The 72,089-nt window shown below is 39.4% G+C and overlaps 2 protein-coding genes across 2 annotated transcripts in view; both read right to left on the bottom strand.

The window, feature by feature from the left end:
• Positions 1-19,303: 19,303 nt before the first annotated feature.
• Positions 19,304-41,178, bottom strand: psmg1 (proteasome (prosome, macropain) assembly chaperone 1). The gene is made up of 7 exons (XM_039744471.1): positions 40,876-41,178; positions 34,920-35,029; positions 29,669-29,823; positions 26,781-26,843; positions 26,503-26,701; positions 22,243-22,379; positions 19,304-19,748 (listed from the first exon to the last, which is right to left on the bottom strand). Exons 1-7 carry the CDS (start codon positions 40,998-41,000, stop codon positions 19,671-19,673), a joined length of 867 nt encoding a protein of 288 aa, XP_039600405.1. The 5' UTR covers positions 41,001-41,178; the 3' UTR covers positions 19,304-19,670.
• Positions 41,179-57,994: 16,816 nt separating this feature from the next.
• LOC120523286 (bromodomain and WD repeat-containing protein 3-like) overlaps positions 57,995-72,089 on the bottom strand; it is a 146,445-nt gene continuing 132,350 nt past the window's right edge. Inside the window, 2 exon segments of the mRNA XM_039744473.1 lie at positions 57,995-61,059; positions 71,623-71,778. Coding sequence (XP_039600407.1) covers positions 59,036-61,059; positions 71,623-71,778 — 2,180 coding nt within the window. The 3' untranslated portion in view covers positions 57,995-59,035.

Raw genomic sequence — 72,089 nt, forward strand, 5'->3', positions numbered from 1 at the left:
CTCATCACATTGAAAAGAAATTACTGCTCTGTCAGCATTTTGGTTCTGGAGTGGAAGGGTTTCAATATCTGAGACAGACGTTTCCACAAATAATGATGCCAAGGAACGACACTGTTGTTGGTCCGCAAATCAGAGACGTCACCAATGACAAGGGTTTGGAAGATCTGCAGTGGGGCCAGAAGGTAATCACATGGAAGTCATTCAAGGATGTTAGTGAGAATTGTCATAGCAACTACAGAGTACTAAATTAGGTCCAGCTGGTTAGCTGGTTGACCACATGCTTCAATCACACAAAGTCAGGAAGTGCATCATGTCCCTAAAGGTTTATTTTCTGTATTTACACTTGGACTTCTGACCTGCTAATCTTGATTCAGTCAGACAGTGCAATGATGGAAAAGTGGGATCAGGGCAAGTAGAATTTATCAATGCTGGCCGGCTAATGTTGGGCACTGAAATGAGAAGCATCAAAATGTGGAGTACAACCGAAAATCAGCAGCCAAACATTTTTAACTCAGTTGAACTAATTCAATATGTCAGCCTCAATAAGTGATTTAACCCACTACATTCAACAAAAAGTTCATTTTGTGTTTCTTATGTGATGCAATCAGTCTGAAAATATATGTATATATATTCTGTCTGAAGCTGCCGTCTATCATAAACACCAAAACATTTGAAAAACATTGTTGTCGAGCTTTATGAAACAAATGAAAGTCTGTGTCAGTATGCATAAGCAAAACAATTAAAAAAACAAAATACGTGGGTTAGAGAAGCAACATTTGGAGAGTGTAGTCTTCATCAGGTGATGCTGTAAAATTTAATATCTTTATCGGTAACAGTTAAAGAATCAAATTTTGCTTTCTCTTTGATATTATAATGGGAAAACTAATCTTCTATTTCAAGAAGATTCTAATTTATTAAATAGTAAAATGTGAAAATGAAAAAGTGGGGTGCTTTTTCCATGCACTGTTCTTTATTTGTACAGGAGGGAGGTTAAGAAACACAGTTACAAAAATGGCCTTTGCTGTTTTGTTTCCAGTAATTTTATTCTTCTCGCCAGTTTTTTCAGCAGGTTTTTTCTTGTGAAGAACAATTTTAACTGTCCCTGTGCTCTCATTAATTGCATTACCTCCATAGACATTTCCAAGAACTGGCATGTTTTCCATGACAGTATAAAACCAGCATATTTCCAGTTCTCATACTAAAGTCAAGAAATTTCTGGAAAACGTACAGGGACAAATCTCTCTCATCCTATTTCAATTCTGAACGCATTGACATGCATATGTGGATTTTTTTTTTGCCTGCAGTGAGCTGTGTCTGAAAACTGATTTGCTACCATTATCCTCAAAAAGAGACTGAATTCTGAAGACTCACAGGAAAGGTATAAGATCTTTGTGTGTCGACAAACTGTAAAGCTTAAGTACTTTAGTGACTAAAAATGAACATAAGCACCTTAACATGTGCGAAGCACATGGTGGCCATCATGATCAATTCGATCTTCCCATAAAAAAAGAACCAAAAAGGCTCAGATTTTACTGGAATGAGGGGGACATTTTACTGGGTAAATTTAGAGTAGCAGTCTGGACAATCATGGGATGGATACTCAAAAAGAAATTGTCAGCCAATACAAATGGATTAGACAAGCCTGAAGGAAATAAAATGTCCTAAACAAAAGTTATAAAAAGCATTTGAAAGAAACTATCGGAGTAATCTAGCTTTCTCAAGCTAAACAAAAGGTCTTTCCTGTGAAGAAACATGTGGACCACCAGTCCTCAAATAAAAGCGATCCGAAAAGTTCACCAATATAATGATCAACTTGAGTATGAATTCTGAACATTTAGACATCATATCTTGGGGGAGCAGCAATTGATGGCAAAAGTAAGGAACTGTTGATACGGTGCATGTGTTCCTCTGGTTTGCAAATAAAAGGGAACTGAAATTGTAGGCAGAGGTGGTGTAATGTGAAAGTCCAAAGCAAAAGGAAAGTTTTATTGTAAAAACAGAAAAGAGCACGGAAAACACAAAGATGATGTGTAGAAAAGTGCTGAAATTAGTGATGTACAACTCATGAACGATTCGTTCTAATTGAATGATGAATCGGTTCAGTGGAGCTCAACAGGACTAATGCTAAAGAGCACACATGTCTTGCATGACGTTCTTATTTTCAGTTTTGCTGCCATTGCTTGCTGGTGGAGATACAGTGGGTACGGAAAGTATTCAGACCCCCTTCAATTTTTCACTCTTTGGTTATATTGCAGCCATTTGCTAAAATCATTTAAATTAATTTTTTTCCTCATTAATGTACACACAGCACCCCATATTGACAGACAAAAAAAAGAATTTTTGAAATTGTTGCAGATTTATTAAAAAAGAAAAACTGAAATATCACATGGTCCTAAGTATTCAGACCCTTTGCTCAGTATTTAGTAGAAGCACCCTTTTGAGCTAATACAGCCATGAGTCGTCTTGGGAAAGATGCAACAAGTTTTTCACACCTAGATTTGGGGATCCTCTGCCATTCCTCCTTGCAGATCCTCTCCAGTTCTGTCAGGTTAGATGGTAAACGTTGGTGGACAGCCATTTTAGGTCTCTCCAGCGATGCTCAATTGGGTTTAAGTCAGGGCTCTGGCTGGGCCATTCAAGAACAGTCACAGAGTTGTTGTGAAGCCACTCCTTTGTTATTTTAGCTGTGTGCTTAGGGTCATTGTCTTGTTGGAAGGTAAACCTTCGGCCCAGTCTGAGGTCCTTAGCACTCTGGAGAAGGTTTTTGTCCAGGATATCCCTGTACTTGGCCACATTCATCTTTCCCTCGATTGCAACCAGTCGTCCTGTCCCTGCAGCTGTTAAACACCCCCACAGCATGATGCTGCCACCGCCATGCTTCACTGTGGGGACTGTAGTGGACAAGTGATGAGCAGTGCCTGGTTGTCTCCACACATACCGCTTAGAATTAAGGTCAAAAAGTTCTATCTTGGAGTTTGCTCAAAAGACACCTGAAGGACTCTGAGATGGTGAGAAATAAGATTCTCTGGTCTGATGAGACGGTGGTGCAGTGGTAGCGCTGCTGCCTCGCAGTTAGGAGACCCGGGTTCACTTCCCGGGTCCTCCCTGCGTGGAGTTTGCATGATCTCCCCGTGTCTGCATGGGTTTCCTCCGGGCGCTCCGATTTCCTCCCACAATCCAAAGACATACGGGTTAGGTGGATTGGCGATTCTAAATTGTCCCTAGTGTGTGCTTGGTGTTTGTGTATGTCCTCTGGTGGGTTGGCACCCTGCCCAGGATTGGTTCCTGCCTTGTGCCCTGGGATTGGCTCCAGCAGACCCCTGTGACCCTGCGTTCGGATTCAGCGGGTTGGAAAATGGATGGATGGATTAGTAGTAGTAGTAGTAGTAGTATACTGAAACCAAGATCAAGCTGGGTGCACAAGGTTTTGCATGACATGTATATAAACAGAAAGAGAGATGACTGACTCACTCCTAAGTAAAATGATTCTACCCATTTATCTATTTATTTATTTAAAGAGTGTCTGTAAAAATGCAAATTTCCCCTGTGGACAAATTAAGTTCTATCTATTGGAATTACAGAGATATAACAACTCGAAGGCACACAGATACAAAAACAAAAAGACAGTTATCCATTTATTAAGGTGGATAGTGGATCACTGTGGCGCTTTGCCAATAAATTACAGTATCGGGGAAATACTGAATCATTATGATATTTCCATAATGCAGCCATGAGTTTGCTTCTAATATAATAAATACTGAATACACACTAAGTTACTGTAGCGTAAAGTGTCACCAAGCCATCTTTCATACATTTCTATATAAGCTGCTTTTATTTTTTACTTTTACAGACACGAACATCACGTCATCTACTCACTTCCATTTCATGGAGCAGGAGAAGTGAGCTGCTGTGCCTGAAGTTTACACAAGAAACCACACAGCTGCAGAGATGAACGTGGGGTGGGCCAAAGCAAAGGTCAGACTGTTAGCGTATAACAAGACCTACACCTGCATTCAAAAAAATGGTACTTACCTTGGTTGGTGATGAATAAACAATATCACTGATACTGTATTGAATAAATATTTGAATTTCCCTTTGGGATTATTAAATTTATCTAATCTAATATAATCTAAATACAGCATATCCTATTAGTGAATTGAATAAATAAATATACCTCTAATCTCATACTTTTCTTATAAGGTTATGGTCAGTCATCCAACCTCACCTCATCCTGTGCCCTGCAGCAAGGTGTTGTTTTAGTACGCACGACTGCAGGTGTTGAACGAGTTAAAGAAAAAAAATTTATATAAATATATATATATATATATATATATATATACACACATATATACATATATACATACATATATATACATATATACATATATATATATATATATATATATATATATATATATAGTCACACACATGTGAATAGGAGGCAGCTGAAGGGCTTGGAGAATAATGGTAACACATCTGCCCAGGGGGTGGTGGGGTGCACTAATGCTCTTTCTAAATTCCCTGCAGAGCTTTCCCCGAGAAATCCAATCAGGAACCACTGCCTCGACTCGGAACATACCACTTCTGTCCCTGAGGACGACATCACTTCCCCCAGACTTCCTATAAAACCTCACTCCCTTCCTCTGGAGCGAAGTTCTGTTTTGAAATCAGTCTTGTTTGCACTTACAAATTCTTTACTTTTTGCTGCCAGGAACATAGTACATGATTAGCTACCCCAAACCTTTATATGTCTGATGTCTTGTCTTGTTACAATATATACAAGTTAAAGTAACAGCTCTCAAGGTAAAATTGAAACGGTAAACTAAAGTCACACAGAATGTTTTAAGATGGACGAGTTTGCAAATTCGCCAAAGCCTTTCAATGGGCGATTCTGAAATTTCAAAATTGTAAACAGCATTATTCGAGATTCTGTGCCTGAATGAAAATGAAACTTCCTTGACAAGCTTCTTAATGCCAAATTTAAACAAACTCAGCCCACTGGGAGCTGAGTTGTTCCATGCAGACAGATAGGGTTATTGCAGTAGGTGCTTCTTGCATGATATGTAAGCACTAGGGTTGATCAGTGAATTTCTCCAAAGCATTATCTGCAGCCAATTTGCTGTGTTTACGTTCACCCTTATTCATTGAATTATTTAGTGATAATTTGGGCGGTTTAGGAGAATTTATTTTTTATACCAGTGCCCCAGAATGCTCTGCAAGGCCAAGGCGACGTCCTCCAGAGCTGTAACAGCCAACATTGATGGGACTGCCACCCCCAAAGTATACAATGCTGATCATTTGCATTACAGACTCTATGAGACGAGTTATCTGTGCTTGCAGCCAGATGTACAGGTTGATCTTCGAGTTCCATGTCAATATAAGAGAAGGAGGCGCGTTCCCTATACATGCATAATAATTAGCCATATGGCGTGGCGAAAGTGAAAACAAACCTTGAAGGAGCCTGACATCGAACACAGCAGACTCTATGAAATAATAATAATAATAATATTAATAATGAAGGAATTATTACTATCCCCGTGACCCAGTGTTCGGATTCAGCGGGTTGGAAAATGGATGGATGGATTATTACTATTTAGAAGATGTTTCTATCATTTTGATAGAATAAAAAGTGCAACGCATCAACATAGACAGTTTAGGGAGCCTTCAGCATGACTTGAAAAAATAGAAAGAGCCAGCGGTTTCAATCATGACATGCCACTTTGAATTTTCGGCCTTTAAAAGACCTATGTATTTTTTCTGACTTTTGGCAATGATTTCAGTATTTTCGCTTTGTCTTGACGAAGTATATGATTGCACATCTCTTGCCTATATTCTTTGTTCTTTGATCTCACCTACTGCTGCTGCACAGCTCAGGTCAGGTCACCTTTTTGGCCACAATAATGAAAAATATACAGCATAAATAACAAAGTTACCTCATTTTGTGAGGTTGTAATGTATTATAAAAAACAGTTACAATTTTAAAATGTTAATTTTGTCACTTGCAAGTATCAAAAGTGCTTGGCTAGACCACTGAATAGAGTAAGTCCACCTACTTTTATAGTTGCAGCTGACATCTTTGAATTGCCAAACGTCAACAGCGTTTGTGAGCACCTGTAAAGATGGTTTTAAACGGGCCCAAAATTATCAAATACTAGACAGTAAAACCATCTGACTGGGAAATGTTGAAAGCCCTTAAGCAAATGCAAGTTGTTACCAGAACCAAGATGTTATACCATAATTGAAGTTGATAAATGCAATGCTATGAGTCATTAACCACAAAGTTTGTTCAAGGTTTTTCACCAATGTGCAGGTCGATCTTTGAGTGCCACGTCAGTATGAGACAAGGAGGTGCATGCCCTATGTATGCATAATTAGCCACATGGAGATAAAAAACAAACTTTGAAGGAGCCTGACACCCACCCCCAAACACAGGAGACTCAATGAAATAATAATAACAACAAAAGCTTTATTACTATTTACAAAATGTTTCTATCTTTTTGAAGGAAAAAGTGCAAAGCATCAGTACAGTTTGGAGAGTCTTCAACGTGACTTCAAAAAAAAAAAAAAGAACAAGCCAGCGGCTTCAGCCATGACATGTCACTTTGAATTTTCTGCCTTTAAAAGCCCTGCAGTTCGTCCTTTTTCTGACTTTTGACTATGATTTCGGCATTTTCACTTTGTTTTGACAAAATATTATTGTGTGTCTCTGACTGCATAGTTTTTTTCTTTGATATCACTTAGGCACAGCGATGCAGTGGTTGGCACTGCGGCTGCACAGCTCAGATCACTTTTTTGGCACTCAATAATCGGTCCAGTGTAGTTGGCAGATGTTTCCCTAACCCTCAGGAATACTTTATAACCACCATTATAATCTAGTCAAGTAATAATAATCTTGTTCATTTAGTCCTTTTGCACTGACTTTAATGCAGTTCACCAAGTTCAGCAAATATTGAAAACATTTCTGTGATTTCGGGGAACTTACGGCAAAGTAAAGTCTGCAATGTTCGCTCATCACTAGTAATCACATCTGAAAAAGGCAAAGATCAAACTTTTAAGTCTTGAGCAGTTATGTTAAGATTACAAAGCTACACCTGAAATAATGGGTTGCACTCACTACAAGAAATACCGCTTAGGTTAATTTGCAACTCTGGTTTTGCCCCATTTTGAAACGTATGAACACGTACCTTATCATGGTTTGCCCCCTGCAAGTCAGAAAACAGCAAAGCAGTATTTAAGACAATGGATGGATGACAAGAAGGCACGTCCTGACCTGGGGAGTCACTGTGTTGCGGTACTACTTTAACATATATCAATTACTGCAACTTCTTCACATTCCCCTCACTGGATACCAGCCTGAAGGAATTGTCTCTTACAGTTCCAAGAGACACTTGTCTAACTGAGTGGCACTTTTATATTGCTCTGCTGCGTGTTAAGGTTTGCTCCTGCTGTGGGATAAGCTGTCATTTTGTGCAATACTGGGTGTGATTTATACAGCTTATAAAATCAAACAATTGAATTAATTATTCAGTTTAAAAAAAGAAAGCAAGTAAATGTTCAATGTAACATAATAGGAGCATTTGTTCCAGAGGCTAAGCAGCAGCTGGGCAGACACAATCACTTCACAAGTGGTCTACTCTTCAATCGAGGCAAAAGACTGAAGGAAGCCTAACTCATAGCACTGCTTTCTTCTCCTTATTGTGGCATATGGAAAGAAACAGCTGATATCTCTCTATTCAACAGCACACACTCCTCTATCCATTCTCTGAAACGGCTTAATCTAATTTTATTGCTAAAGGGAACTAACTACAGCCCTATCCAAATAGCACTGGAATATTTTATTGGATTTTCATAATTTAAACTCTTACATATAAGAACAGACAAATGCTACAACTACCAAGAGTGCTGCAATATTGAAGAAAAGTGCACCTACTGCATTAGACGTTTGAAAAGTGATCACCTGTTTCTTCTTTTAGAAATGCGCCTAATTTTAAAATCAGATGCACAACAGTTAAACAGAGTTGATAGCCTTCCCAGAATTGTCTTATTGGAGGTTGCCATTTAAGGGGCTTTGATGCAGTGGTTCAGCTGGACCGACTTTTATACTTCAGTTTCAAACTGGCAAGCCAAACAGGAAACCTTTGAGGAAGACAGCTGGTTTCTCATATGTGCAGTGTCATGATCATATACTCAATTTCCAGGTCATTGCTTAAGTCAGCAAATTGTGAAGCAACCTATTTTATTATATTAACCATGTGGGACAGAACTTTAAAAAACGGTTTATAACTTAACAAAATTAAAAAAAAAAAAAAAAGCAGACAGAGGCATGTTAACAATTACACAGACACTCCCAAAAGAACTCTGGGTTAGAGATTCAACTTCATTTATCTTACTTCTATTAATTCATTTTTTGTAAATACCACAAAAGTATATTATTAAATACACTATCCTAGCAAGGCCGGATGGTTTCTTACCTGGCTGAGAGGCTTTTTATTGAAAGGATGTGGGTGGATTGGCATCCCACCCAGGTTGGTTAGTGTTACCGTTCCCAGTCGGGAGGCCATTATAATGGATTGACACGGGGAGACTGCTTAACAAGGCCATGTGCTCCCCCAGCACACTGGGTGGCAACATCCTTCTGGTGTGCTTCCCATTCAGAAACCTACAAGCTGCACTGGAGTTGTAGTTTTGGTAGGCAGACTTGTTGGGGGGGAGTTGCTGGAGGCAACAGGGAAGTTGTGCTTGACCCAGAAGTGCTTCCTGGATGCTATGTGATAACACTGGAAGTACTCCTGAGTCTGGTATAAAGGAAACTGCTACGCTTCACCCAGGCGAGTTGGTATTGGGTGGAAGAAGGACAAGGCTCACTTGGGAAGAGTGGAGGAAAAGGGAAGAAGAGAGACGCGTTTGTGTTGAGGTAATTATTATAAAGAAACCTTTTGTCAAGGTCATTTATTACAATAAACCTTATATGTAGTGAGCAGAAGATAACCTGATTACCAAAAGGCATAAAGTTGAAGACGACACATTGCTTTTCAGCATTTTATGCAAATTAGTGTATTGTTTTTGTTTTGTACAGTGAGAAAAGGAAAGGAGTGCCATGCAAAAGTTTAGGTAAAAGATAATTGCGGTCCCAGACCTTAATTAGCTCATCAGGGCTATGGCTTGTTCACAGTCCACAGTCGTTCTTGGGAAACCCCAAATTGCAAAGTTGTATAAATTCTCTTGACTCTCCAAACCTTCTCCCAACAACCAGCAGCCAACGGCTCCACTAAGCAGCTGCTTAGCACTCTGAAAAATAAAATAACTGATGCTCACAAATCAGTGTTTTTAGGTAACAGCCTCCTCAGTTCTTTATGTTACTATGAAATGGCAGTTAACAAGGGGGTCAAGTTGAGGTTTGGAAGACCAAGAAAATTTTCTGAAAGAAGTATTTGTTGGATTGCCAGAAAAGCAAGTAAGACCCCTCGTTTGACTGGAATAGACCGTCTGGTAGATTTAGCAGACTCTGGAGTGCTGGTGCACTGTTCTACCTAAACAAATAGGACCTTCATGGCAGACTCAGCAGAAGAGAACCTTTCCTCCAACCTAGCCACAAAATTCACTGCCTGAAGTTTGCAAATGAACATCTAAACAAGCCTGATGCATTTGAGAAACAAGTCCTGTGGAGTGATAAATAGAACATTTTGGTCAAAATGTGCAAAGGTACATTTAGAAAAAAAAAAAAAGGGTGCCGAATTCCAGGAAAAAAAAATATATATATTGTGGTCCCCGGCCGGGCTCAGAGGAAGGCTTGTGCCTCCTCTAGACCGCGAGGGGGCGTCCGTCCTGGTTATGTTGGGGGCCTCTGGTACAGGGCTTGGAAGCCCAGACCTGTACAGACCCGTGGCCACCGCCAGGCGGCGCCCCGATGCTTGAATATCCCGTGCGGTCCCCGGTCGGGGCAGGAGCCCGCCGGGACGCCCAGGAGGACCAGAGGAGGGCTTGTGCCTCCTCCAGACCGCAGGGGTGTCCGTCCTGGTTATGTTGGGGGCCACGGGTAGAGGGCTTGGAAGCCCAACCCTGTAGGGGCCCGTGGCCACCTCCAGGCGGCGCCCAGGTGCCTGAGGAACCCTGGAGCCCAGCACTTCCGCCACACCAGGAAGTGCTGGGGGGAAGACGACAGGGGACACCCGGACGGCTTCCGGGTGCGCACCAGGCACTTCCGCCACACTGGGGTGTGGCTAGGACTGATTGCCGGGAAGCAGCTGGAGCCCATCTGGGTTCCTATAGGAGGGGCCGCCTCCCTCCAGTCATTGGCGGAAGTCGGGTGGCAGAGAGACGGAGCTGGAGAGAGGACAGGAGGCGACCAGAAAAAGGACTGTGTGGCCTGAACTTTGGGAGATCAGTGCAAGAGGCACTGGGGTTGGACTGCACGATAAACTTGTAAATAGTAGTGTGTAAATAAACGGTGTGTGGTGGAAATTATGATGTCCGTCTGTCTGTGTCCGGGCCAGCGTTCACAGTGGCGTAGTCGGCAGGATGGGCCGTCTGGTACAAGACGGGGACCTGCATCCCTTTGTAATAAGTCTGTGGACGGCCCGGCGCAGCAGCGGACCCCACATCGGCCGCGGGAGCGGCCGCGGCACAACCAGCGGAGCAGTTCGCCCAGGGGATCGCCGCCAGTCCGCGGATTAGCCATCCCTGGGTGCAGGAAAGGAAAAACAGACGTCGCCAGAGTGCAGCGGGCTCCGAGAGCCGTGCTGTCATGAAGGGCGGCCCAGCCAGCGTTGCAACACGCGAGGCCACACCGAGGCAAGGGCCTCGGCATGACGGGACCCGCGAGGTGAGTGCCCTGCCCTGCAGTAATCGGCCCTTCGGGGTAGAATGTACCTTATTTTCCGCAGGCAGGGACGGTCCGAATCCGCATCGGTGGCAGGAGCGCGCCGGTCCAGGGGCTGTCGGCAGCGCGGTGGCGGCAGCAGCGGAGGCTGCGAGGTCGGAGCCGCTGCAGCTCGAAAGGCCGCAGCAGCGGCGTAGCTGTAAGGAGGCACGTCACCACACCCAGAGTGGGGAAGACAAGATGGCCGCGGGCTGGATGTCCCGCCCGCTGACAGGCACGGGATTGGCCGGTGTGTCTTGCGTGCCCGCCGAGAATTGGATGGAGGCGGAACCAAGGAATGCCAGTCTTGTGCCTACGAGAGACCCGATTGGACCAGAGAGGCTGGCCCACAGGAGACAGGCGGGGAGTGGGGCTGATGGACAGGTAAACCCACCACCGTCTGTCTCTATGTGTTCGCTGTTGTCACAGGTGCTGAGTGCTCTCGTCGCTCGGTTGGAGCAGCTGACGGGGAAGGTGGTCGCGCCGGGAGAGACGCCGTGGGAGACGGAGGATCGGTGCGGCACTGGAACTGGAGGCCGGCAGAGCACAGCGGGGGTGGTGAGTATTGCCGTCCCCGTAAAGCATGGGGGTTGTTCGCCGAACATGGCCGTGACTGTTTACGGGATGACCGGCTTCAAGTAGGCAACTCCCCAACAGCGGCGGTGCAGACAGCTGACGAGTCGAGGAGATCGAGCATGCAGGGGCTGGTAGGATCGGGGCTGCCGAGTGCCCTGGCTCCTAGCGCCCTGCGCTCCAAGCCTGCAGCTGTCTCCTGTCGCTCTGCCTGGACGCAGACGGGGCTGGATTTGAGCTTTTGCGAGTGCCGGTTCCTCCGATAGGAGGGGACGTTGCGCTGGGTGCGCGCGTCCAGACGAAGGCTGTCCTCCGCGGTGGCCGAGGGAAACCCCTGGGCGGCTGGGCAAGCCGCCTGCGAGAGCGGACCTGCTGACACCAGAAGGACGGGCAGGGAACCTGCGGCGGAGGACCCATACTGGCAAGTCGTGGGCTATCGATAGGGGGGCGGAGCACTGCCGGTACGGAGACCGACAGGATGCTCGGGGCAAGCATCCAGGCAGTGCTTCTGGCCCTCCCTTTGCTTGTTTTGCAGATTCGAGGCCCCAACGAGCCCTGGATCCGACGTCGTTTGCGACCTGCCCTCCTGGAACAGGCCGCTCCGCGGGAGGGCTCCGCGCTGGGAGGCTGATGGCGCCCCAGCTGGCGGGGACAGTGGAGACAGGAGCGGCGTGGACCAGAGGGGCACGTTGGCGCCGGAGGGGGTGCCGAAGACGGATGTCCCAGGGTGCCGTGTTGGACCCTGGGGGCAGTGTAGGACCCTCTCTGGGGACGTGCTGCCCTTTCGGGAAGTGCCGCTCGGACCCACGTGTCTTCGCTAGCGGTGGGGCACTGTGGTCCCCGGCCGGGACGCCCAGGAGGCTTGTGCCTCCTCCAGACCGCGAGGGGGTGTCCGTCCTGGTTATGTTGGGGGCCTCGGGTACAGGGTTTGGAAGCCCAACCCTGTAGGGGCCCGTGGCCACCGCCAGGCGGCGCCCAGGTGCCTGTGGAACCCTGGAGCTCAGCACTTCCGCCACACCAGGAAGTGCTGGGGGGAAGACGACAGGGGACACCCGGACGGCTTCCGGGTGCGCAGCCGGCACTTCCACGACACTGGGGTGTGGCTAGGACTGATTGCCGGGAAGCAGCTGGAGCCCATCCGGGTTCCTATAAGAGGGGCCGCCTCCCTCCAGTCATTGGCGGAAGTTGGGTGGCAGAGAAACGGAGCTGGAGAGAGGACAGGAGGCGGCCAGAAAAAGGACTGTGTGGCCTGAACTTTGGGAGATCGGTGCACAAGGCACTGGAGTTGGACTGCACGATAAACTTGTAAATAGTAGTGTGTAAATAAACGGTGTGTGGTGGAAATTATGATGTCCGTCTGTCTGTGTCCGGGCCAGCGTTCATAATATATATATTGTAATCAGTACAAGATGCCACTGCGCCCCAAACCCAATAATACCTAAGAAAGTCAAGTCACAGGTTCAAATAATGAATTCTAATCCAACAAGCACTAAATACAATTAAACATAGCCAAAAACCATAGAGACAATTAAGCTTTTCCTCTCCTTCCATCTCTAATTGAGCATTGCTCACTGCCTCACATCTCTGACTTCTTGAGGGAAAGCAGTGGGATCCCTTTATACTGGACTGAACAGTGTCTGGTACCTGGCATGACTTGCGGGGAGTACTACCTGGTTGTTTTGGGAACCTAGGTAGTCCTATCTCTGACAGCACCCCCTTGAGGCACCCTGATAGGGTTGTACTTCAAGACACCGGTTCCAATGAACCCCTGTAGGACACCTGTAGTAGACCACTGCCATCTAAGTTATGAGGAATGGAACAGCTCCTGGTCTCCTGCTTCTGCTCGTCTATCCCCTGGCACCTTCCATTTTATCCCCAAGTCATGCCATCATCCAGCTAGCTTGGCGTTGCCAAGCACAGAGCAAGTTCTAACTCTGAACAAGACAGCAGGGCACAAAGAAAACAGTAAATTCCAAAAATGATTTTTTATTGTGTAAAGAAGAGTTTCTCAAACTTGTGCCTGGAACAAGATCGGCTTCTGTTTTATGTTAATTTTACCTAAAATTAGAAACGCAACATTTGTAAAATTAAAAATTGGAAATGGAAACTTTCTACTTGCAAAACAATTCTTTAATAAGACACTGTTACTGTCAATACTTTCACTTATAACTGCCAAACACACATTTTTATTTTTAAAGAAATTTAGAAATAGAATACCTTAATATTACAAATGAGCCACTGCTACTGAGAATGTTGTGCTAAAAGCTACAACAAAAATAAAATCCTTTTAAATAGCATAAGATAACTGAGCCAACAATCCTTTCACCCAAAGGAAACAAATCACTCACTCGTAATAGCTGTTCATGCACCCATCGATATTAGGCCAGGTTAGTCATGCAAAGGGATGTGAGAGGAAAATATAGCACCTGGGAAAAAAACACAAGGACATGGGATAAATGTACAAACTCCACATAGAACGACTGGGTTAAGACCAAAGACTCCTTTGAGTTGGATCACCCTTGGGGAATCGGGCCACATGGCTTGTTAGTGCCATAACTGACGTTCTCTCACAATGCAGGTAATGTGCCTCATTCAGGACTCCGTGAGTAACCGCTCATTCGACACAAAGTCAAACCAACGGTACCCAAGGACTCTCCAAAGAGACACAATACCAAAGGAGCCCAGTCTTCAACTCAGGTCACTGGATAGTGTCTATGGCTTGTGATCATATAACAAAACAGGAAGCACTAGGATTCTAAAGACTTGGACCTTCGTACTTTTGCAGAGATATCTTGAGTGGCACACATCCCTTTCCAGTGACCGCATGACCCCCAATGCTCTCCCAATCCGTCTACTGACTTCATAGGAAGTGTCACCAGAGACATGAACGTCACTGCAGAGGTAAGTAAACCTCTTGACAAGGTCGACATTCTCTCTGCTGACAGACACACTACTGATAGCTGTGCCCAAGAGGTCATTAAAGGCCTGGATCTTCATTTTTATCCAGGACACTCGCAAGCCCAGACACTCAAACCCCTTGCTCAGTCTCTTGAGAACGCCGATCAAAGCCTCCATTGACTCCGTGATGATCACAGCATTGTCAGCAAAGTCAAGATCAGTGAGTCATTCTTCGCCAACAGATGCCCCACATCCGCTGGACCCCAAGACATTGCCACCCAGTCCATGCAAGCATTAAAGCGCAAATGCGAATATTGGCAGTCTTATTGCAGCCTTTATTGATTTTCATAAAGTGTTCAACACAGTTGATCCAGCCTGTCCTGTAGGACATCCTGAGACTTTGTGGCATCTCCCTCAAAGTTGTTGGATATCATGGCTGGCTTGCAGCAGTAGCACTAACCGCTTAATCACCTCCCCACTTATACTGAGTAATAAAATTCATTTTTCATCTTGAAATTACAATAATAACACAAGACTGTCCATCAAAGCACAAAACCACAGAGAATAAATGAATGAAAATGCAACATAGTACAGTAACTAGAGTTTATTAAAATACATGCTCAGATGTCAAGAAAGAACCAAAATGAAATTCAGGACATTTCCAAAAGAAACACCCAATTAAACTTACTCAGTGAATAAACAATAGCATCTCAAAGAAAAATTCCACCTTGTCTCCAGTTGACAGACTTTCAAGCATTAAGTATGCTGAAACTTGAAAACATAGTTTCTTTAAATCTGGCAGTACAGCTTGTAAAGAATGTTTCACTAAATAGTCTTGTGGTTTGAGACTATTATGTTACTTCTGTTCTCCAAAAACACACCAAAAAAAACACATTATCCAGGCAGAATTAATTTATCTGAAAAGTGCATTTTCCCAATTAATGCACTAACACCAAAGTCACCAATAACTTTGTAGGCATACAAGCCAGGATTACACCTGAAGCCATTTTAATAGAGGCAGTTTAAAAATGGGTTTAATGCAATTCAAAATTGCCTCCAGCAATACATTTAACAACCAGCGTAGATTATTTCAAATCTTGGCATTTTTTGAACGGCTTCATCCTGAAGATCACACGCAGCAGGAGACGAATTTCTGCGGCGTGTGGTATGAAAAAAGCTGTAGCCCGAATAATGCTCATATAAATCACATTTCTACAAAGGACACCTTAGATGGACAATGAACAATTCTCCACACACCAAGAAGCGACACAGTAACTTGTACATGCTACTTCACTATACTGCTGAACATACTAGAACTGATTTTTTGAATAGTGCATGAATCATTTGCACTTCTGAAAAGTACTGGTACCGAACAGGTGGAGGAAGCAGAAAAGAGGCACATTTCTATTAAGAGCAGTGCATTCCTGAACCTTTCAATGTATTCCATTATTCTGAACACATTAAATGTGTTTTTTCTCAGTATGCAACTTGTACACTTAAACAATTGCCATTGATCACTAACTACATAAAACATCTTAGAGTGATAAAGTATTTTTTTAAATGTTGCTCACCAGTGCCATCTGGTGGAGGAAATACAATTAACAAATACATGAAGACACTATAACTCAGGGGTCTCCAACCTTTTTCCCCTGAGAGCTACTTTTACAAAATGAAAATGGCTGAGAGCTACTCATATTTTCTAATGTTTATTCTCATAGCTTATTTCAGCCCAAACAAACTGAGTAAGCTTGTTTTGCCTGAACATTTACAAAATGTTGGTGTCCACAACTCACATTTTGCATTAAAACCTCACAAAAAATATTTAGTTCACCTGCAAGTGCATTTTGTATGTCTGTTTGCATTTTCTAGTGTATCTCACACTATTGAATTAAAACATGAATGCCGTCAAAACAAAACAATGCAATTACAAATACACAGATATTACTTATTCATTTGTCATTTTGTTCCATCTCACTGTTTCACTTCACAAGACTATTCGCATGTCCAGTTGCACGTGTGATGTGTTTTTTAGTTAGTCAGATGACTGGCACTGCATGGAGTCAACAAGAGAGGTGTATGGTGGAGTGTAGCCACTTAGGTTCACTCTTATGGAGTCATTTAAATGTTCATCGGTCAGTCTTGTTCTGAACTTTGATTTCATGACATTCATGTCAGAAATGGCAGAGTCACAGAGGTATGTAGACCCAAACAAAGCAGACATTTTCAGAGCTGCTTGGTGAAGATTCTTATAGTCATCTGGCTCTACTAAACTCCAGAAATGCTGAGAATACTGTTGAGACTTTAACTGCACATTACTTTGAAGGTTTACTAATATATAATATATAAAATCCAATGTCTGTCTGTCCACTCTTCACGAGAGAACTACTTCACAGATTTAGATTGGGTTTTTTTTCTATAATTTGCTTGAACATTCCGGTTGATTTTGCGACTTCTCTCATTTCGCTATGTTTCATAGTTCGCTCGCGGTACCAATTTATTTGTGCAAATCCGAGATCCACGCAACAGGCCGAGCGGGGTTGGGGTTCTCCTCACTCACTCGCCAGCTTCAGGGCATGTTCCTTAACTCCGCTTAGCTAGCGAATGAGAGAACAATTGAATTCAACTTTGTTTGATATTTAAAATAAAGGGTTACTTAGGTCTTGATGAGTTTGAGTCCGGATATTCTCTTAAGTGTATGCCACATTGAAAAGATAGATTGCAGTTCAGATTGTGGATTGCAATATGATTTTTTGGAAAGATCGCCCACACCTAATTTGACTAATCAAGTTTTCAAACCCTTTGGCGAGCTACTTGGAAAGGGGTTGTGAGCTACCGGTAGCTCGTGAGCAACATGTTGGTGACCCCTGCTCTACCTTATAAAAATTAAAAAAAAAACAAACACTAACAACCAGAACAGCAGCTCATATATAGTGTTGGAAAGATTGTGGTTCTAGAAAAACACACACATTTACATTCTTTTGAATATACAAATGATGTCCCACAGTATACTGCCCAAATAACTAGACATTTACTTTCATCCATCCAAGAACCCATCTAGTCTACAACACAGTTGAAGGAATTGGGATGGATTAAATCCTGAATGGCACATTGCTGTCAATCACTCAGTACTTTCACTCATGCAGGGCCAATAATGGCCAAATTAATTTTGAATGCATTTGTCTTTGGAGTGAAAACTAGAGTTTTCTGAGAAAAATAAACCCACACAGACATAGGGAGAACAATCACACTACATAGACAATGCCTGGAATGAGGCTCAAACCCAGACCTCTGAAGCTATGAAACAGCATGACTAAATCCAGTATCACAGATGATGACATGTAACTGGAAAAAAATATTTAAAACAGCAACATAATACATTAGGTACACAAAATTATTAATTATATGTATGTTGCAAATGAGATGAAGTCAGTTTAGCAAAACACAAAAAGGAAAAACACAAGGCTACAAAATCTTTCAAGCTTTCTGCAATTTGTAACCTCGTTTTCAATCTCAATTAAAACTCAGAATTAAATAGCATTTTTAAATGACCTTATGGTTCATGAGATAGCAGGGACAAGTGTAAATTTCATTGTGTCTTTAGAAAACTCGGCACAAATGATATTTGTAGCCACTTATGCATGAGGTGTCCAATCATATTTCCAAGTTGTTTGTGTATGTTGCAATTAACCCACTAGTAAATTAAAAGCAGCAATGATATTTTCACATAGCTAAAGCTGTCCTCTTTCAAATAAATACATTTCCTCTTTTTCTGCTCTCTTTCATTAGTAAAATATGTGATTTGCACACATACAGTATATGTCAAGATGAGCAGCATGTTACAGCTGAGTAAATCTGCTTTTACCAAAGTGTCGAGCCAAATACAAAGCTGATTACTAGTGGATAGCTGATCTAACGATGTATAGTTGTCTATTATTGAAGAGCGATTAGAAACCAGATAAAAAAAATCTCGCACATCTTTGTCAATCCCTTCAGTGGAGGTGGGAGGATTATACCAAGAACAAATCTCACATGCTCAGAACCCAGTGATGGCCACCTGAAACGCAAATGTGGCTGGGGTACATTGGTTTAGTCGTGAGTGTTATGTGTATGACATGTTCTGGAGGTGCCCAGTCTTAGGGCCCAGGAACGCCAAGGAAGACATTGTCCGCACCTCTGTAACCCAGCACCAGAAGAAGCTGGAATCAAACTATACATACATACATACTTAGTTTATTCCAAACATAAAATGCAAAAAAAAAAAAAAAAAAAGCAACAACAAAATACACAAACACATTAAACTTCTGTGGAGCAACTGCAACAGAAGGCAGGAGATGATGTGTGTAGCACAAAAAATACAAGGTTTCTCTGTATTTAGTGGTAAACAGAAATTGTTTCAAGGACTGGCATAAAAAGTAATTTTGAAGGTAAAGTTTTTGCACGAGTACATAATTATACATACACAGTTACAAATTGTTTACTTCTGTGTGTGTTTGTGTATATACAGTGCCCTCCATAATATGCAGATGAGGATGTTGTTAGAATCAAAGGCACAATTTTCTTTGTGCTCCACAGTTTACAATTAGACATCAAACAATTCAGACATGGTTAAAGTGCCCACTGCAGACTTTCATTTAAGGCTTTGCATACATTTTGGTCACACCATGTAGAAACGACAACAAGGTCCTGTCATTTTAGGGCACCATAACATTTAGGACATAGCAATGGTAGGTCTGTATGCTTTAAATTCCAGTATTTTGGAGAAAAACCTCTAAAGTGCCAATTCTTTGTGTGTTTTACTTAGTTGATATTGGTGTAAACAAATGTTTTTATTCACATAATTACTTTTTTTTTTTTAAAGTTATACTTGCAACTCTTCAGCTATACATAAGTAGAATAATAGCTGTTCAATTTTATGTTCATAATTTAGGTGCAATAATGCCAGCAACTCCTTAGCGCACAGCACGGGATCCTTTCTGTACTGAGAGCTACATTTGAACACATTATTGTTTAGCATAGCATCAATATTCTATAATGCAAACTGTATAAAAAAAACCTTTTAAAATTCTCTTTCTATATTTTCTCCAGTATTTTTAAGAGTGTAAATGTTTATTTAGTCCAAAACAAGATTCCTAAATTGTAATACAAAGTCATTCTGTAGATCCAAATATATCATACAATTGTTTTTATTTTTATTTTATCATCCAAGCATGGCATTGTATGTTCCACATCAGTTCAAAATCCTTATATTTGTTAAAAAAAATGAAAATGTCCTTTAACTTCACAATAATAAAATAACATTCATAAAAAATAATAATGTATATAGGTTAAGAGGAGTTTTAACTTATGTGTACAGGTTGCTTTGTGTTTCATTATCTTCTGTCAACTTCTTCAAGATTTCCATACTCAAGGCAGTGCAGGGCTATAAAAATGAGATAAAAAGAAAATTACAAAAAACTCATTACTGTATTCTGAATTCAGCATGAGAATCACATAAGAAAATGTTACTAAATTACCATTTAAGTAAAATATTACAGGGGCACATTGTTCATCAGTGTCTGCTAAAGTTATTAAATTCAGTTTTGATGGTATCATGGAGCCAAGGTCTATTCTAGTAGCATCAGAAATAGTTTCAATTAATTAAACTTAATTTTCCTAGGGATCTAATCATAAGGTAATCTTTTTAACCATTTCTAATATTTACAAAGAAAACTTTTTTTTACTTTATTTCTAAAGCAACATATGCTCAGTAGATATACAGTGGGATGCAAAAGTTTGGGCAACCTTGTTAATAGTCATTATTTTCCTGTATAAATCGTTGGTTGTTACGATAAAAATGTCAGTTAAATATATCATATAGGAGACACACACAGTGATATTTGAGAAGTGAAATGAAGTTTATTGGATTTACAGAAAGTGTGCAATAATTGTTCAAACAAAATCAGGCAGGTGCATAAATTTGGGCACCACAAAAAGAAATGAAATCAATATTTAGTAGATCCGCCTTTTGCAGAAATTACAGCCTCTAAACGCTTCCTGTAGGTTCCAATGAGAGTCTGGATTGTGGTTGAAGGTATTTTGGACCATTCCTCTTTACAAAACATCTCTAGTTCATTCAGGTTTGATGGCTTCCGAGCATGGACAGCTCTCTTTAACTCACACTACGGATTTTCAATTATATTCAGGTCTGGGGACTGAGATGGCCATTCAGAACGTTGTACTTGTTCCTCTGCATGAATGCCTTAGTGGATTTTGAGCAGTGTTTGGTCGTTGTCTTGTTGAAAGATCCAGCCCGGCGCAGCTTCAGCTTTGTCACTGATTCCTGGACATTGGTCTCCAGAATCTGCTGATACTGAGTGGAATCCATGCGTCCCTCAACTTTGACAAGATTCCCAGTCCCTGCACTGGCCACACAGCCCACAGCATGATGGAACCACCACCATATTTTACTGTAGGTAGCAGGTGTTTTCTTGGAATGCTGTGTTCTTTTTCCTCCATGCATAACGCCCTTGTTATGCCCAAATAACTCAATTTTAGTTTCATCAGTCCACAGCACCTTATTCCAAAATGAAGCTGGCTTGTCCAAATGTGCTTGAGCATACCTCAAGCGGCTCTGTTTGTGCTGTGGGGGAGAAAAGGCTTCCTCTGCATCACTCTGCATACAGCATCTCCTTGTGTAAAGTGCGAATGGTTGAGCGATGCACAGTGACTCCATCTGCTGCAAGATGATGTTGTAGGTCTTTGGTGCTGGTCTGTGGGTTGACTCTGACTGTTCTCACCATTCGTTAAGCTTCTGTCTATCCGAAATCTTTCTTGGTCTGCCACTTGAGCCTTAACTTGAACTGAGCCTGTGGTCTTCCATTTCCTCAATATGTTCCTAACTGTGGAAACAGACAGCTTAAATCTCTGGGACAGCTTTCTGTATCCTTCCCTAAACCATGATGGTGAACAATCTTTGTCTTCAGGTCATTTGAGAGTTGTTTTGTGACCCCCATGTTGCTACTCTTCAGAGAAAATTAAAGGAGGAGGAAACTTACAATTGACCCCTTAAATACTCTTTCTCATTATAGGATTCACCTGTGTATGTAGGTCAGGGGTCACTGAGCTTACCAAGCCAATTTGAGTTAAATAATAAGTTCTAAAAGTTTTGGAATCAATAAAATGACAACGGTGCCCAAATTTATGCACCTGCCTGATTTTGTTTGAACAATTATTGCACACTTTCTGTAAATCCAATAAACTTCATTTCACTTCTCAAATATCACTGTGTGTGTCTCCTATATGATATATTTAACTGACATTTTTATCGTAACAACCAACGATTTATACAGGAAAATAATGACTATTAACAAGGTTGCCCAAACTTTTGCATCCCACTGTATATAGGAAGTCAGCTGGCCCTATTGTTTGGCTCTAGAAGTGATATATGCTTGGATGAATTGGATGTACTAATTTTTCTAGAATGGGAGAATACTTGTCACTAAAAAATTACACTAAATGATTTTCTTCCTGTCTGCTACCTTTTTGCAAGCAAGAGATGAGTTTCCCAGTCTAACAACATCCTCATCTACAGAGTAATGTATGGATAAACAACAGTTTGATAAGTAAGATAACTAAATTATGTATATGCAGTTGGATTTGCAATATTTGCAACTTACCTAAAAATTAAGCATTTTGATAACATAGTGTTTTTCCCCCAATTCCCTGATCAACAGTATATGAACCGTTTTACTTTCTTAACACAAAATTTCATAAAATTGATATCACTGTGCACTCAACCTATCCTGGCCGCATGGGTGATTCAAAGCATTATTAGGTGATTTTGATTTCTGCATGGGTATATTTGAAAAATGCAACACATACTTAATTTGTATGGTACCCACTTATTCTTGTTATTGAACTTTTCTTCACATTACCTTTATTAATTTTCTAAGACTGCTGCAACTGAGAGTAGACTTATAAGTTTCAACTGTAACAGAGTCTAGTTTAACAACATCTGTGTAACACTGATACAGGACGGCAGGAATCTGATGGACCTGACAATAACTGAGAACTGAAAGACAAAGAAAAAAAAAACACAGATTAAGAATTTCCATTTAAGCTGTATCATGTTGCTGTCCAAGCAAAAACTTGAAAACAATGTTAAACAATCACCTGTAGTTCATGATGTGTTCATGTTTTAATAAATGTGATTAATTTAATTTATAATTTTATAAAACCAAAAATACATAAAAGAAATGTGTTCATGCATTTATCTAATAAAAATAATTCATATATAACTGCAACATTTTACATAATACACATATTTTTGAAGAGTGAGTCAGAGAAAGAGTGATATAATAAAGAATTTAAGTCATCTGTCCATGGCAAACAGTGTAAGAATTGAGGAACAGAAAGACCTTTGGATTTTCTGACAGATTTGCTTTCATTTGTGAGTTTAATTTTCATCTAAGACTATTTTTTTAATGTTAAAGGAGGTCTATGTTGATCCCCAGCACAGTGTAAGAACTGTCCCAGTCCCCTCACACATACCACCACACTCACATGGAGTTTCTTAAGCTTTAACAATTAACCTAACCTGAATACTTTTGAGATGACTGGGAAAAACTACAGAATGTAGAGATAAACCAACACAGACATCAATACAACATACATATTACTCACAGACAGTAACTAGGCCAGGGAAGCAAACAAAAAGACTGTTGGGTCTGTGCAGTGGCAGTGCTGCTCACACCCAAGCATGACAATATGGTTTTTAAAACTTTTTGACAAGGCCAAAAGCAACAACTCTAAGATAAATGTTTATTAGTTTATTACAGATTATTTTGTGTGATTTTTTTCACATCAAATAGCTTTTTAAGCTTAAATACCTCTATTATTCCTCATGATAAAGTAATGACATATTAGAAACTGTGGTTTGGTGAAATATTTTCTCTACATTTGCCAAGCCAATTCCTACATTCATTCAGGAACAGCAGAAAGCATCTCTAATGAGAAATATGTTATGGAATACTTCTGTTGGTGTTAGAAAAAAAGACACCATTTATTAACTCTTTAAAGTCTGGAGTCAACAAATATCAACATAAAGGGGCAGAAGGTTAAACATCAAAAAAAGTTACCTAGAGTGTACAGTGGTTTTATCCAGTTTACGGCTGTAATGATTACAAAATAAACACAGTACCCAAACATTTCAGGCATTCATTTTCCTTATAGCTTGGCATCAGGCACTGACCATTGCTTACGTCAAAAGAAATACTCTGCACAAGTTTTCAGAATAGGTTTACCATTATCCTACATACTAATCAAGTTTTACATGAGGTGTCATTTTCATTCCTATAGTTAAGCTGCATTAAAATTTCACTTTAACGAAAATCTTAGAACAAGAAAAAAAATTTTTTTTTTTACTTTTTAGTGCATTTTTGAATAAAATGTTTTTTTTTAAGTATTATTTTTTAGCCACTCTAATGCCACACTGTCCTCAGCATGTTACAAAAACCTTGACATGGGTGGGACGGTCATTTGACAGAAACAACAGCAATGACAGAGTGGAATCAAACTTAAGATCTTAAAGTGACCCTTAATGTTCATTCTTGGTCGTTTCTCATTTCAGAAAATCCTAACCATGGTGAAACCTTGCACGTGTGAAGTACTGGAAATGTGTGTTTGTCTATTGGAGAATTGAACCTTCAATCTTTCTTAGAGGAACCCATCACTTTATCCACTGAGCCAATATTGCCAAATCACTGAAAAGAGTATTTTGCCAAATTTGTAAACAAATGATGAAAAATTGTTAAAAAAAATAAAAGAAAGTTTGTGTGCATTTGGTTCGAACCCTTGACCATTTCATTGAACATCCAGCATGCTAACCACTTAACCACTGCTGTTTAACTGTCATATTGAAGTAATTTGACAAAATTTGATATCAGTTAATCAAAATGATTTTTTTAAATTAGTCTACATTGGTCTTGAACACTTGACCAACACCACTAATTTTTCATACATACAGTGTATTCGGAAAGTATTCACAGCGCATTACTTTTTCCACATTTTGTTATGTTACAGCCTTATTCTAAAATGGATTAAATTCATTTTTTTCCTCAGAATTCTACACACAACACCCCATAATGACAACATGAAAAAGTTTACTTGAGGTTTTTGCAAATTTATTAAAAATAAATACACTGAGAAAGCACATGTACGTAAGTATTCACAGCCTTTGCCGTGAAGCTCAAAATTGAGCTCAGGTGCATCCCGTTTCCCCTGATCATCCTTGAGATGTTTCCGCAGCTTAATTGGAGTCCACCTGTGGTAAATTCAGTGGATTGGACCTGATTTGGAAAGGCACACACCTGTCTATATAAGGTCCCACAGTTGACAGTTCATGTCAGAGCACAAACCAAGCATGAAGTCAAAGGAATTGTTTGTAGACCTCCGAGACTGGATTGTCTCGAGGCACAAATCTGGGGAAGGTTACAGAAAAATGTCTGCTGCTTTGAAGGTACCAATGAGCACAGTGGCCTCCATCATCCACAAGTGGAAGAAGTTCAAAACCACCAGGACTCTTCCTACAGCTGGCCGGCCATCTAAACTGAGCGATCGGGGGAGAAAGGCTTTAGTCAGGGAGGTGACCAAGAACCCGATGGTCACTCTGTCAGAGCTCCAGAGGTCTTCTGTGGAGAGAGGAGAACCTTCCAGAAGGACAACCGTCTCCGGCGCAATACGCCAATCAGGCCTGTATGGTAGAGTGGCCAGATGGAAGCCACACCTCAGTAAAAGGCACATGGCAGCCCACCTGGAGTTTGCGAAAAGGCACCTGAAGGACTCTCAGACCATAAGAAACAAAATTCTCTGGTCCGATGAGACAAAGATTGAAGTCTTTGGTGTGAATGCCAGGCGTCAAGTTTGGAGGAAACCAGGCATCGCTCATCACCAAGCCAATACCATCCCTACAGTGAAGCATGGTGGTGGCAGCATCATGCTGTGGGGATGTTTTTTAGCAGCAGGAACTGGAAGACTAGTCAGGATAAAGGGAAAGATGACCGCAGCAATGTACAGAGATATCCTGGATGAAAACCTGCTCCAGAGCGCTCTTGACCTCAGACTGGGGCAATGGTTCATCTTTCAGCAGGACAACGACCCTAAGCACACAGCCAAGATATCAAAGGAGGACAACTCTGTAAATGTCCTTGAGCGGCCCAGCCAGAGCCCAGACTTGAATCCAATTGAACATCTCTGGAGAGATCTTAAAATGGCTGTGCACTGACGCTTCCCATCCAACCTGATGGATGTTGAAAGGTGCTGCAAAGAGGAATGGGCGAAACTAGCCAAGGACAGGTGTGCCAAGCTTGTGGCATCATATTCAAAAAGACTTGAGGCTGTAATTGCTGCCAAAGGTGCATCGACAAAGTATTGAGCAAAGGCTGTGAATACTTATGCACATGTCATTTCTCAGTTTTTTTATTTTTAATAAATTTGCAAAAACCTCAGGTAAACTTTTTTCACGTTTTCATTATGGGGTGTTGTGTGTAGAATTCTGAGGAAAAAAATGAATTTAATCCATTTTGGAATAAGGCTGTAACATAACAAAATGTGGAAAAAGTGATGCTAAAAGTTATATATATATATATATATATATATATATATATATATATATATATATATATATATATATATATATATATATGTGTATGTGTGTGTGTGTGCAATCACTAAAAGTATAAGAAAATTAGAGATTTAAATTTGATGTAATTCTCATACAGATCATGGGTCAAAACTGATGAAATATTGCATTGGTCACTGGAGATCAGCATGCATGCAAATTTTGAAGGAAATCGGTTAGATTAAAGTAGATAAAAAATTGATTGCAAAATATAACCCAGACAGTGAGGACAACTTGAATAAAATTATGTAAAAAGAATAACGTGTTTCACAAAAAGTGAGTTTTGCTGAAAATAATTTCAACCTATGGCAATAAAAAAAAATGATGAAATGACGGCAAAGAGCACTCTTTCAAATAAAAAGCTGAATTTTGACTGATAATAATAAAACAACATCTTTGCAAAGCCGCACACAAAGGCAGTAGAGGACAGGCCCAAACATTAAATTATAAATCTATTGCTACTGGCCCAAAGCCCATCAACTGGCCTCAAGAGCACTGGTGTCATTTTGCTTTTTACCTGCTGCAGGAATTCCAGAAACAACATTAGGCTGTTCAAGAGAAGAACAACAAAGATTTTCATTATATGTCCTTGTCTTCAGTGCTTTTAAAAAAGGAACTGGAATGGCCGAGATGTACTCTGGAGATCTGTAATTAGCTACAGGACAATCTGACAATATTGTCACTTTTAAACTTCTTTTTTCAATGCTGCCCAAAACCTGTAAATGCAAAAGATCATTTTACATTATAGAAAAAAAAAGAAGAATTAAAGTAATTTTAACAAGTTGCATTTCTTTCCTTGTCAGCCCATTGGAACAATTGGTCCTCAGCTACATAGCATGTGCACTGGCAGATCAAAACCTGCAAAAGCAGAAAAAGACATGCATCATTACAACATTATTATCAGATCTTTAACATTAAAACAGGATGTGCAGTGGTGATACAGACTCTGAACCACTAATATTTTATTTTGAACACAATGCAGATTCGAGTCTCCTTAACTTTTAATAAGAAAGAGGAAGAGAGAAATAAAGCCAAAGACCAACATTCTCTGTGTTTGGATAACTAGGAAGTGACAGAACTAGTCAATAAGATGGATGCCTCAAAGTAAAGCTTCAAAAGTCACTAAGATGGGAAAAGAAGTAATCATGCCATATAGGAATCTGGACCGGGTGTTAAAAATTAGCACTTAAACATACCTGACACTATAAGTAGGAATGAGAGGTTATGGAAAGCCGTAACTAAAATGCATCTAGACCAACAGGTAGAAGCTGATAGTTCACAGCTGATGTTCAGAACACAGACTAGGCAGCTTAACATCTGTCTTAGAGATCCTGCCTTTTAATGTCTACATATCATTCTGGGGTGTTAGGGCAAAGAGAATCACTAATTGGAATTGTAGCCCACTGTCAAAGGCTATTCTGGGGCTTGGTCAGAGATGACCTGGCACAGAGCATAAGGCACCTGAATTCAGAACTCACAGAGTGAGTGGGCAACTAGAACAGAGCAGGGATGATGAAGGAACTGTGAGACAGAGGCAGAGAGAGAATTTGTAGTATAAGACAGCAATTGGAGGGTAACAATTAATTTTTGCATGTGTCTTTTGAAATAACCTGTTTTCTTAAAATACAATACAATAAGAAAGGAAAACAAAGGAAAAGAATAAAAATGAAAAACTCATTCTTTGTGAATACATACTTCAGTTCAAACCGTTTCTCCTGTCATCTGTAACATTCAATATCATTCAGCTACACTTGCAAAGAATTTTACCCCAGGTCATTTAATTCTTAGCTTGCATAAAGTCATCAAACTGACCTGTGTCCAATACTCCATTATGTAAGAACCTGCACTAGTAATCAGCTTTCACCGGATATTTACTATTACTGACCATTCTTCAAAACATTTATTTCTGTCATTTATTTTTTCTGTCTTTTCTATCTTGTAGTTAGTTTTTTCTGTCTTGTAGTTTACACAAACATCCCCCATGATGATGGCATATTGGCATGTGAAACGTACCTCAAACAACATGACTTACCCACAAAGTCAGTTATACAAATGATAAAATTCACTCTGACACATAATTTATTCTCTTTTGGACAAGATTTCTACTTACAACAAATGGGGACCATCGGTTTGCACCTCACTATGCAAACCTATTTATGGCAAAATTTGAGGAAGATTTTATGTCAAGATGTGTCTTAAATCCAATGTTGTATCTCCGTTACACAGATGACATCTTCATAATTTGGACTGCCAGTGAGAAGGACCACCTCCATTTCCATAATGATTATAATTCTTTTCACCCCAACATAAAGCTGAAGCTGAATTACTCAAAAACAGAAGTAATATTCCTTGACACCACCGTTCAATTGAAAGACAGCACCCTTGCAACTTCTGTTTTCAGAAACCATCAGACAGACGTACCTATCTGAGAAGTGATAGCTTTTACCCCAAGCATATAAGTTGCTCAATCATTTTCATCCAAGCAATACGATACAATTGTATTTGCTCAGACCCGACAGACCAGGATCAACAACTGCAGGAGCTTAGACAAGATTTCATCAGACAATGTTATACCCCCAAAACAATAAACACTCAAATAAGAAGAGCTACTGCAATACCCAGAGACAACCTTCATCAATATAAAAACAAAGACAAGAAACGCATCCCCCTTGTTGTCACCTACAGCCCACATCTTGAAGAATTCGAAAAATTATAAAAGAACTTCAGCCAATGCTAAACAATGACCAAACAGTGAAAAATGTATTTCTTGAACATCCCAACCTGCCATACAGACAACCACCAAACCTGCAGCAACTAATTGTCCGAAGCTCCCAAAGTGAACCGACACAAAATGGCACATCTCCCTGCCTACATTAAAGATGTAAAACCTGTGCTCACATTTATAATACAGACTGTGTAGTTATACCACACTGCCGACTAGAGCATCACATAAAGGGATCATTTTCCTGCAGATCATCTAATGTGGTCTACCTAATTATCTGTATGAAATGTCTTGACACTGCACTCTATGTGGGAGAAACAGGACAAACACTCCACCAAAGAATGAATTTACATAGGTTCCATATCAAGCATGGTAGCACAGATGTTCCTGTAGTGTCCCACTTCAACAGCCATGGACACTGTGAGAGGGACTTTAAAGTCACAGTGCTTATGGGCAACTTCAGAACACAGCAAGAGAGAAAAGAATGGGAAGTCAAACTCTTGCTAAAACTGAACACATTCATTTCATGGTTTGAATAGAGACATGAGTTTTATGGCCAGGTATGAGGATTGTTTGCATCTCTCAGACTGACACAGACAACTTGACTACATATCTACATTGTATGGAAAAACTCATCAGAAACTTCAAAAGACTTTGTTGCACAGTTATCTTATCCAAAGATCTTGACCATACATTGTTCTCCTCTTTTGCTAAATGAATCTTAGCCTGCACATGTCTATTATTTTTTTACATTTAAGATGTCTCACTTAAAGGTTTCCCAATGTTGTTACTTGTCCTGGTGTCTATATAAACACAGGGAACTCCAGTTTCTGCATTACATCTTGCCTGAAGGAGGGGCCCGAGTTGCCTCGAAAGCTTGCATATTGTAATCTTTTTAGTTAGCCAATAAAAGGTGTCATTGTGCTTGACTTCTCACTGTTTTGTAGTTAAGAAAACATACCTCTGGATTTTCATCCTTTCTGTAGAAAATGCAGGAAGGTTCACCTGGATGCTCCAGACTGGTCTCTCTAGAAAATCTGCTCTTTTCATTCCACAGAGAAATGTTACCCGCGGTCTCCCAGTTTCCTGAAGACAATGCAAATGCTGATAGAAATCCTGTAAAACAAACAACCATTTATGTTAATAATAATTAACAAGTACAAGAAACAAAACCAAAACAACTAAACCAATTATCACTTTTGTTGAAATGAACATTCAGTTTTACCAAAATGAATTCAAAAACTTCCTTTAAAAACATCTACTGTATATTTATTAATTGAATTATGTTGTGCCATTTGAAAACAAGAAACAATATGTGAAATTTATTAGAGTTGACATGTTCTCCCCCGTGTCTGCATGAGTATCCTTCGGGTACTTGTCGTGGCGAAAAATTCATCATCAGAAGGCTTTTTACCTAAAAATTAAGGCTATTAGGACTCGAGATAGACAGACAGAGTGTTAAGGCTTTATTGCAATAAATCAACACAAAAAATAACAAGGACTCAACCCAATACAGCCAAATTGAGCTGAGCGCCGAACATTACAGCAATTGAAGTTTTTATAACAATTTTTTATCATTTTTACCTCATTCAATTAGCTCATTCTGCACCTGGTTTTACTGTCCATTATTCCTCTTGGTGTCTGTTCAGCTTATTTTGATTGGTCTAAGACTGGGTGGATGGCTTCCTCTTACCATCTTTGGGCTTTTCTTATATCATTTCCTATCTTTTCTGACCTCGCTCGAATGAGCTCTCTTGCCCATCTTCTCTGACTCCCTTCTATTCCTGTCCGGCCGAACCTTGAGTTTCCATGGGAACCCTTATCATCTCCTTATTTTCCTATCACTGGCCCCCTCGTGGAATCTGTTATTTTTCTATGCTGTTCCCATTTTCTCTAACTGGCCAAGGCTTCAATTCCATATATGGGTTTCCTCTCATTTTCTTTCTTAAACCTTCCAGACTTTTTATAATAGTGACCTGAAGCTTAAGCTTTTAATAAAAAAGAAGTATAGTATGTGCTTTCATTTAATCATTGCTTGGCATGCTTGATTTGTCTTAATTTCTACACTAAAGTTAATTGCTAATATTCTTATAGTATTTTTGCTAATGCCTGAATTTACTAAGATTTTCTGTTCATGCATTATGTCAGCGTGACCCTGCTTACAGCAAAAGCCTTTTGTTGCCTTTCTGCTGATTCATCAGCCCAGCTGCTTTTTGATACGAGCCTTTCAGAGGCATCTTCTCTGTGTTATCGCTTCCTAGTCTTGAATCACACTCTTATCCTGTCCAAAACTGGTCTCGGTGTATCAATTTGCTGTTCTTTTCTTACTCTGGAAATTTTACTGTAAGCCTAAAAAATAATGCAATATAACTGATTTTTAGTTAACTATTTGCTAGACCTATCTTATTTGCTTAACATTCTAATTTATGCTTAATCTTAATATTTTAGAAGCTTTTAATTACTTTTTATGGCTTTATATGTTAATTTGCTATTATCTATGTTAATATAAAAATTTTCCTTCTACATGCTCCGGTTTCCTCCCACAGTCTAAAGACATGCAGGTTAGGTGCACTGCCGATCCTAAATTGTCCCTAGTGTATGTGCTTGGTGTGTGTGCCCTGTGGTGGGCTGGCACCCTGCCCGGGGTTTGTTTCCTACCTTGCACCCTGTTTGGCTGGGATTGGCTCCAGCAGACCCCCCGTGACCCTGTAGTTAGGATATAGCAAGTTGGATAATGGATGGATGGATTTTAGAGACAGACACAAATACTTTTATGACCTTTTTTTAGTTACTTTTAAAGAGCAAAAAAATGTATTGGTCAATCATCACTGGCATTTTTAACTGTTAATTATAAACATATAACTCACAGCCCATAGTACATACAGGCCATGTGTTACTTGTAACATTAACAGCATTAAAGCAACCTTTACAGAGTTTCAGCTTGTCTTTTTCTTTATAAATGTATGTATCATCTGAACTTGTTCTTATAGTTTGCACATGCAAAATTCTTAGAACACTATAATATCTAAAGATTTGAATGATAAATGCTTTAATGGGTTTTCCAAAGGTGTTTTAGCGTAAAAGGCATGACAGTTTACACTACTGCCACACAGCTCCAGAGACCTGCATTCAGTTAATGTCTAAATTGAACTTGTTCCAGTTTTCTTCCCATGACTCAAAGACTTGTTTGGTTAATTGATAACTCTGAATTCACACATTATAAACGTGACTGTAATGGACTGGCATTCATCCACAGCTGGTTTCTGCATTGTACCCAATGCTGACAAGACAGGTGCCATGAAACTGAAAAGTATGATTAATATAAAAGAAGGACAAATGTAATAAATGAGATACCCTGTATTTTTGATGTTCAAGTTACTTTTTCATAATCGTGCCATACATTAATCTGTCTTGGAATTTGTTCTAGTCTTTGTTGCCATTTCAAATATCACTCATTGGGGTCAGAACTCCTATCATTATATAAATCACTTTTTAGAATATTCAGTTAATGTTTTGTGAACTAGAGAAGATTACGAATTCTCGGTTGCATAGTTTTATTTTTTTCCTTCGAATGCCTCTCAGAACACATTACATAACACTCTCAAACATTAATAAAAGTCATAAGAAGCCAGAGTCTATCCAGCAACATCTGCTGCAGGAAAAGGAATAGCCTGGCTGATGAAGCACTAATCCAGTATGGGTCTCATTCTCACACACACATATGGAGCCACTTTAGAATGACTAAGGAACCCAACAACATGTCTTTGAGATATGGGAGAAAAATCAGAGTGGCAAAGTGGCCACCCCTTGTGCTTTTTCCAATGAAATCATTTATTAAAAGAGTACCTTCTTGGGACCTTTTAAATAGCATCTCAAAATATGACTGGAACTCAGTCATGCATCAATAACATTACTGCATTTATCTAAAATGTGCCCAGGGCAAGACCAAACCTGCAAGTGTTGCCATCTGGTTCCAGCATCACTAGGCCATATGTTTTGGGAATACACTTGGGATTAATAAAGTATCTATCTATCTATCTAAAGTAACATAATTCTGGATAAAAATCTTTACGTACTTCTCATACAGCCTTGGTGTTACAATCACTCCTAATCCACCTATATTGGGTGTACAGTACTTCAAGAAGGGATAAAAGTGCATTGGGAGAAACGGATAGTAACATCCTATAGCACATTACTAGCATGAAGACTTATCTTGCTTAACTTGAAGAATCCCAACTCATCTTTTATAACTCCATGGATAAGCAACATTCTCTTATATGTTAAACTAGAGAAATAATGATAGGAAATGACCAGACCTTTTTAAAAAAAAGGCAAGAATTCATTAATATAAATTTTGATAGGCATGACGGGCCTGTGATTGACTTTCTTGCGCTATTAAATTTTAAAAAGTTAGATTTTTTTTCACCTTGTGTCTGCCTTGCTTTTGTCTTTCCTCTGTGTGGGGATTAAAACTTGTTTTGTTTTTTCCTTTGTACCTCTATGTTTCTCTTGTTTTCTCTGGCTTGATTTTGATGTAAACTGTTGTATCGGCTGTGTTTTTATTGTTCATTGGAGTGAGCAGTATTCCATTGTAATGTTCTACCTTTTGAAATTAAATGTTAAATTAAAATTAAATCTGTTAAAATTAAAAACAGCACCTCCTTTATAAAGAAATGCCTACAAGATGACAAGTTAACTTTTAGCTTCCTTTTTACTTGTGCTTCATTGCAAACTGACTGATGATTAAATAAATGAACCTAAAGTTTTTATATAGCAAATGAACTAAAATGAATTACAAAAATGTACAAAATGAACAAACCTATGTGCACCAAAACATTACTTTCTGAATTTCAAACAGAGTTATAGCTCTTAAATCCCATTAATTTCTGGGACTATAAGGCAAGTCATCTGAGTAAATAAGGATGTAAATTAACAAGAAATGACATCAAAATGGCAGCAAGTCACCAGGACCAGGAGTGAACAGAGAGGACAACCTACTGTTATGACAGGGACAAGGCAATTCATTACATGAACGCAATGTACCTTTTATAAACTAATATATTTCAAGAAGACAAGCAAGACTCATTCAGTTCAAACAAATGAAAAAAAAAATACTTCAACTAACAACACTGGTACTATTAACAGTTAGGTTCTGTGAGCTAGATTTTGACCCAACATGTAAAAATGATCTAGGAATGTGATTTGTTATGATTTATTTTTTATAGACTCAAGCAGTATAGAAAAAGGATTAAAGTGGCAACATGGAGCTTGTTGACCACACATGTAACTAAGAATGTCCGCATACTCTGTACCTACAACTACTAAAACTACATATTAAATATTTTTTTAAAAATGTTGAAATGATTTCTTTGTGAAATCTATTTATTTTCATACCTTAGTAATCCAATTTAATCTGAAGACTATGTGGCAAATGATATCCTTTTCAAATAATACTTCACCAGAAATATAGTGACTTTAGCCAATTACTATTATTGCATGCACATCATTTACCTGTGGGTGGACGAAGTACTCAAAATCACAAGCCTGCTAGATCAAGCCCTAATTCTGACTATGTGAACCAGAGTAAGCCATTGCACATAAATAAAACAAATGTATTCAATGAATGAATTTCCTTCTTTGCAAGCTGCACAGATATACTACGGGTACATGGAAAATGTAATAGCTGCATGTCTTTAAAAATGGGTCCAAGACAAACGGTTCATTGGAAAGTGCCTTACAAGTGAAAAACCTTGATATGTACACTATCTTTTACCACCAGCTAGCCATAAGACAGGATTTAAACACACATGACCATCTGCTTTAGTGTGGTTAAATCAAAGTGATTAATAATTAATTATCTGTAGCATTGTCCATCCATTTTCAAACCTGCTGATTTACTTCAGGTTCATAGGAAGCTGGTAACTACACATGTAGAACCATGCAAGGTGGGAACCAGGGGTAGTTTAGAGTCAACAATTAACCTACACTACACATCCTTGGTATTTAGGAGAACATTTACAGTACACTGAAGAAAAAAAAAAAGAAATCAGGGATACATTGAGAATGTACAAGCTTCACAACTACAGAGACCAAACCTGGGATTCAATCCCAGGATTCATCACAGCAGAGCTGAAGTACTTTCTTTAACACATATATTAGCATTTTAACATATAAAATATCTTCTAAAAAGCACTCCTAATGCTTTTACTTACCAGAGGCATTATATCCAACCGCTATGATGAGTTCTGAGATTTGCAAGGTTTTGTCACTGGAGGTTTCAAACTGTCTGCTGAAATCTGCATTCCACTGCAAGTGGACCTCTCTGTTAGAAAAATAAATTAACAGCCAAGTTACAATGGAAATGGCAGGTACCTGTGGTAGCAGTGGACTCAGCCACTTAAATACACCACTACTTTATTGTCGAGCTGTTCCTGAGTTCTTAAAAAACTGTGAGCTAAGCCTTTGCTTGTTATCAGGTTCGAACTGATAAATACCACTTCCATCTAGATCCACTTCAGCATACAGTATACTTATTTTCTCTAATCATAGAAAATATTCAATACTGAAATAAACAATTCTCCAATATTTTGGTACTTATTAATGCTACAAGATAGAGTTCTGAAAATTAGTTGACGGTTTGCTCCAACATTAAATGTAATTTGCATTTTCAATTAATTGAAATGAAATTATGCATTTTTCTACATTCTTGTTTATCATTTCACTAAACAGTGGGGATATAAGGACATATTGTGTTTTGACCAACTGGGGGAGGATGCTTGTTTTCCAAGGTCTCCAGAACTTTCCGACTGTGTCTGGCTTGTCCGACTACTTTTCTACAAATGGGCATTGATACTATAATTAGCTGACGGACAGATATAGTTGTTTACTAGTTTTGTTAATTAATGTATACTTTGTTTTTGATGTATTTGATTACATCTTTTATGTATTCTTTTATGTGATAGTTCTGTATTTAGTGAGTGGTACAATCTATTCTTGTACTTCGCCTTGAGAGTTGTCATGGCACTCTGAACATGTACTCGTTACACGTGACACTACAACTACTACTACTAATTAATCAATCACATTGGTTTCAAAACAAGTGGCAATGAGACCCATTATGGTAGCAAGTGGATCAAAGACTGGACTTTACAATGCAGCTGAGGTGTAGTAGTCAATGTTCAGACTGAAGTGTTGTGTTACTGTACAGTAAGAACAGACAGAAAAGGCAGTCAGATAATGTTTTTAGGCAGTGAACGATATTCAAGAGTCATCAAACTGTCTGAATGGAGCAGCAAAACTCAAAAGAAGCAGTTCAAGTTTTGATTGTACTTAGTCGCTATCAATGAGTACAGGTAGTGAGCTTCTCAAAGGCTAAAGTGCAGCCACGAGGGATATTCAAAGTAAATTCAGTATTAATAGCACATGAGTGAAACACAAAGTTGTAACAAGCCCCTTCCTGACTGCCCTGTTGGAGAGTTTCCTGATAATTGCCACTGAACATCTCACAACAGCTGATGGCCTAATGTCCTGTGTTTCACCCACACAATGAACAGAGACCACATAATTATAAACTTTATCAAACTAATAAAGAAACAAAGAAAAAATCTTCATATTTAAAACATGAATTGTATAACATTGAAACACAATCAAGTAACACAAACATTTTTCACCCCTTCCTGATAGTACAACTCTCAAAGTTTTCACCAGCATCCATCTCTATATACAGTGGTGTGAAAAACTATTTGCCCCCTTCCTGATTTCTTATTCTTTTGCATGTTTGTCACACAAAATGTTTCTGATCATCAAACACATTTAACCATTAGTCAAATATAACACAACACATAAGTAAACACAAAATGCAGTTTTTAAATGATGGTTTTTATTATTTAGGGAGAAAAAAAATCCAAACCTACATGGCCCTGTGTGAAAAAGTAATTGCCCCTTGTTAAAAATAACCTAACTGTGGTGTATCACACCCGAGTTCAATTTCCGTAGCCACCCCCAGGCCTGATTACTGCCACACCTGTTTTAAACAAGAAATCACTTAAATAGGAGCTGCCTGACACAGAGAAGTAGACCAAAAGCACCTCAAAAGCTAGACATCATGCCAAGATCCAAAGAAATTCAGGAACAAATGAGAACAGAAGTAATTGAGATCTATCAGTCTGGTAAAGGTTATAAAGCCATTTCTAAAGCTTTGGGACTCCAGCGAACCACAGTGACAGCCATTATCCACAAATGGCAAAAATATGGAACAGTGGTGAACCTTCCCAGAAGTGGCCGGCCAACCAAAATTACCCCAAGAGCGCAGAGACGAGTCATATGAGAGGTCACAAAAGACCCCAGGACAACGTCTAAAGAACTGCAGGCCTCACTTGCCTCAATTAAGGTCAGTGTTCATGACTCCACCATAAGAAAGAGACTGGGCAAAACGGCCTTCATGGCAGATTTCCAAGACGCAAACCACTGTTAAGCAAAAAGAACATTAGGGCTCGTCTCAATTTTGCTAAGAAACATCTCAATGATTGCCAAGACTTTTGGGAAAATACCTTGTGGACTGATGAGACAAAAGTTGAACTTTTTGGAAGGCAAATGTCCCGTTACATCTGGCGTAAAAGGAACACAGCATTTCAAAAAAAGAACATCATACCAACAGTAAAATATGGTGGTGGTAGTGTGATGGTCTGAGGTTGTTTTGCTGCTTCAGGACCTGGAAGGCTTGCTGTGATAGATGGAACCATGAATTCTACTGTCTACCAAAAAATCCTGAAGGAGAATGTCCGCCATCTGTTCGTCAACTCAAGCTGAAGCGATCTTGGGTGCTGCAACAGGACAATGACCCAAAACACACCAGCAAATCCACCTCTGAATGGCTGAAGAAAAACAAAATGAAGACTTTGGAGTGGCCTAGTCAAAGTCCTGACCTGAATCCAATTGAGATGCTATGGCATGACCTTAAAAAGGCGGTTCATGCTAGAAAACCCTCAAATAAAGCTGAATTACAACAATTCTGCAAAGATGAGTGGGCCAAAATTCCTCCAGAGCGCTGTAAAAGACTCATTGCAAGTTATCGCAACCGCTTGATTGCAGTTATTGCTGCTAAGGGTGGCCCAACCAGTTATTAGGTTCAGGGGGCAATTACTTTTCACACAGGGCCATGTAGGTTTGGATTTTTTCTCCCTAAATAATAAAAACCATCATTTAAAAACTGCATTTTGTGTTTACTTGTGTTATATTTGACTAATGGTTAAATGTGTTTGATGATCAGAAACATTTTGTGTGACAAACATGCAAAAGAATAAGAAATCAGGAAGGGGGCAAATAGTTTTTCACACCACTGTATAATCTTCATTTGGATCTTGATCTTTGTTTGTCCGCGAATGAATTAGAAGAATCACTAGATGGCAGTAGAGAGACAGCTAAAACATAGGCATTGCATTAAGAATCTCCTCCAGGCTTATACTACTGAAGACTGTAGTACTCCAGTCACACCTCAAAATACAGACATTCAAACTAAACAAATTGCTGTGCTTTAAATTAACTAAAGAGATCTTCATTTAGATCTTGATCTTTGTTTGTCCTGCGAATTCCACGCATGCGTAGACCACCTTCCAGTTTAGTATGTTGTTGTTACTCACGGATGTTAACAATGTGCCGGAATAACGAAAGGGGTGGTGGACAGTGTTACGCTGGTTAGCTCCGGAGGCCTGGTTAGAGAATGAGATTGCCGAAGATAAAAGGTACGTGCCTACGTAACATATGAATGAAAGAAAGTGGGTAAAATGAATGACAACATAACGGCACGGTCCAGAAATTATTATTGTTACGTTGTAGCCGGCGAGTGCTGAGTGTCTCACAGTTGTACCATGGCTTGCTCACATGTCAGTGAAGTGATCCCTATTTATGCTTTAAAGAGCCTGGATACCTATTTATAACCATTGCTCTGTGTATATTGCCTTACTCTTTGGATTGCCACAAAGCAACCTGCGAGATCGGAGAAAGGTTGAAAAGACATTGTGAGAAGAAACGATAGTGTCGTGAAAACGAGACAGACTGTGAACGGACAGAAACAGAAATGCTCCTACACCACCACATAATTACTATTTGGACAGTGATTACGAGTAGGCCGTTCCTATTGAATCAATGTCCAAGGGTTTTCTTTTGTAATTTTGTTTCCCTTATAAAAAATCATAATGCTGTGCAACGAAGGGCCCAGTTCACGACAAGCAGCTGCGTTTAAACAGGGAGCCCTTCACAGACAACTTTAACACGCGCAACGTAGTTGGGCGCACATGGCTAGTATTCATATATTCCTTATTCCATCCTACCGATAATGTAGCCTTTTTCTTATGAACAGTACAATAACGATCATTATTAATAATTTACATGTAAAAAGATAAAAATAGGATGGTATTTTAATCAAAACGAAATGTCTACTTTAAGGTCATGATGATGAATTAAGGATCCAGGTGGCAACATGAAGACTTTGAAGACAAATGCAGTGAATACAAACTTCAGACAACTTTGACATATTAAAGCTGCAGTGAACTCAACTAGCTGCTCAAACTCCATTTAAGCGACAAAAACTAAGCACATTAATGCTCAGTTTTACACAGACAATAGTCCTCTTAGGTGGACGTTAGGAAATTAGGTTTCAGGCTTGAATCAGCACAGAAGCCTGATCCAAATCAAAATGCAATGCCATCCTCCATCATAGCTCTTCCTTTATATGGTGCGGTGCAAAAGGAGTGGGGCTTCTTTCAGTATGGTGCCCTCAAGGGGCGGTTTCTTGAGATTCTGAGGGACTAAGGAGACAAGTCTGTTAGCGACAGTGCCCCCTATTGTCCCTGGGTGGTATCACCTACTTTGGGTGAGCTCAGAATGTGACTCTCTGGCATGCATGTGTGACAACTTATTATTGTTGTGACATTGCTTGCTTTTTCTTTTTAGCTAATACAATATGCAAATATACACCACTGCACCCAGGCCAAATTTTGTAGATTCCTTCTTTGTACAGGGCTTTATCCTGCTCTGAAATGTCTCCCCTTGGGGAATTTAAAAATGCCTTCTTTAAAACATGTAACCACCCCCAGGCACTTAAAAAGCCCAAGAAAAACAAAACTCAACATTTGCCACAGAACTAGCAAATGAAGGTTGCAATTACATATGTATAGAGTTGATTAGCATATTACGTCTGGTTGTTTCAGGGTGGCTGGGTTCAAGGCGTGATCGTGTACACAGTTTTACATGATGATTGGAAATGATAACGGTATATTGCGTGGAAATATGTGTACGCCAGTTTATACATCGGATTTTTTGGCGTGTGCATGTTTTCTTGCTGGAATCCACTTAAAGCTTCATAAATGAGACCCCTGGATAGCTACAATATGGCGCAGAGCCGCAAACAGGAACAGCAGTCAATGCGGTGTGTATATATATATATATATATATCCGAAATCTGTCAAGACAGGCTTCGGACCTCTGTACCTCGTATTTAAATATGCGAGTTTTGAATTTTAATAATTCTCTTAACCATGAAGCACTTTTCCATACATATATTTGAACAAGTGCATGAAGATCTGAATTTGAACAACTCTACTAATAGGCTCCGCAAAGTTTATATTTCATGTCCGTAAGCAGAGCATCACATTACTACAAAGCAGAATGGACGGATATTTTGTATAAAGTGTGTTATTTGGTCATGCTCTTCAAACATGACTGAAGTTGAGTTTCGATCCCGGTCTAATATCCCTGCTGCCCTTGTTTCTGCACGGACCTCTTTTATAAGCACCTGTGCGCTTTTTCCCCAGAATTCAATCGCCGGGAACACAAAACAAAACAAAACAAAAAAAAAAATCTAGCAGAAGTTTACTGTAGTGGATGTCTCGTAACGAACCGTTAAAACCTCAAGGACTAACCAGAACTTTTACTGGTAAGCAGTCCAAGGGCTGCCAGAAAAACGAACTAGATTTTAGGTTGGCGTGTGGTGGACGTGCTCACGTGTTGGATACAATGTAGTTAAGCCACATTACATCGATAAAAATACAAGCGAAAGATATTTGGCTATCGTTTAAAAACGTGACCCGTCTAAATCGAGCACAGACGGTGGTAAAGAGAATTGTGTTATCGAGTAGGAAAAGCAATGAGATGTGCCGACTCATGTTATACCTTTTCTTTTCGAGTTCTCGCTTTATTTCGCGGTCTTCCTCGTTTTCATCCTCTCCTTCCTCCTCATCTTCCTCGTCCACAGCTCGGGAGGACAAAGTTACAGTTTCCCCAAAAAACGTGGCCATTTCGAGGAACCTCGGGGTCGATAATTAAAGCTTGTTTGTAACTGAACGTGTGCTGATAGAGAGTCTCCAATAGACACTTCTCTGTCGCGCTTTACTTTCGATATTATTAATGGCCGATAGATGGCGTTAAAGTATCCGTGACAGAGACAGGTATGCACGATCCATAGATTTCACGGCCATTTCAGATGCTCGGCCCGAATAACATTTACAATAACGACAACGACATTCAGTTCCATCTGATGTAGCTTAATGATTGGAATTCTTCCTCTTATTTCGACTGCGCCCGTTAAGTGTTGCTACAACGGATCATCTTTTTCCAGGTCTTCTTGCCCTCCGTCTCTTTCTCTGTTAAACCCATCACCTGCATGTTCTCTCGCAGAATTATTTTTCTTAAATTTACACGAGAATATATATTTCCCCAGTGTCCAGGCCCTTTAAATCGAGAGGAAGGTGCAGCTGTATGTGGTTTATTGAGAGGGGCCAAATTTTAATTGCCAGTATGCTGCACTATAGGAAACGAAACGGCCAACTGAGCACACGGAGTAAAATACAGTAACAACAAAAAAACAGGCTGTATTATTAGTTCAGCTTGGTACTGATCTTGTACCACTGTTCAGTGCAACAGTGCTTAGAATTGAGGATCGTTTCCTCTTAGTATGGTACTACAAAGTCTGGTCTTCTGCGCAGTCAGTTCAGCATTATCTCAGATGCCCTGCAACTGACCCTTAAGGTTTCCTCTGAACGTCCTTAATTCAATTTTACCAGATTTGACAGATGCTTTATATTTCGATCACAGTCAAACTATTGCACAATCCTACAAAATGCAGGCCAGTATTGGTTAGTCCATTTCAAACCATCAAATTGCCGCTTCCATATCCTTTACCAACCCCAAGCTATTCCTCTGATTGGCGAATTGACACTTAATTTGCATGAATAGACAGAGCTATGTAGTTACATTTCCAAAGTAATTCAACACATGATATTCTCACATTAAGCATCCTTTTGTAAATATACTGCCATAGTTGAATGTTTTACCATACATGTGGAGGTCAAATAATAAACAATTACCAATTCTGCTAGAACCTTTTCACTTTGTATTGTCTCTTAAGAACAGAAGCGATCAATTATTTTAGATCAGTGTGGACTGACTGCTTTATTAGCCATAATTGGTTAATACCAATTGAAATTACAAGGTTTATTAATAATTGGATAGCAGTAGCTGTGTCTGTGAAATTAAGTCTTTAAACTTTAAATGAAAGCAGTTGTGTCATATTTCTTGTCAAAGGTTGGGAAGAAAAAGAACCAGTTTTTAGATTAAAGGGTGGTGAAAATGTAAAGGGACGTATTTGTCTTTACAAAATCATGTACAATTTCAAGAAAAAATAACCCAAAATGATGAGTCATTTGGTGCCACAGTGACACTTTAATAGTGATGCTACTTTACAGTAAGGAGACTAGGGTCCTCCTTGCGTGGAGTTTGCATGTTTTCCCCATGTTCAAATGTAAAAATTTTATTTTTACAATAATGATGTGTACAAAGCACCTCCACTATTCTCAATAATCAATACAATAAATTAACAATACACAGTCCTCCACACCTCCCAGCAGCTCAGTCACCCTTCCTCCCAACTCGGCCCACTGCTGGGATCTCTCACAGTCCTTTTATACTTTGTGACCCAGAATTGATTCTATTCCTTACTCCATGTGATTTTCCATCACTTCTGGGTCTGATGAAAACTCCTTTTTCTTCAATCCGGAATTACTTTATTTCTTCCGCCTTCTTGATGATGTAGTACTTCCGGTTCATAGATAAAATCTAAATCCTTATGCCTCCCTGCAGGATCTCCTGACGGCCCCCATGGTATCCAGCAGGGCTGTGACGGAAAACTCCAATATCCAAGATGCCCTGTGGGAATTCGGGGCACCTCCATGTTGCAGGGAGGACTCCACCTACCAGCGTGGGGGTATTGGCCGGGATAAACAGCCGGCCCTATACCACAAATGCTTCCCAAACTCGGTCCTGGGGACCCAATGTAGCTGCAGGTTTTCATTCTAACCAGATTCATAATCAGTGACAACACCTGATAACACTGATCTCATTTAATTAGCTGTTATTATTTTTCTTTTATTCTACATTCTGAAAAGCACAGCAGCATGATTTTTACATTTATAAGACATTTAGAAATATTTCTATTTTTGCTAGAATGCTTAACTGTCTTTTGTCGATTTCTTTATATTTTGCCCTTTCTCTGTGCAGTTTTTCCCCCTTCATTGCATCTTATTAATAGTAATAAAAAAGGAGCAGAGCAGACACCCAGGCAAACAACACTGAATCATCAAAGACTGCAACTACTTTAGCATCAGACCCACTAATTAGTAATTAATGGCTTAATTAAACACTTAGAACACCTGGAAAAGTAGAATTAAAATCAAGATAATAATAATTCTTTGCATTTATATAAGATGAAAATATTGTTAAAAAGAAAAAATGCATTATTCCAATACAACTGCTTTGTACATTTTAATATATATATATATATATCTATATATATATATATATATATATATATATGGTAAACAAAAATATAAATATATTATTTACATATATTATATATAAAATATGTTTTGTTTTTTTGTTTTTTACAAAATTTAGTTTTCTAATTTCTATATTGTTCCCAAAACACAGAACTCGGGAAATAACAGTTCACTTAATTAACAAAAACCTGCAGCCACAGTGGGTCCCCGGACCAAGTTTGGGAAGCACTGAACTAGAAGATATAGACAATAAAAATAGAAAGTATTAGATCAATTGAAATGAATGTTTTGCTATAACAAACACCTAACAGTCGAAGACTAATACTTCAACCATATATAAGAACAGCAGACCCATCAAATGATAGGATATAACAAAAAGAAAAGTATATCATTTGGAATGAAAAAATGACATACTGCAATGGGTTTGCTGCTAAGGCCTTTGTTTTTCTTTGTGAATTATTTTTTTCCTCTTTTACACTGTGTCCCAAATAGGACTTTAGAAAACATTCTTTAAAACTAGTATTAGAGTACCTAGACAGGTCTGCAGGACTGTGTTACATGACTGCGTTACATAACTGTGCTTAGAGTACCATTTTGGACAACCATCTCATAGTGAAAGTTACTCACATATTATAATCAATATTAAAGACACTATCCATTCTCCAGCACCATGTTTAGTGAGCATAAATACCTTACCTGAAAACTTAGCAAAAGGCTTTACAATTTCACAAAATAATGATTTATAATATTTCATTCAGTTAATTGAAAAGTCCATGTATTTAACTCACCGATTTCTTTATTACGTTATCCTTATGACACACCCCCTCATAACTGCACCAGAAACCCAGAAAAGAAATCAGCAAAAACAACATCCTGTATTACAGAAGCATATTAGGGCCACAGGATGAGAAAAAAAAAAAAATGGGACACCATATAGGGGGAAAAAAAAGTATTTTGTGATTAAACCCAAAGTTTCTACTTTAACATCAAAGGTTTGATTGTAATCTTGTAGTTTACTTTGTCTGTGGTAGGCTGGCACCCTGCCCGGGATTTGTTCCTGCCTTGCGCCCTGTGTTGGCTGGGATTGACTCCAGCAGACCCCCATGACCCCGTGTTAGGATATAGTGGGTTGGATAATGGATGGATGGACAGATAGTTTACTTTGTAATTAAAAGTAGATATGTCAAACTAAAATGTGATCACATGATCTGTAACTTTACAGCCTACAGAAATGTAAGAAAACACCTTAGACATACTGTATTAATGCGAAATCACAAAGTCTGTCTAGGGATGCGTTTAAATGATTAAAGATGGGTCTGTGTATGTAATAGATTGAATCAATTTATAACACTATTTTTCTGAGGTTCATTTTTTGAAAGCATCATAAAAAAAAAAGAATGCTGTAAACTCCAACATAAAATAGATGTGTAATTTACTAGTATTTCTCATACCCCATTGAAACTAAAGTACCACTTTAAATCCTTCATAATTAACATGGTTTCCACCCTAGCTGTTTATCTTTATGTGCTTCTTAAACAGGCTTTCCCTTGCACTGACGGTAGCCACAGGCAGTGTTTGTCACACAGAATAGATTAAACTCAAAGTATGACAGCTCTCTGAACATTTAAAATACTAAGATATATACATGATAATTTCATTATAAAAGGCATTAAACCATTTATATAATTATATTTTATAAACAAATTGTTAACTTAATTTAAATAATTTATACTATTAAAAATCAATTATGTGGGTGCAAGAGTGGCACATTTTCCACATACAGTACCTATATCTATAGCTTGCTTTCCACACCCTGCGGGTTTCCTCATGTACTGTCTTGTTTTTCAGCCAGTGTCTGAAGGTTAGTTACAAGTGTCAACAGGCAAGTACTAAAGATACACCCGATATTACCCACTAGCCATCCACCATTTACTATAACTTGTCATTTCTTGCCTTTTGACACACTGTTCACTTAGCTCCAATGAAGACATGATGCTTCAGGAACAATTTCATTTCCTTAGAAGGGTGGTAAAATGGGACAAATCCGTATCCAGGTGTTTTCCGACAAATAATGTTAACAACAGTCTAAAGTTAAACAAAAGACTTTGTTCATTTAGCACTTACAAGCTTTTGGTAAAATTTGGAATTTACTCCAACCAAAGGAAGGAGAGTGAAAGAATGTGAAAGTTTCTCGTATACAGTACTCAGATATGGGGATTGTGACACCCCGTGTAGTGGCAGACCACATAGTGGGCGTCTTGTAGTGCAGGACCAACCGGGATCAGATTTGTGAGAAGTCAGATGTAGAGACACAGACACAAATCCCAATCAAAAATAGTGAGCAATATATACTGTGAAATTTCCAGTCCCCAAAAATGAAAAATAAAGACAAAAAAGTGTATATACGCAAAAATTGGTAGTCTTCCTAAATGAAGGAAAGGAGTTCAGAAAGAAACTACACATGTAACAAAGTCCAAAGAATGCGAAAAAATATTTACAAGAAAAAAAAAATAGTGAATACATGAACAATAACAAAGTGCACCAAAATCTATATAAATACCTCCACCAAAATAAAGCTACACTAGGAGATATATATTCAGGAAAATTACAAAATAAGGCACAAGCCATTGTTTTTTAAACTAAAAAAAAGAGCTATACCAACCACACTAACCACACCACCGAGTTTAAAGACAACCCAAGAAGTGCCTCTTATTGTCGGGGCACAAGTCTTCATCCTATTCCGTGACATGTTGCTCCCTTTCACCAATCGCGACTGATGCAGGTGTTTTCTGCACAAGTGCTCCTCTTAACCTTTGCATGACATATAATAAATGGGGTTAGCGACCCCGCTATTATGACGGGGTACACACAGTGTCCTCCAGTAGGCCTGACCTGGAGGCGTGCCTGACCCGTCGCTGGCATTCCGCTGCATGAACCTGCCAAAGACAAAATTAAAATAACTTTGAAAGCAAACCCTGCACTTAATGACATAAACAGGTAACTGCTTTAATGTTTATTTTGAAAAGTCGCCTTTACCCTATTCATAGGACTTTTCCATTAAAGTGGTAATGCCTGGTAGGCAGATTACCACAGGGATGGATATTTGAGCAGCAAACCGCAAGGCAATGATTATATTTTTATATTATGTACATTAAAAAACCATCAACAACTTATCAGATCAAATTAATAATATGTTGAACAATTATAAAAATAACGTTAAATAAATTGGACTCTGAAGCTGCATGGATAAAAGGTAAAGTACCACTTCCGGTTAACAGACATTGCCCAAAAGTTAACAGAAATCCACACTTTGTACCTAATACTCGTAAGTTATCGTGTTTACATATAAACACACACAGAGACAGACACACAAACATAATTCCAAAAATGTTATTTTCGGACTCGAGGAAGTCTAAAATGTCGAAATTCGAGATGGAATTTTTTCCCTATACTTCGCATACAAGAAAGTAAAGACTACTGGAAATACAGTTCCCAAATGTTACTTGTTACTAGTGTCACTCTCTCTACCTCTTAGCATTACAATTGTCATGTATTTTTTCAGTACTACAACCACTCAGACAATGCCAAGTAGTGTCTCAATCCTGTTCTAACTAACAACCCATTGGCTTAGCATCCTGATAAATTACCCGTACTGCTCTACCCCCAAAAGCAACAGATAGCCTAAAACAACATGAGTGAATATAAAATATAATTTCTTTGCATACATTTTCAATTGGGGCACAAAACTACTTCAGTATTTTATAGTGAAAAACAAAACATAGTTCAATCACCTGCACACATAAAATAATACACAGGTAAAATTCCATTACAACGAACTCCCAGGGTTCTAAAAAATATTTTGTTGTAATGAGATTCTGTATTTGTTACTATAGTGCTTTCTTTAACTTGCATCCAGGCGTTTGCAATCATTTCAATAGCTTCTTTCGCGTTAATTTTGATCTCCTCCTGCCTACAAGTTATGCTGATGAGAATTTTTCTCAGCATTTCTTTGCCATAATACACTTTCAGGGTGCGAATGATGCCCAAATCCAATGGCTGAAGCACTGCTGTGCAATTGGGTGGGAAGAATTCAACCCAAACATTATCCAAATGTGGAAGCATGTTGTGTGCAGCACAGTTATCAATCAGAAGCCAAATCATCCTTTTCTTCTTCGTCATATTGTGAGGTTTCTGAACACTTTTGGGATCCCCCCACTCACCACCCAACGGGAACGACACGCTGAAGTGCGTCCCGAAGCGCGATTGCAGCATCTGTGGAAGATTGTTTGTCCGTTGCTGGGGCAGGGCAAAAACAGGCTCTTAACACTGCAGTGAAGCAACACTGAAACAAATCATAAAAGATCGGGGTCGCACTATGTCCCTGTCTTGCACCCCAAAACATGAGGCTTAGTCTCAGTACTTTTAAGAAACCAGCTTGAAACAGGAACGGCACAGTTATTTATTGTAGCGTGATCTGCCACTCTGCTATACACAGACACAGCAGTCAGGCAGGGTCAAGGCCAGGTCAGTGATCAAGTAATCCTGTTATCTGCATTTACAATTTACGTGCTCCTAACCTTGCATCACCCATCGAGATCTTTTCTGTTTACTTTGGCGGAGAGACGCAGCATAGCTGTGAGCCTGCTGTTGCCACATACAGACGCTGAGATCGCACTTCAGGATGCTCTTTGGCTTGTTGTCCTGTTGGGGGAGGTCCCAAGAGAGTTTACAAACCTCACATTTTCTTGAATGAGTGCCGCATTAATAGGAATGTTTCTTGAACGAGCATCACTGAACCACATAAAAACGCCTTTTTCGACGTCTTCAAATGCAGCAGTTCACATATGGTTGCAAACCGAGATTTTTCTTCTTTTTTTGCTCGGACTTTCAACAAAGTTGACAGTGTTGATGGCGAAATTCCGAATTCACTGGCAAAGTCTTTTTTCTTTTTGCCGCAATCGAGAGCTGCAAAAATGTAAAGTTTTTTTTTTCTAATATGAACTGTTATCGTTTTGTATCCGCCGTTTCTATAGGAGGGTGACAATGAGTTAAATTCCAATGGATGTTTTTTAAATGTTGACGAGCAATAAGCAAAAGGTATCACTAAAAACTGCAGGAAACAAAAAAGGCAAAAAAAAAGTAAGAGGAAAGTTCAAAGAAAGAAAAAAAAATTACAATGTTTCTGTTTGGGGATCGTTGTGCACAACTGAGCTGCAACCACAGAACTAACTGCTCTGTGGCTAATTCATTCAGGCATTTCAAGGTCTTTTGTGCACTTTGTTGTAATGAAGTATTTGCTGAATGTACTTCATAGTAACAACATTTCTATAGACTCGTGTCATATGGGGAAGCTGTCGGGACCATAAAAATACTTCGTTGCAATGAAAATTTAGTTGTAAAGATATTCGTTGTAATGGAATTTTACCTGTATAAAGTAGAAAGTACTTTTTTTAATAGTAACACTTAACATTATTTTCTTGATTTATTGTGTGTTCATTATCCAATTTTGCACCATTTCATTTTACTAGGAGCCAAAATGACCTGTAGGGGTGCTTTGACGCGAGTTGCTTTCCACAGTTGTTCTCCAACTCAGCGTGAAACCACGTCAGTATTTAATCTTAAAAAGCCAAACACCACATTGCAGTCAGCTGGAAGCACAGAATATTATATTGAATCAAAACAGTATTTTTCTATATACACTAAATAGTTAATACATATTTCACAGATTATTAATTGGGAGGCAGCTTTTTCACCAAAAATGGGTGCTCTGAATTCACTTTTGTTGCATGACTGTTCTTTCTGCATTAGCACTTTAATCAGCATTCATCTCCTTGACAATCTTTTGTGTCCCTTCACAATGGGCTAGCAGCTCCTATCTCATTTTGTTTACAGTTTGGCACAGAGCAAGCTTGCACTTTGGGCAAGTTGCTTATCTGCTGTGAAACTGCTTGTGAAAGGCTTTCAGTTACACTGTATTCCTCTGGAAATGGAGGAACACCAAATACAAATAGTATCATCTATACTAATAAAAGGCAAAGCCCTCACTCACTCACTCACTCACTGACTCATCACTAATTCTCCAACTTCCCGTGTAGGTAGAAGGCTGAAATTTGGCAGGCTCATTCCTTACAGCTTACTTACAAAAGTTAAGCAGGTTTCATTTCAAAATTCTACACGTAATGGTCATAACGGTCGATAACGGTCGACAACGTCCGCCATGTTGAACTTTCGTATTTATGGCCCCATCTTCACGAAATTTGGTAGGCGGCTTCCCTGCGCTAACCGAAACCGAAGTACGTACTTATTTCGATGGTATGACGCCACTGTCGGCCGCCATATTGAACTTTCCAACGTCACTAATTTTCCAACTTCCCGTGTAGGTAGAAGGCTCACCCCATCTTCACGAAATTTGATAGGTGGCTTCCCTGCACTAACCAAAACCAATGTACATACTTATTTCGGTGGTATGACGCCACTGTCGGCCGCCATATTGAACTTTCCAACGTCACTAATTCTCCAACTTCCCGTGTAGGTAGAAGGCTGAAATTTGGCAGGCTTATTCCTTACAGCTTACTTACAAAAGTTAAGCAGGTTTCATTTTGAAATTCTACACGTAACGGTCATAACGGTCGACAACGTCCGCCATGTTGAACTTTCTTATTCATGGCCCCATCTTCACGAAATTTGGTAGGCGGCTTCCCTGTGCTAACCGAAACTGATGTACGTACTTATTTCGATGGTATGATGCCACTTTCAGCCGCCATACTGAACTTTTCAACAGTCTTTGTTACTTATGGGCCCATCTTCAAGAAATTTGTGCACGGGTTCCCAACGTTAACTGAATCCTATTTACGTACATATATACGTCCATAGCCTGCAGCTCAGTCACCGTGTGAGGTGGCATTGGGTCCCCCATCCCAACGCCTCCCACGTTGTTGGCTGCCTGCCTATATAAGGCCGTCCGTCGCTCCGGTCTCTACATTCCCTTCCTTGCTTCGCCACGGGATTCACGTCTCCCTGCTGATAACTACAGCCTTTTTATTTAATCCACAGCTTCTCTGCTGTTTTATTGTTCATTTATTACGATTATAGTTATTGTACAGGTATTTTAGACTTACTTTACATTGTTCAGGTACCCATTTCCTTTATCATTCCAACCTAACCCGTTAACATGTCTATTGAGGTGATAACCATCGATCAAAGAACTGTCATTTACCGAGTAGTTTCCATGCCAAGAGATGGCACCTATCTTTTCCATTCTCTTTGTTACATATTGCACGGCCATATCAGGCTCACTCTTGATATCTGGAGGAACATTGTGTCTTATGTATTGAATGACTGGGACAGGTTCAAGGTGTGGACTGATGACGGTACAGGAGATAATTATACTACACAGGAGCACTATAAGAGTGAAATGCTTAAGCCCTTCACCTATGCATCTGCATGTGAGTTGATGGCTGCCGCTGAATTGTTCGGTTGTCGCTTTCAAGTGGACAGAAATGGCCAAATATTTTACACCTTTGGACAACCGCCAATGCCTCTTAAACATCTTAGATTGACAGGTGATGATTTCAGTAGTGGATACTTTGATGTGTATGAATGTTTAAACTCTCAAAAGCTGGATGTGAAGTTATCGATGAAACTGGTTGTATACTTACAACGCTTGACAGATGCTGAATGTCACTTCAACACAAGCCCTACAAATACTGTCGTAATTGAAACAAACCATGAAACTCAAACTGATTATGACAGCAGCAATCCAAGCTGTGAGATTTGAAACAAGATTACTGTTCACATGGCCAACTGTACTTGCATGCTTAAGAGTAAGCTCAGCGCACAGCTTGGTCATATTACAACCGGAGGGCGAACTCACAATGTGGTATACAAAGAGATCCTTAACAAATAATTATTGGCATATTTTCCCTCAGTTTAAAAAGGTTTAATTTTCTTCTTAATAAAATTTTTAAGGCAGTGCGGGTATTTTGCTATATATATATATATGATATAGATATAATGTGTGTGTGTATGTATGTACAGTATGTATGTGTATATATATATATATATATATATATATATACAGAGAGATAGATATATATAGATATATATAGATATATATAGATATATATAGATATTAGATATATATATAGATATATATACTGTATATATAATGTGTGTGTATGTATGTGTATATATATATATATATATATATGACAGCAACACTCATAACAGTGACAAAACAATTACATTGACGATCATGTTACGTTATTTTCAAGATGTTTCCTTTTCTTTATCATTACTTCTTTAACACACTACTTCTCCGCTGAAGCTGGTATTTTGTAGTATATATATATATATATATATATATATATTGTGGATTTGAACCCGGACACAGACAGGCGGACATCCTAATTTCACCCAACACACGTTTATTTACAATATATATACACAATAATGATGCTAGTGCACTTCCCAGTGCCTCCAGCACCGTTCCCCCAAATGCCCAGGCCTCACAGTCTTTGTGCCTCTCTCTTGGCCGCCTCCCGTCTTCTCTCTAGTTCCGTCCTCTTCCACCCGACTTCCACCATCGACTGAAGGGAGGCGGCCCCTTAAATAGGAACCCGGATGGGCTCCAGCTGCTTCCCGGCACTCCTCCACAGACACGCCCCAGTGTGGCGGAAGTGCCGGCTACGCACCCGGAAGCCGTCCGGGTGTCCCTGTCGTCTTCCCCCCAGCCCTTCCATGGTGTGGCGGAAGTGCTGGGCTCCAGGGTTTTTCAGGCACCGGGGCCTATATATACACTGTATATCAGTATCTATCCAAAATTTGATTTCAGACTTTTACTGTGTGACAGGGCATCAACATCCCATGAGGAACAACTGATCACCAATAAACATGTTTGCCTTTATAATGCATGATGCAATTTTGCACAAAGTGTGCCAAGTGTCTCGACTGTGGTAATGTGCCTGCCAGGCATTACCAGCTTAAAGAAAAAGTTTAAGACTAGTATAAAGCAACTTATACTCAGAACAATAAAGGCACTTACCTTTTTTAAACAGTTGAAGAGCAAGTGTGTACTTCTGTGAATATTTTAATTTTGCTCTGTAGGACCAGAGGCTGGGCATATGCAGGTTCAAGAAAGGACTACTGAACTTCACATGTGCTCAATCAAAACCCAAACATCTTAATCAACACCTGCCGCTACGGAACAAGAAGTGTGTTTGTTTAACACATGCATTATTTCAGTGGAAAGGATCCAGAGTTAAAACTATGTAAGGGCAACTTCCTATAGCAAGTCCAGAGAATGGGCCGGCTTGGCAGGTTGAAGCACGTCATAGTTGCCCACACGCAATCAGGAGACCAGCATGTATTTTAATGGTGGCCTTGCAGGGGTGTGGCGTAGCATACAATTGGAACGTGCCTGCTTATGCAACAATTAGATGACGGGAGCTGTGTGCCACAGGATTGCCTGAAAATAACACTATCCAGTGTAAAAGGCACTTCCTGCAAGCAAGGGTCTTCTTTCTTTTGATTCTGCCTTTAAAATGAGGTAGCAACATTGCAGATGATTTTAGTTTGCAATAGTTGCTGATGGCTTTTTCCAGTTTTGTATTTTTTTATATTATAGGTATCTCATAGTCATTGTGAAAGTCTGATTGGGTTTTGGTGCACTTTTTGTATACATATTTGCTACTTCTTTTTGTAAATACGTTTGAGGATACATTTTTTGTGGGCCTGTTAATTGTATTTATGTTTTGAAATTCAACCTCATAAACAACATTAACACAGGAAGTCTGGCTTTCTTAGTGTATATAGTTTTGATTTGGAGACCTTGGAGTGCACTGTAATTACTGTAAATAATTTTTTTCTTTATTGATTTTTGTGTCACTGCCTTTGGACAGTGTTACAAAGTCTGCATGACACTGTTTTGTCTCTTCACCTGTAAATAAGCTACCTTGTTTTATTTAAATGCAATATTTCTGTCTGTGGCTCTGTGTCTTACATCTCTCTTGTTTGTCCTGTTTAGTCACAAATTACAACAAAGACGAGGTTGTAGTTTAGTGTCCACATTCCCACTTTACAGGGTGCACACTGATAAAGCAACAAAGCCTTCAGTGCAAGAAGCACAAAGCCAGAAAAAGTTTTATGGAAGATAAGAACACAGAAGGTGGCACATTGTGGACAGAGCGATGATGCGCGTGAATGCAGTTTACATGAGAATGTATTCAAATACAGTAAACAGTTTTGTGGTAGATGTGTACACAGGGAAAAATATTAGAACATTACAACAATCTAGACGAGAACAGGCCATTCAGCCAAACAAAATCCACTGTACTAATTCCCTTCATAATTTTAAACACTTCAATCATGTCACCTGTTAATCTTCTTTTGTTTAAACTGTATAGGCTTGTCTCTTTTAATCTTTCCTCATAATTCAACCCCTGTAGCCCTGGAATCAGCCTAGTCGCTCTTCTCTGAACCTTTTCTAGTGCTGCTATGTATGTGATTGAGTATATGTGATTGAGTAAGTGCAATTCTGTGTGTATGTAATTTAACATGTCAGCATTTCAAAATAACTACTGAAATCATGTTTTCTCCTAAAATATGCTTCATTTACGGTAAAGTACAATGTTGCATCACTCCTTCCACTCCACAAAGAAAGCCCATCATTTATTCTCACATTTGCATTTACCATCTGGTCTGCTGTGTCTGAGCACTTTCTGAACGAGCTGTCATCCACTGCTGTACTCTTCATTCACAGTTGAATTGAGCCATCCACTATGTGCCACTCTGCATGTTCTCCATTCCTCATGTGAAATTGATAATGGTTGTGTACTTCAGTATCCCACCATGTGTGAAAAACATTGTAATGTCATTTCAAGTGAGTTTATAGTCGTTTTTTTAGCTAAGTGGAATAACTTAAGCAGAAACAGTATTCAGATTTGTTGTTTCTTCATCACGTGTAGTAAAACAATGAGTGTCCTGTCCGCGCTATGGCATAGCTTGCAAAGCACAACAGATAGCTAACAAGGTAGCAAAGGCCGAGTCAAGTGGTGAAGCAAAATGAAAACAACTTTACTTGAATGTATTGCTCAATATTAAATCACAAATTATGAAACTGTAAAAACACACAAAATCAAATTAACACTGCAAAAGAATTACAATCACTAAAAATGAATTAAGATTTATCAAAATGTATTACACAATGAGGAACCAATTACATTATCTGTTTCTTTAACCATCTGCACCATTGGAAACTACCTAGCATCTGTTTATGCAAAGACATAAATATATACATTATAACAAGGTAACACTGATGAGAGTGCATTATTAAGGATGGAATGACATTGCAAATCTGTGACAATGCAATTGTGTTACTTTTTTTTTTTACAGATGTCTGCTGAAGTCAGATGGCAATTCACATCTTATCTGGGAAACTATATATTTTAATGTTGACAAAAGTTGCAGGAGAGGATTTGTCAAGCTAAAAAAGATATACAAATGCATTCAGGTGCAAGCCAGAGGAGACAGACGGAGACTCACACCTGGGTACCAAAGTTCAATGATACTGCTTATGGCTGTAACTGTGGGTCTTTCATGTTAAAAGAGAAACAAATAAATAAGTAAAAATGAAGAAAAATATCAAGCACATGTTCTGAATAGAGTTTTGGAGATGTAACAACATGGGTATTTCAAATAAAGTAATTTAATAAAAGTCAAGGAAAGAAAGGAGTGTGACATGCACACGGATAAAATAATTTAAAAACACAACACCAAGCAGTGTCGGCCATGGCACTTCTACTGTTAAGAAATACATACATATGTAAACTTATTTTCATTTAAATACTAATCTGTCAGTGTATGTATCAATGACTAGCCAGCATCTTTATTACCAAAGCTATTGCCAAACCTTTTATTGCTGAATAAAGATGTATACATTAGCAATTATGCTGCATAATTACTGGTAATCTGTTAAATTACATAATGTATTTGCTGCATTAAAATACAAGTTCTCCTTACAATCTGGAAAATATATTTTTTTAATTTGTACATGTCTACTGTTTGTTCTAATTACTTTAATACACGCTTGCATTTGAATGACAAAGTCAAATAAATGCAGCACCATAAAATTAAAAATAATTTAAACTACAATAAATTGGGGAATAAAGTTAAGGCATTTGGTTTAATTACAGTACTCTGTGACAAAGAAAAAGCATTATAAAATGATTCTGAAATATTTTCAGTTAGTACAAATACTGCTTGTATTTGTTGATTCAGCTTCAGCCTCAGTATAGTAAACAACTGGCATTCATATCGGTAACATCAATGAGTGGAAGAAAAAAATGCATAATTAGGAGGTTTCCATATAAAACTGTACCAAAAATGCTTTTATGTGTAGCTACTCAATTACAAACACTTTAATGTTGATGGAAAAAAAGTTTGGGGACACGTTACCTAGATTATTCAGATCAGGGGCCTCATGCATAAGGTCGTGCGTAGAACTCACACTATAACATGACGCAAGCACAAAAGCTGAAATGTGCTTACGCACAGAAAAATCCAGATGCATAAATCTGTGCATTCACCAACCTTCGCGTTCTTCCACTACATAAATCCCGGTCAGCGTGAAAAGCAACGCTCGTGCACACGCCTTCAGTCCTGCCCCAACTCCTTCTAGAATTATACCTTTTTGAATATGCAAATCAATATAAATAGCCCTTAAGCTCGGTGTTCTGTGAAAAGACAATGGGAAAAGCAAGAGGGAAAATGGAAGAATTTCAGCGAATAGGCAAGGAAAAACATACTATTTGTTGGTTTAAACAGTGGTATAAACAACAAAAGGAAGCTGATCGACTGACATAGCGTGTCGGAGAAACTCGAAAGCTGAAGTTCATAAAGCCGCACAGTGCCTGAAATAAAAAAGAAGTTGTCAGATATCAAAGTCGCCGTGAAAAGGCAAGTCATAGCCCACCATCTGAGTGTCATATGAAAGCTTATTAGGGTACAGAAAAAAAAGGCTCACAGTGGGGAAAAAGCACAAAATGTCAAATTTCAATCTTGAAATTTCCACTTAAATCCCGTAGTTTATTTTGTCATTAAAGTAGAACATCATAAACTTCACCTTAAAATCGTTTAATTAATTACGATGTGATTTGAGAAACTGGTTAAAGTAGCACATTAAATGCTTTGTTTTGTATGTGTTCTTGTATGTGCTCTGTGTGTGTGAATCACTACGTGCTTCTTAAACCGGCTTTCTCTTCCACTGGCAGGACACAGAATCCATTACATTCGTGATATTACAGCTTTCTGAATAACTAAAATACTGAGATGTATATGTGATATCATGTTAAAGCACGTTATTAAACATGGGAACACGGTTGCGTGGTAGTGATTGTGCGCGACCTTCGATGAAATAATTTATTGCAGCAGTACTCAGGGGCGGATCTAGGCTCGTGGCGGCCCTGGGCAGAGAAAGAATTGGTGGCCCCTTCGCCCGCCAATGTCAATATGGTATCTTATGCATGGCGGATGAGCACATCCGTTGCGGACACTGCATAGCCGCCTCATGCTCATGACACAAGTAACTTTTGCCAAAATTTGCTGTTGTGTTTTTAGTTGTTATTTTCTTTGTTTTATATTCAGTATATATTGGCGTGGCGGCCCCTGGGACTTGGCGGCCCTGTGCGTGGCTTTACATGAAGTTTAGATTTTATACATCACGATTTGAACATGGAAACGTTCTTAAGCAACATTTCTGTGTATATGCACTGTTTATACATGAGGCCCCAGGAATCCTTATGCCCTATATTATATTGACTTTGCAAATCTAATCTAAATTAAAATATCTCTCTATATAAAGCAGTAAGGCATACATGCCCTTCCCCAGGCAAAATGTCATTTGGCATCCACAAGAGAATATCCGATGAAAAAAAAAGCAAGTGGCCACGGTAAGATATTAAGTTGTATGTTCGTGTATGTGATTATGTGGTGTCCACAGCAGGACTGGAATGTCAAGCAAAGAAATGCAACAAAAAGCACAAAGATAGGGGGATGTAAAGGGTAGAATGTTTGATGAAAAAATGCAACAAAACATACAAACAGAAAGGATGCAAGGGATATCTGGAGAATATAGTTTTGTAAATATTCAATGCGACTGAAACAGACTTACCATTAAATAAACGGCCATTTTGCTATGCTAGTACTCACAATAATCTGCCAAGATTTTAAATTTAAAACTTATACTATAATAACTTGCATCAATATAAATGATAGTATGTTATAAAGCTTACCCATAATTGAACTCTGAATTATCTCCTTAAACTAGTTAAATTAGCAAAAAAATATAAGAACAGTACTTGATAGTATGCAGGCTTGCTTTTTTTGTCAAAAGGATGTTTCAGAGGATACAGGGGCTTCAATATTCTTTGGGGGTTTTTCATTTAAAAAATAAAAGCTCTGGGAATAATTACAAATTTTAATTTCAAATATTACAAGATGAATGAACAAAGGCACAATCCCTTGCATACAGTAAACTTTTAAATTACAAGACTTTGAAAGTAGAAAAAACCCACCATACACATGCAAATGCATACGTCTTAAGAATACTCAGTAATTTATATTCAACTTTTTGATAAAAATATTGAAAATGTTCACACAAGACTGACATAGTTAGGCACGTAGTTCTAAACAACACATAATTATTCATTTTAATTATCCCTGAGTTGCTAATATAACCCAACATGTTTTAATAAAGCAGAGACTCTTATGTAAGCCAGCAAAAATAGTTTAATTCATTTATATTACATAGCACCCACAGTGTTAATGCTCTACACATACAACTCACTGGATGAGCAAAAAAAAAGCACAGTGTTGGTTTTTTTTTTTTATTTTATTTATTTTAGTAAGGGGGAAATTGATTTTTTTGCTCTTGCAAACTCACTTTTGAAGATTTAAAGCCCCCAAATGAGGCACAACATGGCATTAGTATCAAACTTTTTAAACCTGGCAAATAATGCCTGTACATTAACAGTCAAATCCCTACAAATGTTTTCTTTTTCACAGAAAATATAAATATAATCCCTGAATAAACAAATATATTCACAGCAGTTTGTTATAGAGTTCCAGTGCTACTACCCTTGTGGGCAGGAATGTCAGTCTCATTCTTAAAGGCTGTAATATTTCACTATGGCATTTCATTGTAAGACAAATGATCATCTTACCAATTTATGGGTGAATTAAGAGCCGAAGTACTCCGTGAACACACACATCTTGGAGGACTACTGTATATTCCAAATTTCCTTCTATAGACAAATCCAACCTCTTAACTTTTAAATTACTCCTTATGTATTTAAACACAGACTACAAAAGCACCATTTTTGACTATGCTCTTCAACAGCCATCATTTCATTTCATTGTTATTAACCCTAGTTCCTATACTAATGGAGGTGCCCATATGGGATTTCTTTCAGCCCATAACATTATAGTCAACCATCATTGTGAGCTCAAGGCCTTGATGTTCTGCCAGATCGCAAGACTATTCCTTTATTACTTGCAGACTGCTGTTGTCTTCTTTTACTTCTCCGTACAGTCTTTGGATTCTGTTGTATGCTATAATCACTGTCACTGTTGTCCCTGAAGTCTGATCCAGAATCTGAAATACAAGACTCTGGCTTGAAGCAGGAGTCATTGCTGCTGCTGCAAGTACTACTACTACTACTAGTGAACAAACATTTTCTTTTCTTTAGAGATTTAGAAGACCGAGATGATGATGTCTTGATATTTTCTAAACTGTCTTCTCTTTTGGAAACAGTTGCAGGTGGCAGCTCAGTATTATCATTATATTCAATATCTGAATTGCTTGCAATATCCAATTTGCTTCTTTTTGCACTACCATTGCACTTTTCCAAATCACATTTTCTTTTGTCCAAACTATTTCCAGAATCAGAACCATTTAAGCATTTTCTTTTCCTAGCTGTATTATTAACATTACGTTCATGCTGACCATTTCTGTTGACTTCTGCCTTCTCCGATTGCAAAATACTACTTTTCTTTCCATTTTCGTAAGCTTTCTTACTGCTGCAAGGTAGTATTTCCTCCTCTGATGATGTTACTTCAGAAGACATAGAATCTGAATTAAGTTTACGGCTTCTTTGCTGTTTTTTCTTTGTGAATATTATTTCCTCACCCTCAGAGGGTGATGTGTTTTCTGGAGGGGCATCCAGAATATGGCCCTCCTTGAAGTGCAAGCTTTTACTTGTCAAATCACAGTCTGAGGGTGCCTGGGTTCTGAACTCTCCTCTACTAACTTTAAGAGGAGACTTGAGAGGCGATTTCCTGTTGGTACAATCTATTTCAGTTTCCAAGTCAGTTTCCTCCAAATAAGAATATTTCTTTTTAGCTGCTGCTTCTCTGTATGGAAGTTTTCTACACAATGCACTACTCCTCCCACCATTCTCAGAACCTTCCATTAATCTTGTTTTTGATGGTCGGTTACGCAAGGATCTTTGGCTCATTTCCTCCTGCTTTTTGTCTTCCTCTGAATTATTTGTTTCATCAGAAGAGCTCAAAATTCCTTTCCTTCTTGTATTTGACTTAGAAACTGCTCTTCTAGACATGTTAACTTTTATTTTTGATTGGTGATCATTGTCAAAGCTTAGTGGAAGTACACCAGAATTATTATCCACCTTTCTGTTACACTCTTCACTACAGTTACTGCTTTCACTGTTGGATAGGAGTCTGTTTTTACACCTCTTTGCTTTACTTTTTTCTGTTTTTGACCAAGCATTACTTTTTTGGGGAACGACTTTTTGTTGACTGCATTCAGGCTTCAAACTGTCTTCAGAACCAACACTTACTCTAATTTTTCTATATGTGGATCGGTAAGACTGGCTATTTGCATGTTCATGTTGATTTTCCATTTTGGAAGAAATGCAGTTTGTTGCATCAGTACTTTCCTCACTATCAAAGTCAGATGCACAGTCCTTCTCTAATTCCAATGCATTTGAAGATATAAATGTTTGAGAATGACTACTAGAGACTGGGATTTCTCTCTCATCACTATGAGAATATTCTTTTGATCTTTTATTTCTTAACAGCTTATTTGTGATAACTCTAACAGACTTTGCATGAATTATTTCTTGGCTGCTACATCCATCGTGTTTATGTTGTTGATCACTTCTGGCTCTCTCTTCAGATGTATCACATTCCAGTTCTTCATTGTCAATACTGCCTTCCCTTTTATTTTTTATTAAACCTTTGTCATCTGTTTGCCGTTGCAGATGCCTTTTGCTAGGCTTAGGACTTTCATTTTCTGAACCAAAATCTTCCTCTTCCCAGTTACTCATCAGCTTCATTTTGTTCACAGCTGCAGCAGCAGTCTTTCTAGGTGCCTTCTGTCTAAATACACGAGTCTGTTTATTTTTAAAGTCACTTTCTTCATTTAAATGCCAAGATGATTCGTCAGAGCTGCTGTCTAATTTATACTCTCTGCTGTTGCATCCTCTTCTTCTAAGCTGCAATCGGTTGCCTATTAAGAAATAAGACATGTATAAATTATACATACACTGTTTACTCTAGATAGAAAGTAAACAATTCTGTAAGTCCAGGATCATCAACTGGATGCCCACATGTAATGCTTATGTTGCTCAAAATCATCTTTTTCTAACATGTCTTTTCAGTTCTATGAAAAATACTGAGAATCTGTAAACATCAGGCATTTATAAAATTGGACACGTGCTGACAGTTTGAATGGGACAGGCAGTTAATACAAGTTAACAAGACACTCAAAGCCAGGGAGACAAAATGTTTTAACAAAATTAGACAATTCATTGCAGGTCTGCCACTATGACCCTACAGAATTGTAAGCATAGGGTCTATTATTTAAAAATCCTGCCTGGTTTAGTTTAATAAAGATAACATAACACAGCCCTTTCAAGGTAAAGTTTGTGACCAATCAGCTGTGAGTAGTAAATTGCTTTAAACTTGCATTATGCATTTATATGAGTGAGTTACTCAGGACAGAACAGCAGTATCTATCATTTTATAATGCAGCACCACAGATTAACCCAATGAAGTAATTTAAGCCATATATATTATATATATATATATATATATATATATATATATATAAATAAATAAATACATGTTGGGTCGAGACACGATCATCTCGGAGAGACACTTTGAAGTCCTGCGAGACTTCTTGTACGTCACGCCCTATTTACAAACAATTTCTCTGAGACATTTTAACGTCCCACGAGACAAGGAAGTGAGACAAAAGGACAGCCGCTGTATGGGCTTTAAAATGATCATTGCGCAGCGCGACATGCAAATCATGCAACAACAACAACATTTATTTACATAGCACATTTTCATACACAGTAGCTCAAAAGTGCTTTACATAATAAAGAATAGAAAAATAAAAGACACAATAAGAAAACAAAATAAGTCAACATTAATTAACATAGAATAAGTAAGGTCCAATGGCCGGGGGGACAGAAAAAACAAAAAAAAAAACCCTCCAGACGGCTGGAGAAAAAAATAAAATCTGTGGGGATTCCAGACCATGAGACCGCCCAGTCCCCTCAGCTGCTGTACAGGCTTTTAAATGATCGACGCGCAGCTTGACATGCAGATCACGCAGCTTGGTAGCAGCTAGCAGACAGCCAGCAGCTGATTCGTTCACGTAGCTTGGTAGCAGCTAGCAGACAGCCAGCAGCTGATTCGTTCATATCTCCTTAGCGTGTGTTCAGCCCCCCTTCACAACGCGAGCAACAGAGACGCAAAGTGGCTAGCGTGAAGTGCGCCCCAGGGGGTGGGGGTTATGGGGTTGGCGAGCGACCATAATTAACACAAATTTTTGTATTGTTTACTAGGCAGTGTTCATCAGTGTCATAACATGTTTGTCACGTTTTAGTTAATACAAAAGAAAATGGGATATGGTCTTTAGCTAGCTGTTGATACTGCAGTCCAGTTCAAAGGCTAATTCAGGTTTATTACGCAAGCAAAATACTCATTACTTATGTGTAGCACTTGGAAAACAACACAACAAAGGTGATTTTACTGAATTTTGAAACAGTGGATTAAACTTCAGATGATAATTTTGATGTCACAGATGTTGCCTTAAAGGTGAATAAATATTAATAAAAGGATGAGATTTGGAACATTAAAGCAACAGAAGTGTTTGAAATTTTATTTAATTTGACTTGTCCATTAAGTATTATCTTTCACCAAGCTAGCTATCTAGCTAGCTAGCAAAAATCTCACAAGATATTCACAAACCTGACACTAATTTACTGAAAAACATGATTTGAAAAATGTGTTGTTACAAAAGAGTTTATGTAAGTGAAAGCATCCTGAATAATAAAATATGAATAAAAATGATATTCACCCATATATATTGGAATTAAAATTATGTCTTAATTTTCATTTCATAGCATTGACGTTCATATCATACTTAAACACTATGTTGAAATCCACCACATCATCAACTTGTGTAGACTTAACGTGTGTCGGTGACTGAATAAGGCTGTTTCAGGGGTGAATGAAAGGAGTGTGTCTGTTAACCCCCATGGCATTAACAACAAGCATCTGTGGGCTTGGAGTTCTATATAAAAATGGTTAATTAACCTGTTTTGATCCAATGTAAAGTGTTAAGCTCAAATAATAATCCAGGACAGTATTCTGTTACCATCTAGTGGATAAAATAACATCATGATATTAAAAAAAAAAAAATTCATCTACAGTAACTCAAATATTCATAAAAGGGGCAAAGCCTTGAAATGAAAACACACAGTGGCATGTAACCGAAAAGGCAGTTTTACAACTGAAATAGGACTATCATGCAAATCAAGTGATACTGTATGCAATGATGATAATGCAAAATGGTCATTAGAAGTTGACAGGTATGGTATAATTGCTGCATAAGGCACCAAATGACCAATCTGCCATGACGATGTGTTTGATAACTTCAGTCACCTAACACTGCAACAGGGTGCAGCATCTACATGGTAAAAGGAAAAATGTTTGTGATCAAGTGGAAAGAACAGAAAGACATTTGCCTCCTAAGTACTGTTCACAGAGTGCAGCAACCGTCATTGTTCATGTCATGGTAAATATGTAAGTCACTAATCCTTGCACTGTGATAGCCTACAATGGGTATTACAGTGCATCACGTTTTCCACATTTTGTTATGTTACAGCCTTATTCCAAATTGGATTAAATCATTTTTTTCCTCAGAATTCTACACACAACACCCCATAATGACAACGTGAAAAAAGTTTACTTGAGGTTTTTGTAAATTTATTAAAAATATAAAAACTGAGAAATCACATGAACGTAAGTATTCACAGCCATTGCTCAATACTTTGTCGATGCACCTTTGGCAGCAATTATAGCCTTAAGTCTGAATATGATGCTACAAGCTTGGCACACCTATTCTTGGCCAGTTTCGCCCATTTCTCTTTGCAGCACCTCTCAAGCTCCATCAGGTTGGATGAGAAGTGCCGGTGCACAGCCATTTTAAGATCTCTCCAGAGATATTCAATCGGATTCAAATCTGGGCTCTGGCTGGGCCACTCAAGGACATTCACAGAGTTGTCCTGAAGCCACTTCTTTGATATCCTGGCTGTGTGCTTAGGGTCGTTGTCCTGCTGAAAGATGAACCATCACCCCAGTCTGAGGTCAAGAGTGCTTTGGAGCAGGTTTTCATCCTGGATGTCTCTGTACATTGCTGCAGTCATCTTTCCCTTTATTCTGACTAGTCTCCCAGTTCCTGCCGCTGAAAAACATCCCCACAGTATGATGCTGCCACCACCATCCTTCACTGTAGGGATGGTATTGGCCTGGTTATGAGTGGTGCCTGGTTTCCTCCAAATGTGACACCTGCCATTCACACCAAAGAGTTCAGTCTTGTCTCATCAGACCAGAGAATTTTGTTTCTCATGGTCTGAGAGTCGAAAGGTGCCTTTTGGCAAACTCCAGGTGGGCTGCCATGTGCCTTTTACTAAGGAGTGGCTTCCGTCTGGCCACTCTACCATACAGGCCTGATTGGTGGATTGCTGCGGAGATGGTTGTCCTTCTGGAAGGTTCTCCTCTCTCCACAGAGGACCTCTGACAGAGTGATCATCGGGTTCTTGGTCACCTCCCTGACTAAGGCCCTTCTTCCCCGATCGCTCAGTTTAGATGGCCGGCCAGCTCTAAGAAGAGTCCTGGTGGTTTCGAACTTCTTCCACTTAAGGATGATGAAGGCCACTGTGCTCATTGGGACCTTCAAAGCAGCAGAAATGTATCTGTAACCTTCCCCAGATTTGTGCCACGAGACAATCCTGTCTCGGAGGTCTACGGACAATTCCTTTCACTTCATGCTTAGTTTGTGCTCTGACAAGAACTGTCAACTGTGGGACCTTATATAGACAGGTGTGTGCCTTTCCAAATCATGTCCAATCAACGGAATTTACAACAGGTGGACTCCAATTAAGCTGCAGAAACATGTTAAGGATGAACAAGGGAAACACGATGCACCTGAGCTAAATTTTGAGCTTCATGGCCGAGGCTGTGAATACTTGTGTACATGTGATTTCTCAGTGTATTTATTTTTAATAAATTTGCAAAAACCTCAAGTAAACTTTTTCATGTTGTCATTATGGGGTGTTGTGTGTAGAATTCTGAGGAAAAAATTAATTTAATCCATTTTGGAATAAGGCTGTAACATAACAAAATGTGGAAAAGTGATGTACTGTAAATACTTTCCGGATGCACTGCATCACTCTTGCGGATCAGGCACTGACATTCTAACCGCTCATACACAAGTAGCAATAAAATATTATAACAAAAGTGTGCAAAGAAACACTCTTCTACTGTTCTGATTGTGATGTTGGCTCTGTGTTGATGACTGTTTCAAAAAATATCACAAGAAGGACGTGTGTCAAATTTACAACAGTATGGCAGTGGATACTAGACATACTGCATCTGTGGTGATGTTCTGGTATTTACATGCTTCTGTTTCATGTAGTAAAATTTTTTCTTGTTTGGGGGAAAAAAAATAAAATTTTTGGATTGTTTTTCCATGGTCAATCACTAACACTAAGGAGACTACAAGACTGTGAGGTGTGTGGGAATGTGGGAGTGTGTATGAGAGTGTTCACCGGGAGTCTTTGTTATGGTGGGGTCTGGCCCAAAAAGTATTTTAGTATTTTCTTTGTAATAACTTGGTCTCAGGTCAAATGTAACTGAGGAAATGGACTTGCAGCACGGGTCAACAACCCCTAATTTTATCATAATTGTGTAGTTATAACTAAATAAGGGTAACCAAGTACAATTAAAACTTTTGTTCAGAAAAGCGGATTTCTACAGATAATTATTTTTTTTTATTATTCAGTTTCCATGTTAACCATAGAATGGTACTGAAAATTAAAGAATTTTTCTGAAATGGCTTTCCAAAGGGATGTTAAAAATATAGTTGGCAAAATAACATTTTTTTTTGCATATACCATGCACCATACCAAGGAACAGTCCTTGCGCATGACGCTACAATTGTGACCTGCTGGGGAGGCTACTTTGAGCAGCTGTTTAAGTCTGATCCTCCAGTTAGGATGCTGGACATCTCTGGGTCCACAGTTCTTAATAATCCTCCAATTAGCTGCAAACAACCCAATCTCACAGAGACTGCACAAGTGATGAACCAGATGAGGGTAGGAAAGGCTGCAGGGATTTGTCGGTTTCAAAGTGAACATCACCTAAGATGGTGGTAAAGTTGTCCTTGCTTTGCAAGAAATCTTTGCTTCCATTTGGGAGGTAGGCGTCATCCCAAATGACTGGAAAAAGGATTTGTCAGCTCCGTCTGGAAAGGGAAGGGTGATCACATGGATTGCAGCAACTACAAGAGAACAACACTGCTCTCTGTGCCAAGTAAGTTCCTTGCTAGGATCATCCTCATTAGGATGAGTGATCAGTTGCTCACCTTCCAGAGACATGAGCAGTCTGGTTTCAACCCTAAGAAGTCTACCAATCAACAACATCCTGGTACTGAGGATTCTCATGGAACACAAACATGAATTTCAGCAGTTTCTTTATAGCGTTTGTCGATTTTCATAAAGTGCTCAACTCAGTTGACCGAGCTGCCCCGTGGGAAATCCTGGGACTTCACAGGTTCCCCCCCCCAAAGTTGCTGGATATCATAGCTGGACTGGAACACTGGTACTGTGAGTGTTGTGCAGAATGGAGGCAGAACCTCCCGAGTTTTGTGTTACTTTGTTTTCCTTCAGTTGATTCTGGGGTTCGTCAGGGGTGTGTTCTTCCTCCTACTCTGTTCAATGTCTGGATGGACTGGGTGTTGGGCAGGGTCGTGGGGTCCAAAGACTGGTGGGCATCTGTTGGCAAAGAAACACTGAGTCTTTGCAGAGTCAATGAAGGGTCTGATCTGGGCTCTCGAGAGAGGAGTCCGAGTGTCTGAGCTTGCAAAAGCCCTGGATAAAAAGCAAGATCCAGGCCTTTAATGACCTATTGGGCACAGCCATCAGCAGTGTGTCTGTCTGCAGAGAGAATGTCTACCTCAATGAGAGGTTTACTTACCTTGACAGTGACATTCATGTCTCTGGTGACTCTTCCTATGAAGTAAGCACACGGATTGGAAGAGCATGGGGGTCATGAGGTCGCTGGATAGGGGAATCCTTAGGTACTGTTGGTTTGCCTTTGTGTCGAACAAGCGGTTGTGCACGGAGTCACAAATGAGGCACATTACTTGCATTTTGACGGAGTGCCAGTTATGACGCTACGGCCCACGATTCAAAGGATCCTCATTGTTGGAAGATACAAGCGGCTGGACCAGGCCAAGGGGACACCCATGTAACACCTGCCTGTGGCAGATAGATGGAAGTGGGCCGCGTGCTTGCCTGAGAGGTTGCAAACCAGGATCCCGAGCTATTTCGTGGCTGGTGCGGCAATACACTGTACCAGTACATGCTCCCCAACCTGACCAACCATACACATACTGATTAGAATTTTATTAAAATTATACAATATAAAAGTTTTGTCATTCGGAAAGATATTAAGGATGGGCATGACGCACTGTAATTATCTGTAATTCGAATTAAGTGAGGCAATTATTAATTCCTTAATTTCTCACTCTGAAACAAAAGAGAAATAGGATTTTGAAAAGCAGGCTGAGCAAAAAGAAAAAGCTATGAATCATCCTTACCAATAAATCAGTGATCATGGAGGCATGATCTTGAATATAAAATTCTTTGAAGAAAACTACTCTTCAGGTGGAGACTGAAAGCCCAAAGCAGATTTCTCCTAGGCACAAAATATTTGATTACCTGGTATTTTCTTCCATTATTTTTGTCCAGAATGGACGGAAAGCTAACAACCTCAAAATATGTTCCGTTCAAGTTTACTGCATGATGTATTAAATATATGAAGTATATATGAACCACTTTTTGTCATCAGTTGTACTTCCCAGTTCTGAGACAGCTGAAAGGACAGTTGCAACATATTACAATTGCATTTACCCAGACATTTCTTGCGTAGCCTGGTTCTGCTTACTCTTTCTATCTGTTTAGCTTCTACAGCTTTGTTTCTTAAATAATAAAAAAAAACACACACTAAATAGACAAAGTTTAAGAAAGACTCACTTACTAACTGATATTACTTCATTTGCGAACAATGTTAAAGTGTAATCTTTTTGCTGATGCAGCCAGGACAGCTTTGTGATGTTAATTATTACATCTAAGATCTAGGCTGATGGGCTAATGAACAAAGTAAATATACTTTTGCTGTCTTTTGTGGATCTATTATTGGAGTCAGAAATTTGGTTACTCTCACTGCTGAGGTTATAGTCACTAGAACATTGAGGTCTGAACACAACTTCTAGAAGAAAGTTTGTGTTGGGATTCAGAAACTAAACCTTGGGTCTCAGCCATAGCCACTAAACAACTTTCACAATTGCACAGATATGTCAATATATGTCTTCATATTGTTCATATTTAAGGTTGTCTTTCAAAAAGCTTAAGCAAGGTGATATAAGAATAAAAGCATCATTGCTTGCCCTTCACTCTGTGTATATTTTCTGACCAACACCTTTATTTTTGCACTTGCCATTAAGGCTAGCATCATACTACATGACACTCTCTACATGACTTCTATCAGAAAGCATGTCAATTTTAACCATTAGTCGACAAATTTCCTTGCCTCTAAGGGTATCAAAATTGTATGAGTTGGAATCACAACAGATTAATGATTTACAAAATTTCCACCTGACTTTTCAACACTGTTGCAAATCTTGTATTTTTTGTGAAAGCAGCAGAAAGTCGCTTTAGTTTGGCATCTCATCAATGTGAAACACACTGGAATAAGAGGAGTTTTTTTACTAAGACGTCCAGCTTGCACTGCTATGGTTAGCAGCCAAGCGTGACATAGATGGGACAAATGTCAGCACCTTGGCATCTGAGAATATCCTTGTCTTGGAAAAAACAGTGGTTGGCTCTTTACAGGTGGGGGTGGAAAATTCCCTCAGATGGGAGTAGATTAAGAATCTAGAAAAGAGTTATAAACTCTGACAAAGCTTCTACTTTACCAATACAGGTAGTCCCCAGGTTACGGACATCCGACCTACAACATACAAATGGGGCCGCAGCTGCAATGCATGTGCCTCAGTAATTGCCACTCCGTCGTCTTCGGCCTGGGGACGCTGCAAGCGGAGACTGGAGGGGGGAGATTTCACTGCTCGTGCAGTGTAGTGTCCCTTGGGTGGCTCCCGGCGGCAAGCAATTTCACTGCCTGCCCACCACACACGGCTACCCCGTTCATTATCGGTGGGCGGCTGGTGATGCTGCAAGCGGTGACCCGGTTGTGGGGAGCGATTTCGCTGCTCGCACAGTGTAATGTCCTTTAGGCGGCTCCCTGCAACAAGCAATTTCACTGCCCACCCACAACATACGGCTGCCCCTTTCTTGGTGGGTGGCTGGTGATTCTGCAAGCGGTGACTCGGTTGCAGCTGAATGGAGGACATTGAGGGTGAACAGGGCGGCGGGGGGTAGCATTGTAGTGTGCCTCGGATGGTTGTCTGATGAATGGTGGTGGTGGTCGTCGATTCACTACACGCCTTTCGCTGCACCGTGCTTGTTCTCGGTGGGTGGACGCTTCAGGTAGCATATTTTAGTGGAGGTGACTGTGAGGTGGGCTGGTGATGAACCGCCCGTCAATGCCCCCATTCATTCTAGCAAGCCTGCTTGTACTGTTACGTACATAGCAGGAAATCGTCTCTCTTTCAATACCATCAGATGTGTTGATGACAGGTGGATGCCTGCTTGCGTGTCCAGTGCTTTGTATAAGAGCTCATCTTAACCTTGTGTCTTCACCCTTCAAGAATGTCTCTGAAACACAATCTGCTGGTGATACAGTAAAGAAGAGAAAAACCACCACCATTGAAAATAAAGTAGAAATAATAAAAAGGTCAGAGAGAGGTGAAACTCCATCATTCATTGGCAGAGGCACTTGGTTACAGTCGGTCAACAACAGCACTTACTAAAATTATGTACCTGTTCCGACTTACATGCAATTTCAACTTAAGTGTAAACCTACAGACTCTATTTTGTACATAACCCAGGGACTGCCTATATACAGATCTATCCTTAGGAATGGTTGAGACTAAAAACATGTAAATGGCTGGTACAAGCAGCCTAAATGAAATGTTCCAGACTTTAGTTGCCTTCTTGGATAAGGTGAAAAACTCAACAATACAGTGGAACCTCTAGATATGATCACCTCTGTATACGAGAAATTCAAGATAAGAGGCAAGCATGAGCGAAAAATTCGGATCTAAATACGAGCATTGGCTCATGTAACGAGCCAGGCTGTGGTTATGTGTGACACGTTTCCCGATCTGCCTCGACTCGGGGATTCACCCAAGCTGACGCTGCCGGCCCGTCAGTTCTCCCGTAGCGTGAGGATCTACACGTTTGTGCGCTTGTGATTTCATTGTTTCGCTGTAGCAGTTCACTGTATAAGCGTATCCAATAATATCGAGGTTCATGCAGACAGAGAATAGGAGACGATTGCCCTCAAGAGGAAGGAGAGAAGAGAGAGAGAGAGAGAGAGAGCGAGGCGCACGAGCGAGCGAGAGAGATAAGGAGAGAAAGACGCACGAGCGAGAGAGATAAGGAGAGAGAGAGATGCGTGCGCGAGCGAGCGAGATAAGGAGAGAGAGAGGCGTCTTGCGGCGAGATAAAGAGAGAGAGCGTCTTGTGGCGAGAGATAAAGAGAGAGAGCAGCGTCTTGTGAGCGAGATAAAGAGAGAGCAGCGTCGTGAGCGCGAGATAAAGAGAGAGCGCGCGCTGCGCGGCGAGATAAAGAGAGAGATGCGTGCTTGCGAGCGAGAGAGAGAGATGTTGAGAGAGAACCATCAGCTCAGTTATGTTCACATGACGCTCAGCAGACAAAGTGTATCCATACTACTTGTATTGCAAGACATCGCTCGTTTTATCAAGTCAAAATTAATTTAAAAATTTCGTAAACCAAGTTACTTGAAAACCGAGGTTCCAATTGTATATATTATTTATCAGTATTATTTGTTAGGAAAATTGATTTTTATGTTGATATTTTGGGGGCGCGGAACGGATTAACTGGATTTCCATTATTTTCAATGGGGAAGTTTGTTTTAGATACGAGAAATTCGCTATACAAGCTCAGTGCTGGAACGAATTAAACTTGTATCTCGAGGTTCCACTGTATAGGAGAACCTTGGACAAAAAGTGTTTTTTTTTTTTACCCTCTAGCTTAAGCAAAGCCAGCAGATGTAGACTAAGTGTCTAGAAAGAAAAGGAAACTGTTTATGATCTCTCCTGTGGTTAGTGTACCAATCACAATACTATTGGAAAAGAAACAAGACAGACCTACGATACACTAGAAGAATTTAACCTTTTAGATGGCTTGGGGGGGCATTTAAGATTTCCCCAAGAGATGCTTGACACTGCTGCCAGAAAAAATGTAGTCTAGGCTGGCAAGTTCATTAACGCTGCCACCACAACTCTTACCAAGAAAAGCAGGCAAATGGAGGTTGAATGACCACTCAACAAATATTATAAACCTCCCATACCTTGTTTTTCTCTGTTCCGTGCAGCCTTTTTTTGCATTATCCTGTAATACGTTGTGGATTCACCTAATTTCACATTTTTGTATTTGGAAAGTGAAGAGTCTGAAGATGTTTGCTCAGTTTCTTCTGAGTGGAAGGAGGATAATTTCTTCTCAGGTTCTAAAGGTTCAAGGAAATAATAAAATTAGACATTTTTACTTATGATACTTAATTATGAATGGTTCTGTAAGAAAGGAAGTAGTTAAAGTCTAGTTTTCTAATTATCCTTGCCAGATAAATAATTCACAAGAGTAATAAAATCTATTCATGAAAAAAATAATTGAGCCCCAGTTTTTGCCACCCAGATACTGAGAGGGGCAGAAAATGTCAACTGCTTTTATATAGCTTGGTCCAAGTTGTTTTTCTATGGGACTTTGAGCTTTGGTTTTGATAAAGTTCTAATTGAACGGTTGTATAAAAAATGGACTCTT

The sequence above is a fragment of the Polypterus senegalus genome, chromosome 2, assembly GCF_016835505.1.
Source record: "Polypterus senegalus isolate Bchr_013 chromosome 2, ASM1683550v1, whole genome shotgun sequence".
In the NCBI taxonomy this organism is placed as follows: Eukaryota; Metazoa; Chordata; class Cladistia; order Polypteriformes; family Polypteridae; genus Polypterus; species Polypterus senegalus.

What these genes read in the sequence shown, in the direction of transcription:
- psmg1 (XM_039744471.1), bottom strand. Translation starts at nt 41,000, where the DNA reads ATGGCCACGTTTTTTGGGGAAACTGTAACTTTGTCCTCCCGAGCTGTG. An exon ending in GGTTGGATATAATGCCTCTG is followed by an intron (nt 29,824 to 34,919) that starts GTAAGTAAAAGC and finishes TTTGTTTTACAG; the next exon opens with GATTTCTATCAGCATTTGCA. An exon ending in GAAAGGATGAAAATCCAGAG is followed by an intron (nt 26,844 to 29,668) that starts GTATGTTTTCTT and finishes CTGCTTTTGCAG; the next exon opens with GTTTTGATCTGCCAGTGCAC.